The sequence below is a fragment of the Sinohyriopsis cumingii genome, chromosome 9 (genome assembly GCF_028554795.1).
Source record: "Sinohyriopsis cumingii isolate HCF-2022 chromosome 9, ASM2855479v2, whole genome shotgun sequence".
NCBI lineage: Eukaryota > Metazoa > Mollusca > Bivalvia > Unionida > Unionidae > Sinohyriopsis > Sinohyriopsis cumingii.
In genome coordinates this window covers 68054538-68126626 of record NC_142969.1, presented here as the reverse complement: position 1 = coordinate 68126626, position 72089 = coordinate 68054538, and the positions used below count along the sequence as shown (strand labels likewise).

Genomic DNA, 72089 nt, shown 5'->3' with positions numbered 1-72089 from the left:
ACGTCTGTTCTGACTCTACCAATGTGAGTGTGAGTGTTTATGTTAAAAAGTTTAAGTGAGATATAAAAAAATGGTCAGCTTGAAAACGCGAACCAATACTGTGACGCTCAGTATTTTGATGTGGTAAGAAGAAATGGTACAACACACACAAAGAGGGCTTGTAAGTTCACATTTCAGTCTGTCTGTACTGTAATGGTAACAATGCAAGAACATAGGGATTATTATGCCACACAGTCCTAGAACAAAACAATGCATCACCGGTTGTAAGCCATTTCATTGGCTATACTTATTTTCTTACCGCGTTCACTTCGAATTGACTTGAGTAGCTATACAGACAGTGACGAGAATGGCTATGCTTTACTGAGTCTATCCTATAGACGATCTATATAAAAAAAATATTTTAAAAAATTAAACTAATGCACGAACAATCGTACCATGGGCGATCCCATGGAAATTGTGTCCGTCTTATTGCAAAATACATCAAATTTAATTTAGCCGTGCAGATCGCTAGAACAAACCTCTGATAATATACATTTTGAAAAGTGTTGTATGACACGGATCGCCATTGTCGCTTGGTGTCTACTTTCTTCTTCGAAAAGAGATCGTTTCGTCTTGACTATAAAAATTTAATTTGACTAAGATTTATGCACTACTTGAACCCATAAATTTACGTTGTAGGTGTAAGCCGTCGTTCTCAGTTTTCTTGAAGTTCGTTTTTACGTTTCTCAGATGTGATACTATTTTTTATGGACGAACGAAATTTCTTTTGGCGTGAATCAGGACTCGTGGTTTTGTGGCATGATTGGAGAGCATTGATTGAACCTCAGTTATGTCGTCTTCGAAATCGCTGACACGGATTTGAACTAACACTTCAGGTTTTGTGTGAGGCGATAGGGTACATCATTGCCTTTTACTTTCTCAATGAAATCGTTTCATCTTATTGCAAAACTACATTTGACTAGGTTTCATACGCAGCAGGTCCCTGTAGATAGGGAGAGTGTCTTAGCGTCAGAGTATTCATTCCACTCTCAAACGATCAAGAAGATGGAAGAGTCAGCACAGATCGACCTGCTGGTCAAATATTTGCTAAAAGTCATACGAAAGCATAATTCACAGGCGAAAGTGGCAACAAAACTTACTCTTTTGGTCGTTGATTTGATGAGAGTCATACGAAAGTGTGTAAGTGCTAATGAAGTTTGCTATATCTGCAAAGGTAAATGGGTATTTGTCTCTAGAATACCTGCTTCGCCTAAGAAAGAGAGACAAAAGTCAAGATACCTAATATCGTTGTCGGGAGAAAGGACATCGGGATTCAGAGTGCCCTACGAGAAAAGAGAAGAAACAGAAACAAAATGAAACAGAGAAGAGGGATTCAGAAGAAGAAGCAATTGAAGATGATGAAGAACTTGTGCCAGTAAAGACATGGAAATGGAAAAATTGACAATGTGAGCCGATGCGTTGGCCCTGATGTGAAATTTCATACTACCTTCTAAAAGATAATAGACCAGAAAGAAAACGTAAGTGTCTCTTAGTCTTGACATTCTATAATAAGGATGACGTGATTTGTTTTTTACTCACACTTCATGAAATTGTGCTCTTTCACCGATCTCTATCCCTCTGGAACATGTTTTAGTTAGAATTGAAATGAAAGGATGTTTTCCTTCACGCACGCTCTTTAAGCATGCAAGTCGGTAAACAATAGTCAGTCTATTCATCCATCATTTTGTTTCTTGATGTTTCCTAAATCACACATTGATGCCATAAAATAACGGGTTAAATGGGTTTTGTAGCGTTGGGGGTGGGGTGGGGTGTAGGTGCTTGGCAGAGTTGGTCATTGCAGGTGAGGGCTTAGGTGCTTTCAAAAAACTTTTTCTTCTTCACTGTGTTGATGGAATAAAATGGGTTATTTTCTTCATTCTATGTTGATAGTATATATAAAGGGTTATTTCTTCACTCCGTGTGAATAGTGTATAATGGTTTTCTTCTTCCCTCTGTGTGGTTAGTATATTATGGCTTTATCCTCTTCCCTCTTTGAGGATAGTGTATATTGGGTTATTTATTTCTTCCCTCTGCGTAGATTGTTGATATCGGGTTTATTTTATTTACATCTCACCTCCGTGTGGATAGTAGGTATGGGATTTGTATTCTTCCTCTTCCATGTGTAGATAGTATATTTGGGGTTTGTATTATCTCCCTTCTGTGTGGATAGTATATTTGGGGTTTGGTTTTTCCACTTCCCTGTGTGTGTGTGTGTGTGTGAGTGTGTGTGTGTGTGTGTGTGTGTGAGTGTGTCTGTGTGTGTTTGTGTGAGTGTGTGTATTCGCGTACGCTGTGTAGATCGTATATTTAGCTGTTTTTTTCTTCTTCCTCCTGAGTGTAGATCGTATATCTGGGGTTTGTCCGCGTTAGCGACGTTGTGTGAATAGTATATTTGGGAATTGTATGCGTTCAGGTACGTTTGTATGGAAAGTATATTTTGGGGTTTGTATGCGTTTGCGTACGTTTGTGTGGATAGTATATTTGGGGTTTGTATGCGTTCGCGTACGTTTGTGTGGATAGTTTATTTGGGGTTTGTATTATCTCCCTTCTGTGTTGATAGTATATTTGGAGTTTTATGCGTTAGCGACGTTGTGTGGATATTATATTTGGGGTTTGTATGCGTTCGCGTACGTTTGTATGGACAGTATGTTTAGTTTTGTTTTTTTCCTCTTTCCTCTGTGTTTGTGTGTATTGGTCTCTGTTTGTCCCTATAAAACTCCCTTTATCCCTATCAAATCCATTCTACCTACCTACCTACAGTAGCGCGTATTCAGGTCAGCCACTTGCAACACTGTTGACATTTATCCCTTAGTGTTCAGTACAGTGACGTCACTGACGCTGGAAATTTTGAGACTATAAATATGGACTTGGGGATTTCCACAGGTTGTAGCTATACATATGTATTAGAGTTCATAAACAGGAACGTCACTCAAGCTGAGGCTATGAAAAGATAGTGGGATTTTCCAAAGGAATAACCCACAAGCTGTAATATAAATAGATAGTGGGATTTCATATGAATTTTAGCTGATTATAGCTATAAATAGATACATGGGTGTTTATCCACGATCGTCACACAAGTTGATATTGCAAGTAGTTACTAATTTTATCCATTTTAGTCTAAACCATTGAAACTTAATTTTCGGGGATATGTTTATTTTCTTTTAAATTCTGGGACAATTTCGTCATTTTAGCGTTACTTTTAGTCACATCCATTTTGTCGTTGAGCGTTTCCTTGATTATAGCTATTTATATCATCATTACAATTATGCAAATTTTTGAACACCCCAGCAAAATTTCAGGTCTTGGTAATGCTTTATATATAAATCTCACGCTTGTACTAGTGTATGTATGTCTCTGTCTCTGTTGTGTTTGACCCTCTACCATCATTGTCCCTAGACAATCCCACCATGTTCAATTCCCCTTGACGCTATACAGAACCACCATGTTCAATTTCCATATGTGAAATTCGTCTTGACGCTAGACAGTCCCACGATTTATTCCCATGTTCAATTTCCCTTGACGCTAGAGTGGCCCATGATTTTTGCCCATGTTAAATTTCCCTTGAAGCTATACAGTCCCACCCTGTTTAAATTCCCTTGACGCTATACAGTCCCATATTCCCATGTTCAATTCCCCTTGACGCTCAACAGTCCCAAAATCTATTTCCCATGTTAATTTCCCTTGACGCTAAACAGTCCCACGATTTTTCTCCATGTTAAATTTCCATTGACGCTAAACAGTCCCAGGGGTGTCTGTAATGCTAATTCCCATTCACGCTGCATCGCCCCCATTCAGTACTTACACTCTTGCATTAGAGTTAACAAGGATGGTGAGGATTTATGCATTTGGAACTACTGTAAAAAACGATTCAAGTTCTTGAAAAAAATACACCCTTTATTTCATCTGTGTTGGTCATGGCAGATGCATATGCGCTGATAGTAGTTGCATCTTGTTTTCCAGTCAGTGGGATTCTCATTTGTATTAGTTTGTAATTCTTGCCCTTTGTGTGGTTATTGTGGGTGCTAGCTACGTGTTATTTGATATCAAATCTAAGACCATATTCTCTTCACTAGTCTTCGATTTGGCCAAGTCTGAAGATTTTATAACAGGCTCCTTCTCTCTGGTCCATTTTCTGATGTGCTGTCCATTAATATGCGTTCGTTCCAGGCAACGATGGTGAATAGCATCACGTGTGTCTTCTTGCTAGATTTTAAAGCGTTAAGACGTGATCCCCGTCAGCCGCGGTATGCTGACCAGGGTTAATGTGAAGCAGACAATGTTTAGGACACCTATTCTAATCCATTCTCCACGCTATGGATGTTAGCAGTTTGATCCTGACAAGAGATACTGAGACACCCAGGGGACTGAAGAGTTCCCCTGATGCATTGGTCTAGTTGAAAGTGACTCCATGACCTGAGCTACCTGTGTGCAATTACGCAGATTCACTCTCACACTGTCCTCCAGGCCTGCCTGAATCCAACGGCACGCCAATGTAGAGACGTCAGGATGAAAGTCATGATGCAGTGTATGGGCATCATTTCCTATTGAATCTGTACTGGTCATTTAGGTTGCCCACACAGTTCTTGATATCTATCATCAAAACCGGCAGATGAGCATATTTGCTCAGCCGCCTCATCCACAAGGAGGAACTTTGCAGAAAGAGTCAACTCTATATCAGCAGTCACGAGAAGCATCATCAATTGTTACTTGCAGTAGCAGGCGATACTTGAGCTAGTTGCGTGCTTTCATTTTCTTCTAGTTGATTGTGATACGAAATTACCATACGCATTTTAATACATGAAGAACATTTTTAAAGTATATACTACCTAATTTCAATAAACTCTCACTCACAAAGTAAAAAAATAAATATTGATGACGAACCCATAACTTTGCTCTGCGTGAGAGGGTGGATGGGCAAAACGATAATTTTTCCAGCATATTTTCATTGCCAACAGCAATAAAAAAAAGAAAGGCAGGGTATTTATATTCGAAATACGTTTCTCAGAGTACAAGTTCATTATATGATTAATTCACTAATTGGCATGCATGCAACACCTGTGGAAGAAGGGAAATAGGTAAACTACATGTATGTAATGAGAAGAGATGGATGAAGGAAATAATGTTGAGAATGGGGAAGTAAACAAATGTAGTTATGGGATAGCGTTAGTGTGTTCATGACGGTAAAGACATGTAGATGTAAAGATACAAAATGTATTCATATATCATGGATTCCTTCCGTTAGTTATATTTGTTCTCCTTTTCTTTTCTTTGCAAATTAGTTTGCTCAGCTCTACAATGTTCTTTTCTAAATAAAGGTGTAACAGGACCAGTCTTGATATTACCTTCTAGTAATGATTGAATAAGATAGTATCTTGCTTTATTATGTAGGGTGTCGTTTTATATTTATAAATCTGCAATAACATGATGCAGAGACATAAGATTACGTTCAAATAAATAATAACTGATCAAACTGCGTTTATGTTTCAGTTTCTCAGTCGGAATAATAGCACGGCAGCGCACCTGTTACCTAATGCGATATTCGTGGGATCAGTAATGTTGCTCCCCGTCCTTTCTTTCTTGAATGTAAGTATAGATGAACAGGTTCCGGTGTATATTTGTGAATGATCGTTTCAAGAGTCGACACGTACTGGTATATTAGTATACATTCTACTACAATACTTAACGATTTTGTAGAAACTTATCATATAATATAACAAAACTATTGAGTTTAATAACAGTTTTGTCGAATAAGACAATTTTTTTGGAGAAGAAGAAAAAAATTTTAATAAATATTGATCCGATGTATAAATTAAATAATCATCTAAAATTTAATAATCATTTAAAATTCAGTTACTCAAATATATTAGACGAGGGTGTAAAATTGCATTGCGTTTATTGCTCTACATTGGTGTGAGGAAATGACTTTTCACTTTTAACCTCAGTTTAGATTTGATCATGACAAGACAAACAAGGCAGTGAGTGCACCAGTTTGGGTGTTGAAATGAAGGTGCAGAATGCGTTTAATTTTTAAACACTAAGATGATATCTTTAAAAGAAACAACTAGATTCGAATTATTCAACTTTTTATTGAAAGTTGTAGAATGTAATTTTGGAAAGGATATTACAAGATAATTGTGGTGATATAGTAAATATGCAACACCGAAAATCTGTTCCGCCATCGCTATCGGTATGTAAGTAGTAAAGGGGGCCACTATAGCCTCAATGGAAATTAGCATTACAGACACCCCCTGGGCCACTATAGCCTCAATGGAAATTTAACATGGAGGAAAATCGTGGGCCACTATAGCCTCAAGGGGAATTTAACATGGGAAATAGTCTTGGGCTACTCTAGCCTCAACGGGAATTGAACATGGAGAAAAAGTCTTGGGCCACTATAGCCTCAAGGGGAATTGAACATGGGGGAATAAAGTGTGGGTCTATCTAGGGACAAGGGGAATTGAACATATGGAAATTGAACATGGTGGGTCTGTATAGCGTCAAGGGGAATTAAACATGGTGGGATTGTCTAGGGACAATGATGGTAGAGGGTCAAACACAACAGAGACAGAGACATACATATACTAGTACAAGCGTGAGATTTATATATAAAGCATTACCAAGACCTGAAATCTTGATGGAGTGTTCAAAAATTTGCATAATTGTAATGATGCTATAAATAGCTATAATCAAGGAAATGCTCAACGACAAAATGGATGTGACTAAAAGTAACGCTAAAATGACGAAATTGTCCCAGAATTTAAAGGAAAATAAACATATCCCCGAAAATTAAGTTACAACGGTTTAGACTAAAATGGATAAAATTAGTAACTACTTACAAAATCAACTTGTGTGACGATCGTGGATAAACACCCATGTATCTATTTATAGCTATAATCAGCTAAAATTCCTATGAAATTCCACTATCTATTTATAGTTCCAACTTGTGGGTTATTCCTTTGGAAAATCCCATTATCTTCTTATAGCCTCAGCTTGAGTGACGTTCATGTTTATGAACTCTAGTACATATGTATAGCTACAACCTGTGGAAATCACCAAGTCCATATTTATAGCCTCGAAATTTCCAGCGTCAGTGACGTCACTGTACTGAACACTAGGGGATAAGTGTCAACAGTGTTGCAAGTGGCTGACCTGAATACGCGCTACTGTAGGTTGGTAGGTAGAATGTATTTGATAGGGATAAAGGGAGTTTTATAGGGACAAACAGAGACCAATAGACACACACACACACAAACACACACACACAACGTACGCGCGCAGACATACTCACACACACACACACACACAAACACACACACACTATCAAATGGAAAAAATTAGTAACTACTTACAAAATCAACTTGTGTGACGATCGTCGATAAACACCCATGTATCTATTTATAGCTATAATCAGCTAAAATTCCTATGAAATTCCACTATCTATTTATAGCTCCAACTTGTGGGTTATTCCTTTGGAAAATCCCATTATCTTTTTATAGCCTCAGCTTGAGTGACGTTCCTGTTTATGAACTCTAGTACATATGTATAGCTACAACGTGTGGAAATCCCCAAGTCCATATTTAGAGTCTCGAAATTTCCAGCGTCAGTGACGTCACTGTACTGAACACTAGGGGATAAGTGTCAACAGTGTTGCAAGTGGCTGACCTGAATACGCGCTACTGTAGGTAGGTAGGTAGAAGGTATTTGATAGGGATAAAGGGAGTTTTATACGGACAGAGACCAATAGACACACACACACACACAACGTACGCGCGCAGACATACGCGCACACACACACACACATACACACATACACACATACACACACAGAGGGAAGAGGAAAAAACAAACCCCAAATATACTATCAACACAGAAGGGAGATAATACAAACCCCAAACAAACTATCCACACAAACGTACGCGAACGCACACAAACCTCAAATATACTATCAACACAGAAGGGAGATGATACAAACCCCAAATAAACTATCCACACAAACGTACGCGAACGCATCCAAACCCCAAATATACTATCAACACAGAGTGAAGAAGAAAAAGTTTTTTGAAAGCACCTAAGCCTTCACCTGCAATGACCAACTCTGCCAAACACCTGCACCCCACCCCCCACTCCCAACACTACAAAACCCATTTAACCCGTTATTTTATGGCATCAGTGTGTGATTTAGGAAACATCAAGACACAAAATGATGGATGAATAGACTGACTATTGTTTACCGACTTGCATGCCTAAAGAGCGTGCGTGAAGGAAAACATCCTTCCATTTCAATTCGAACTAAAACTTGATCCAGAGGGATAGAGAGAGGTGAGAGAGCACAATTTCATAAAGTGTGAGTAAAAACAAAACACGCCATCCTTATTATACAATGTCAAGACCAAGAGACACTTACGTTTTCTTTCTGGTCTATTCCCTTTTAGAAGGTAGTATGAAATTTCACATCAGGGCCAACGCATCGGCTCACATTGTCAATTTTTTCATTACCATGTCTTTACTGGCACAAGTTCTTCATCATCTTCAATTTCTTCTTCTTCTGAATCCCTCTTCTCTGTTTCGTCTTGTTTCTGTTTCTTCTCTTTTCTCGTAGGGCACTCTGAATTCCATTGTCCTTTCTCCTGACAACGATATTAGGTATCTTGACTTTTGTCTCTCTTTCTTAGACGAAGCAGGTATTCTGGAGACAAATACCCATTTACCTTTGCAGATATAGCAAACTTCATTAGCACACACTTTCGTATGACTCTCATCAAATCAACGACCAAAAGAGTAAGTTTTGTTGCCACTTTCGCCTGTGAATTATGCTTTCGTATGACTTTTAGAAAATATTTGACCAGCAGGAGGTTTGTTCTAGCGATCTGCACGGTTAAATTAAATGTTGATGTATTTTGCAATAAGACGGACACAATTTCCATGGGATCGCCCATGGAACCATTGTTCGTGCATTAGTTTAATTTTTTAAAATATATTTTTATATAAATCGCCTATAGGATAGACCCAGTAAAGCATGGCCATTTTCTCGTCACTGTGTGAATAGCTACTCAAGTCAATTCGAAGTGAACGCGGTAAGAAAATACGTATAGCCAATGAAATGGCTTACAACGGGTGATGCATTGTTTTGTTCTAGGACTGTGTGGCATAATAATCCCTATGTTCTTGCGTTGTTACCATTACAGTGCAGACAGACTGAAATGTGAACTTACAAGCCCTCTTTGTGTGTGTTGTACCATTTCTTCTTACCACATCAAAATACTGAGCGTCACAGTATTGGTTCGCGTTTTCAAGCTGACCATTTTTTTATATCTCACTTAAACATTTTGACATAAACACTCACACTCACATGGGTAGAGTCAGAACAGACGTGTTACAGTATTGAGGGGCATGTTATCTTTTTTTTTTTCAAACTAATCAATTTGGGGTTTGTATGAAGTAAAGAACCGAAAGTACAGTGAAACTCAAGGATGATGACCCAATCTGTCGGTCTATTGATGCATGTATTTACTTAAGAAGAAATATGACCTCTAAAACACAAAGAGATACGGCAAGCATGATTAGAATGAACATAACGATGTTTTCCTTCACGCCCGTGTAATTTAGAGTTTCAATCGTCTTTGAAAACAAACTTGGTCTCCTTTTGTAGGGCTTGAAATAATAAAAAACCTGAAAAAAATCTTAAGCACTTTGCTATAGATAATTTCATCAACAGACTAAACAACATAAATCTTCTATCAAAAAGAAATGCATGAAAAAAATTAAAGATTAACGATAACTAACCAATGAAACCGAATTTAACAAAGGCAGTGACATGTGAAGAAATGTCTCTCACTTTGGAAAGGTAGGCGAATGTACTCTGTCATGCACCATCAACTTGAAAAAAAATTATAAACAGAGAGAAACCTGAATTCAAAATTCAGTTGTTTTTTTCTTCAAAATTGTTTCGTTTCTTTTTTTTTTTTTGAACAAATCTAAGCACTAATATAGAGTGGAAAAGGGAAAATGCACATACAAGCTTTGATATTTCTGAAAAAATGAGGGGATTTTCCTAACGTTCATAACCACCTATGGACTTGGACTTGTCTGTGACTTATCCACAAAACAAGATGTACATATTTCTGGTCAAGCTGCAAGTGTGTGCGTGTTTTTGTAAATGGTAAAAATGGGATATACAATTTTCTCGTGATACTTATAAAGTGAAGAGTCTGTGCAAGTGTCAAAAGCCAAAGTCATATAAGTTTTGTATTTTGTACGGCTTGTAAAGATTTCCACTTTAGAAAATGTGAAGTATCACAAGTTATTATCACAAACAGAAGTGGAACATAGGGGCTTGCAAGAAAGAAAATAACCCAGACAGTTGGTGGCATCAAGAGTGCTAGAGACGGTACCCGAACCTGCTTGCTTGCTTACTTGAATTAAAGTGATTTTCGCTCTAATGGAGCATATATCACTGGTCTAATAACGCACCGTGTGATTTTTAATTACTCCTAGGGAAGGAAAGAGAGCCTCATCTCCCAGGCTTTTATGTACTCACAGACTACTTTTAAATTTAGCCACTCAGGTGTAGGACTAACTAGTCCTTAACAACCTGACTGAAAGGCTTTAAACATGAGTGGGAATAGTCTCACCACACACTCATTTTTCTGTCCGAGCGTGGTAAAGGAGGGAAAAGGTGCTCATCAAGACAGCCATGGGTGTTAAGTACTCAACAAAACGCTAGCCCGTACTTATTTCAAATCAAGTCGTGTCACCAAAAAAGACGACGTGTACGACATCAAAGGCATTGTCAAACGCAGAAACCGTAAAGTGGGCAAACGACGTGTCAAAGAAGTCAAAGTACGTTGGAAAGGATATCCACCCAGTTTTCATTCTTGCATCGACGCTTCGCACTATAAAAAGAAGTGACCATCATGCCCTTTCACACAGATTCAGCTACTGCGATCACTCCTTCACCCGATTTTTCTCTGCAAGATTTACAAACACAACCCTTCTGGGTATGGTATGGAAAACGTGTGCCTAAAACGCAAATCGTCTTTTTCTGCCAAACCTTCGTGGTGTATTGTGTCATCGGTGCAGCCATTGCCAATTTGAGTTTGCAACAAGGAGACAAACACTTGTGGGCCATTGTATTGAGCAGTCACATCGGTTACCTGCTTCCTAATCACTCCCTGAAATTCTCCTCGAACGGGAACAATGGGAACCTTGTGTCCAGTGTCAGTGCCAGTCACCACTCCAACAACAACCCCATTTTGGGCGGAGACACTCCTCTAACTTCCAGTATCGCCTCGGAGAGCCACAAAACTCTGGAATTATGAGCAATAACAACCAATTTTACTTAACCTTACCCAGTGACAGTTCCATGGAGGTGTAACCCAAGAACATATTATGCTGTTACACGGTCAAATTACCTCAGAGCATCCAGTTAGATCACGAAGCCCATTGGGAAGTGGCTTTAGTGGAAATCATTCACCCAACACAAATCAAAAACATCACCGAAAAGCAAAACACTTTCGAGGTGGAAATCCTGAATGTCCAATTGGAGGAAGAAATCAACAAAATAGGGTTTTTAGGGGGCACAAGACCAGCCAGCAATCCAGCCTTCATTATCTACACCTTGAAAATTCCTTCAGGTTATTATTTTAGTGGTGAACATTTGGTGGACACTATTGCGGACAGGTTCAACTTAGCCTTTGGCAAAGCACTGAACAGAGCCAAAAAAAGTGTGAAGATTGAGTACAATAAAGTGGCTCATCGTCTCGTGATCAAATTTCAAGATACGGACACATTGTCCCTCAGGTTCAATGGTAGTTTGTTTGAAATTTTGGGTGGACATGCAGAAATGGTCGCAAACAATATGAGCCCCAAGATCAAAAGTAATATGGATTTTTACAGAGCTTTTGGAAACCCGGTAGAACTGAACCAAGGACTTAATTTGATCTTTGTGTATTCCGATGTGGTGGAGTACAACGTGGTGGGACACACCTCTGTTCCGTTACTGCGTGTCATTCCTTTCAAAGTGGATAGTACCACAAACAATGACCAGGAAGGTGCAAACACCTATCACGTACACCGTGAATTTGTACAACCTCAATATTTGCCCGTCAGTAAGTCGTATTTAGACACTGTCAACATTGCTATAAAAGGAGATCTGGGACAAAATATTCCATTCTCCAAAGGGAAAGTTACAGTGAAACTCCATTTTCGAAAACGGTTCTCTAACGAATTGTAAGTCAAGACAGCGAGGAGGGACATTTTCACCCTATAAAATCCGGCCAGATGCGTGTGGAATTTCAGTTTGCAGAAAATCTACGCGCAGATAATACGGTGAACGTCATCCTGTATGCTGAATTGGACAATACGATATAAACCAACAGTTTGAGAGAAGTCATTCTAGACTATTAGAAGTCATGGAAAATTTTTATCAATGTTTGTATAGTAGGGATTCTTTGGACATGGAATGTGAAGATCCCTGAGGAAGGAGAATCCCAAGACAAAGACGAAGAAGTCATTATGATGAAGTCTAGATGGCCAGAACAAGAATCACATTTAGTTTCCTGTTATGCTATAGTCTTCACAGAAAAAATTAAGGAATTGATCAAGAAAGATTGCTATGGATGTCATAACGATCATCCCAGTCAAATTCAACACGATAAATGCCTGATGCTGAGTCAAGAAGAAAAATTGGACGAATATCTGGACCAAGCTTGGAGTCTCATCTCAGAAGAAGACGTGTTACAACAGTGGTATAAAGGCTTGCTTGAACATTATTGTCCTCCATTAACAACTCAAGAGATCCATCGCATCGAAGCTCTGTTGGATCAGAGTTGGGAGACAAGGCGAAGAAACGGTTACTTGTCAGACATTTTCAAGCAAAAAGTAGGATCGAATATACCACTTATCATTACCTGTGAAGAAGAAGAAAAAAATAAAAAATGGATACCTGAGAACATTATTACCTTTTGAACCACAGTTTGTACACTGCTTCTTGGAATCCTGTCGTCTGTGCTAAAGATGAACTCCCTCATTGCACACCTCAAAACCATCAAGCTTATGTGATCAACACGGACGACAGTCATCTCCCAGGAACCCACTGGGTAGCCGTCTCCTTTCCTCAAGAAGGATGTGTGGAAAATTTTGATTCCTATGGACTGCCCCCTTTGGAAGACGATATCATTGACTTTATGAGAAGAAATGCTCAGACCACACGATTCAATAATGTGAAATAACAAGGCACATATTCCTTGGTGTGTGGACAGTACTGTGTGTATTTTCTGCATCATTGCAGCCTGGGCTATTCTTTAGAACATTTAGTGACTCATTTTGATGCTCGTCATTCTTCTAGAAACGATGTGAAAGTAGATCGATGGTTTTGTGACCAGTATGCTTATCTGTTGTCTCTAACTAGGAAACGTAGTGTCCATCAATGGCCTAATGACTTCCGACAGTGGAAATCACAATTTCATTCAGAACGTTGTCAGCCCTGTTTAAAGTAGAGTGTGAATTGAAAAAAATGTTTGGTATTTGAAAAAAATGTTTGATGTTATAGTGTTGGATTATTGTTAAAAAAAATGTTAGAGTTGTTTGTTAGTATGAATAAAAAATGTTGTGTTTTGAAGAAAAAAATGCCTTTGTGGTTTATTTGGCTATAGGAATCTTGATTCCTGCTCTTTGACTTGTCTCTATCCCTCCCATAACACTATTTGAACGTTCCGGCTAGAAAACCGTGTAGTAATGTTTTCCTTCACGTCCGCGCTTTGACTTTAAGAACCGGGGAAGTTTCCAGTCTGCCCATCCATTGTTAACTCATCCTCCTACGAAGATGTGCTCCAAACCAGCTAAGCTAAACGAAGTCTACGTGAATTTGCATAGGGTCAGACACAGTCTGATACCGAAGCCAGAAGAGATAGAAAATGTGAGAATGCTAAAAGTCACTGAAGACCTGAAAGAAGAGCTCTTCAAGGAGGAATTCAAGAAGGAGAAAGAAGAATGGATGGAGAAGTACAGACTTCATAAACAGCAGAGAGAGCAGCAACAGCAGCAGCATGAACCTGACAGAGGCTTTGTCAACAGTTGTATCGACACCAAAAAGTTCTTCTTCTCTTTTCCGAAGAAGCAGACCTTATCCTGTGAGAAAGCCTGTCGTCAGAGGAGGCCGCCATCTTATAACCTAAGCGATCGCCATAGCTTCAAGTTCCAAAAAAAAAAATTTCAGGGCTACCCCATACTCTCGAAAAGAAGTAATATTCCATTGCCTATGATATGTTAGTCAGTTAGAAGAAAAAATACAGAAGTGAGTCTATCAGCACATGATTTCTTTATCTTGGTTAGAAAGTGCGACTCTAAGTCCTTCGTTTCCGTCGCTTATCAAAATTTAAAAAATAGTAATGTTCTGTAAAAAAGTGAGTGAGTGTTTCTTTCAGGTTTGTGCGTTTTTTTTGTGTTTTTTTTTGTTGGTGATAATATGGATAATGTAAGTTCGGGTACAACGAATTAAAAGAATTAGGCCCAGAACTCGGTGTGGAGGGAAGAAATATACGCAACAGTAGCGGGAGCAAGAAATGCAGACCTAGCCAGTTAGCACTCCACCCACCTCGAGAACACAAATAACATCTAGTCAACAGCCCCTATACCTAACAAACAACCTGCCCCGGAAAGAGTGGTGGCAAAACAAAGGGCCAATTATGTTAGACAAACGGTATGGCAAACTCAAATGTAATTATCGGAGGCACTACGTTCTTTTCTGGGGCCCCGAGTGGCCGAGTGGTCTAAAGCGCTCTCCGTTACGGATCACTGTCATCTCACCTTTGTCTGCGTGGGTTCGAGTCTCGGATTCGTCTAATGTGGGTATGTGAGAAAGCTTGCCAGTAGCTTCTCGTGGGTCGGTGGTTCTTTTCGGGTTTTTCCCGGGTTCTTCCTCCACCATTAATACTGGCCGCCATGTATAGCCTATCGCGTGCTGAAAAATGGCGTTAAACCCTACAACAACAACAACAACAACAACGTTCTTTTCTCACTCCGATACTACAGGCAATCTCAGCTGAAAGAACAATCACAACAACAATAACAGCGACAGACACCATAGCAGCGGATTTGAAACTATCTACCTCAACTAAAGAATCAGTATCAGAACCAGAAGAGGAAATTGAGGCGGTTGAGGAGGAGGAGGGGGACGCTGACCCTCGTTGAGAAGTACACCGAAATGGGACTAGATCAAGCATTGTATGACGTCAACAAAGCAGGGCGGTTTATTAGAGCTATACAATACGTTGCCTACAAATCTCTAGACACCTTTAAACCAAGACCTTCTCAATGGGGATTAGGGTCAGAGTTCTTCCCCAGTTCTGCAGACAAACCTACACTGGATAAACCCTCAGTCAACTGGTCTAAGCCGCTGCTTACATTACCGCCCATCATGGCTACGCATTTCCTGATATCAAGAATCATGAGACTAGGAGTGCAGGAAAGAACGTGAAAGCAAAAGAGAGACGTGTTACCTTGTAACAGAAAAAACAGACTTTTTTTTAGGGCTCCAAGAGATTGCTTTTAATTAAATAGGGAACCATAATTGGCTTGGTATCCCTACTTGACTAAACTATTCTCGAAACAAACTTGACCCATTGGAACACTGCAACAAACTTAACTTTTTAAACCTAAGAGTAACCAAACTGGTATATGTCGCTTAGACATAATAATTTACATAAGATCACTATGGCTATTTTTATGTACTAATATTAGATAGATATGTTAGGAAGTAGGAAATTTAACAGACTCGTTAGATTTGAACTAATTGCACAAATGGTTAACACATTATTGGTACTTTTTACTGGCCATTAGCAAAAACGGGACTTGATTTGAAATAAGTACGGGCTAGCGTTTTGTTGAGTACTTAACACCCATGGCTGTCTATTTGAGCACCTTTTTCCTCCTTTACCACGCTCGGACAGAAAAATGAGTGTGTGGTGAGACTATTCCCACTCATGTTTAAAGCCTTTCAGTCAGGTTGTTAAGGACTAGTTAGTCCTACACCTGAGTGGCTAAATTTAAAAGTAGTCTGTGAGTACATAAAAGCCTGGGAGATGAGGCTCTCTTTCCTTCCCTAGGAGTAATTAAAAATCACACGGTGCGTTATTAGACCAGTGATATATGCTCCATTAGAGCGAAAATCACTTTAATTCAAGTAAGCAAGCAAGCAGGTTCGGGTACCGTCTCTAGCACTCTTGATGCCACCAACTGTCTGGGTTATTTTCTTTCTTGCAAGCCCCTATGTTCCACTTCTGTTTGTGATAATAACTTGTGATACTTCACATTTTCTAAAGTGGAAATCTTTACAAGCCGTACAAAATACAAAACTTATATGACTTTGGCTTTTGACACTTGCACAGACTCTTCACTTTATAAGTATCACGAGAAAATTGTATATCCCATTTTTACCATTTTCAAAAACACGCACACACTTGCAGCTTGACCAGAAATATGTACATCTTGTTCTGTGGATAAGTCACAGACAAGTCCAAGTCCATAGGTGGTTATGAACGTTAGGAATATCCCCTCATTTTTCAGAAATATCAAAGCTTGTATGTGCATTTTCCCTTTTCCACTCTATATTAGTGCTTAGATTTGTTCCAAAAATAAAAAAGAAACGAAACAATTTTGAAGAAAAAAACAACTGAATTTTGAATTCAGGTTTCTCTCTGTTTATAATTTTTTTTCAAGTTGATGGTGCATGACAGAGTACATTCGCCTACCTTTCCAAAGTGAGAGACATTTCTTCACATGTCACTGCCTTTGTTAAATTCGGTTTCATTGGTTAGTTATCGTTAATCTTTAATTTTTTTCATGCATTTCTTTTTGATAGAAGATTTAAGGCTTTCTAATGTTGTAACGGCATTTATGTTGTTTAGTCTGTTGATGAAATTATTTATAGCAAAGTGCTTAAGATTTTTTTCAGATTTTTTATTATTTCAAGCTCTACAAAAGGAGACCAAGTTTGTTTTCAAAGAGGATTGAAACTCTAAATTACACGGGCGTGAAGGAAAACATCGTTATGTTCATTCTAATCATGCTTGCCGTATCTCTTTGTGTTTTAGAGGTCATATTTCTTCTTAAGTAAATACGCGCATCAATAGACAGACAGATTGGGTCATCATCCTTGAGTTTCACTGTGCTTTCAGTTCTTTACTTCATACAAACCCCAAATTGATTAGCTTGAAAAAAAAAAAAATAACATGCCCCTCAATACTGTAACACGTCTGTTCTGACTCTACCCATGTGAGTGCGAGTGTTTATGTTAAAATGTTTAAGTGAGATATAAAAAAAATGGTCAGCTTGAAAACGCGAACCAATACTGTGACGCTCAGTATTTTGATGTGGTAAGAAGAAATGGTACAACACACACAAAGAGGGCTTGTAAGTTCACATTTCAGTCTGTCTGCACTGTAATGGTAACAACGCAAGAACATAGGGATTATTATGCCACACAGTCCTAGAACAAAACAATGCATCACCCGTTGTAAGCCATTTCATTGGCTATACGTATTTTCTTACCGCGTTCACTTCGAATTGACTTGAGTAGCTATTCACACAGTGACGAGAAAATGGCCATGCTTTACTGGGTCTATCCTATAGGCGATTTATATAAAAATATATTTTAAAAAATTAAACTAATGCACGAACAATGGTTCCATGGGCGATCCCATGGAAATTGTGTCCGTCTTATTGCAAAATACATCAACATTTAATTTAACCGTGCAGATCGCTAGAACAAACTTCCTGCTGGTCAAATATTTTCTAAAAGTCATACGAAAGCATAATTCACAGGCGAAAGTGGCAACAAAACTTACTCTTTTGGTCGTTGATTTGATGAGAGTCATACGAAAGTGTGTGCTAATGAAGTTTGCTATATCTGCAAAGGTAAATGGGTATTTGTCTCCAGAATACCTGCTTCGTCTAAGAAAGAGAGACAAAAGTCAAGATACCTAATATCGTTGTCAGGAGAAAGGACACTGGAATTCAGAGTGCCCTACGAGAAAAGAGAAGAAACAGAAACAAGACGAGACAGAGAAGAGGGATTCAGAAGAAGAAGAAATTGAAGATGATGAAGAACGTGAGCCAGTAAAGACATGGTAATGGAAAAATTGACAATGTGAGCCGATGCGTTGGCCCTGATGTGAAATTTCATACTACCTTCTAAAAGGGAATAGACCAGAAAGAAAACGTAAGTGTCTCTTGGTCTTGACATTGTATAATCAGGATGGCGTGTTTTGTTTTTACTCACACTTTATGAAATTGTGCTCTTTCACCTCTCTCTATCCCTCTGGATCACGTTTTAGTTCGAATTGAAATGGAAGGATGTTTTCCTTCACGCACGCTCTTTAGGCATGCAAGTCGGTAAACAATAGTCAGTCTATTCATCCATCATTTTGTGTCTTGATGTTTCCTAAATCACACACTGATGCCATAAAATAACGGGTTAAATGGGTTTTGTAGTGTTGGGAGTGGGGGGTGGGGTGCAGGTGTTTGGCAGAGTTGGTCATTGCAGGTGAAGGCTTAGGTGCTTTCAAAAAAATTTTTCTTCTTCACTCTGTGTTGATAGTATATTTGGGGTTTGTATGCGTTCGCGTACGTTTGTGTGGATAGTTTATTGGGGGTTTGTATTATCTCCCTTCTGTGTTGATAGTATATTTGGGGTTTGTTTTTTCCTCTTCCCTCTGTGTGTGTGTGTGTGTGTATGTGTGTGTGTGTGTGTGTGCGTATGTCTGCGCGCGTACGTTGTGTGTATGTGTATGTGTGTGTGTGTGTGTGTGTGTCTATTGGTCTCTGTTTGTCCCTATAAAACTCCCTTTATCCCTATCAAATACATTCTACCTACCTACCTACAGTAGCGCGTATTCAGGTCAGCCAATTGCAACACTGTTGACATTTATCCCCTAGTGTTCAGTGCAGTGACGTCACTGACGCTGGAAATTTCGAGACTCTAAATATGGACTTGGGGATTTCCACAGGTTGTAGCTATACATATGTACTAGAGTTCATAAACAGGAACGTCACTCAAGCTGAGGCTATAAAAAGATAATGGGATTTTCCAAAGGAATAACCCACAAATTGGAGCTATAAATAGATAGTGGAATTTCATAGGAATTTTAGCTGATTATAGCTATAAATAGATACATGGGTGTTTATCGACGATCGTCACACAAGTTGATTTTGTAAGTAGTTACTAATTTTATCCATTTTGTTCTAAACCGTTGTAACTTAATTTTCGGGGATATGTTTATTTTCCTTTAAATTCTGGGACAATTTCGTCATTTTAGCGTTACTTTTAGTCACATCCATTTTGTCGTTGAGCATTTCCTTGATTATAGCTATTTATAGCATCATTACAATTATGCAAATTTTTGAACACCCCATCAAGATTTCAGGTCTTGGTAATGCTTTATATATAAATCTCACGCTTGTACTAGTGTATGTATGTCTCTGTCTCTGTTGTGTTTGACCCTCTACCATCATTGTCCCTAGAAAATTCCACCATGTTCAATTCCCCTTGACGCTATACAGACCCACCATGTCCAATTTCCATATGTTCAATTCCCCTTGTCCCTAGATAGACCCACACTTTATTCCCCCATGTTCAATTCCCCTTGAGGCTAGAGTAGCCCAAGACTCTTTCCCATGTTAAATTCCCCTTGAGGATATAGTGGCCCACGATTTTTCTCCATGTTAAATTTCCATTGAGGCTATAGTGGCCCAGGGGGTGTCTGTAATGCTAATTTCCGTTGAGGCTATAGTGGCCCCCTTTACTACTTATGTATAATGAAGAAATGCGGTGATCAGGTATGACGATATGGGAACCACGTGATGGTGCGCGTGTAAACTGTTTAATAATAGCACATCTCCATAGCCAGATGTATATAGCGCCCAATGATGATGGTGGTGGTTTATAATAATGATTCTCGAAAACATCGGAGGATTTCCCAATCCATCATATCAAACATGCTTCAAATTTAATAATAATAAAAATATATTATATAGGAATGAAAGTGTACGAGTCTGATAGCCACAACCTACAAGTCATCAACGATATAGAATGCCGATAATCTAACTCAGCCAAAGTCCATCAACGTCAAGCCGTTCACTTACACTGGTTGTAAAGCACTCAAAAGAAAAGGCACGTCAGAGTTACCTTAGCGTACGCAGGGTTAACAGCTTTAAGGATAAAGGATATTCAAACTAGTACTAATGTCGCAGAGTAACGTTTTATTTTTATTTTCGAATTTTAATGTAAATTATTAAAAGAAGATAAGTCGATAACGCTTTTCAATTTGTTAATAATGTAAACTTAATTACATTTCCCGGGCTGGTTTTTCAAGCAGTGTTCCAAAAGACATTGCCCATCCAAGGAGATGAATTACATGTAATAGTATATTAACATTCTCGTTGTTTTGCAGGCAACTTTATTATATCAATCTGCTCTCTTTCAGCATTGCCCTAAAATTCCTGCGCTGAAACAAAGGAGTCGCTGTGTGGATATGATACTAGATCCAGTCTTTTATATAAAAGATGAAGCTACAGTTCTGCTGTAGAATGATCACAAATATTAGCAATTCACACTCAGCTGAGTGTTCTTTGATATAAACTACTTACCAATTTGGCGCCATAAATATTGTTATTGCGAGGAATTAAACCAGTGTTAATCTGACAAAATTGGGCTATAACGCTGTTCAACGCAACAAAAGCCTCAACAGTATCTGGCTTAAATTCAAATTAGGTTGAAATGTTGGAAAGGTTTCATTAAAAGTATTATGTGACAATAACAAGCTTGAAATTGACATAACTATGCATGCCGTTAAAACGATGCATTCGCTTTTCGGTACATGACAATATTCGATCTACTTGCACTTTATCTTTAATCCACTGTCATACCTCTATCATCTTTTACACGTTTCGTTTTAGTTTTATTCGATCTCGTAGTGTAATGAGAAACCGCACCCTTTTGAGCGCAAGTCGACCACGCAAAGTACAGAGCCAAACAGTCTGAAAACGCTCTAGTACCTCCAGCAATGATTGGTGATGCCTTGCTGCCTAGTGGTCACCTTTACCGATCACCGACATCTCACCTCTGTCCTCATGTGATTGATTCTCAGCTCGTGTTATGAGGGTATCAAAGAAAGCTTGCTTTTTTCTTTCCGGTGGGGTAGGGTTGCTTTTATTTCATAGTGTTCCTAGGTTCCTTTTCCACCAAATTATATTGGCTGACATGTATTTGTTCATGTGTGAACTTGATAGGGAACTTTAATTTACTGAACTAACTCCATAAAGATATCAGAATGATTTTTGCACGGTTTTTCTTTGCCTAGCATATATAGAGCATTAATTCTTTTTTAATCCATTGAAGTTTAGCCGATGGAATTTTCTGATTGTGAACTACCACAATAAATTATGTGACAGTGTGTCGTCCGGAATGTTATTTTCTCTTTCCTAAGCTAGTCTAAAATCGACTATTAGAAAGAGGCTTGGTGGTGTTCTTACTTATACTTCACAAAGTGGTAAAGTTTAGTAGGACGAATATGTGAGACGAATTTTCATAATAAAATGACAGGTTTTAAAAATAATACTTAATGTCGTGCCTGCTCGTTTAAGTTTATTCTTGTTCCTGAAAGTTTGTAATGACAACAATCAAGAATTCGTTCGGCTATAGAAAACATGAAACTATTGCTTACCTTGTTATTACTGATGATACGACATCTATTCATTGTGACGTCATACATTTATTATAGCTTAATAACAACCAAGTGATAGCGGGATGCTCTAAATGGCCATTATTTGTATTATTGAATTTCCTTAAGAATTCGTTGGGAAAGGCTAAGGATGTTCCGATGCTGATCATCTGTGACGTGCACATGCAATCAATTAACAAACAAGGTGTATGTATTCAAAGTGGTAGCTACGGTACTTTTATTGATGTATTTGTCCAGTCACTGGAGGAAAATTCATCCACACGCTAGGAAGGGTAGGGTAACGGGCATATGCTAAATCTCCAAGTTTCCAACGGGATGTTAACGTGACGTATACCAAGAAACACGATAAAATAAATATCTAATTATAAAGTACCGGAAAATATGTCATTTTCACACCATGATCTTGTTTGTTTCACACAAATGTTTAGATCCTTGTAAAGGAGTTTGCTTTGGATTAAAACTGTGTTTTTTTGAGATGCAAAGATGATGCGTCTCTGAACTGAAAAGATGAAGAGAGCGGAATTGTCGTTTCCTTGAAACTAATAACTGAATTTCCAATATATTTTACGAATGAAATATTCAGACTTTATCTGACCCATCACTTGACATTACAAAATAGTAAAATTCTTCTAAATAGCATTAGAATGTGTATGCAAAGCAGTGTAAAACTACAATTTCATACATTCGTGTATTTTCCAGAACGAACATTTGTCTGTTACGTAAACTTGTAGCCCGACCACTTTTGTATAAAATAGAAAATAAGATATCTTTAAACCAATATGTAACTGTATGTATATTTTGGCTATTCTTCTTACCAACTATAATACAGTTAATACCTTGCTGCTTGCAGATTATTTGCAGGGTCCCATACCTGTCTGGCATCTACCTCTAGCCTACATCCGAAACAATGTATCAACAGGGTTAACGCGTAATGTGGCAAAACAGTTGGTATGTGGCAATCTACGAAACATTTCCTTTAGTTCATTCAGAAATAAATTTAATCAACCAAAACGTAAAGGGCCTAATACGTGAGTGTGTACGATTCATTTATAAATTAGTTCCTAATAAATTATTGGGTAGACTTTTGTCCAATATGAAGTAAACGTGAGTGCAATATCCTAAAATACTGCACGATTCTGACAATATAAAGTTACAATACTGCACGATTCTGCCAGTGAAAAAGTTAACGAAGCAACACATGAGCATATATTAAGTACTTATATGTATTTATGAAGCAGACTAGTATTTTAACGCAAGTTCAATGAATTTCAATATGTGCTTGTATAAGACAGAATAACCACCTTACCCGGGTTGAATTCAAACCCCACGTGCGAATCGTGTCATAATGAGGTTAATCGCAAACATATTGTGTCGAAAATATCACATCACTATTTCTGGAGCGGTCTGGAAACAAATTAGGAATTACGAGCGAATTCGTTGACTGAACTAAGGCTTTGGTACCTCCTAATTCAAAACTGAATATTTAAACGTCGTTTGAACCTACCTCCTTGAGTATTTCAAAGCACATTGTATGTCAGATAGCTTGTTTTTAAATAATGTCCTCTCTTTCAAACTTTAGTTTGATTGGAAGAAAAGTGAAATTGATGATGAAATGCAGCAATAGAGCTTTAAGTACCCGTTATTTCTGCGGTGTAAATGCTCACGTGCTTCACCTACGTTTCATCTGTCCCAATAAGTGGAAATAATGGTTCTTTCTATTTTTCAAATTAAGTTCAAGCGATCCAGCTGGTCACCAATATTCATCAGAGTGTTATATTTATTTTAATGCGTAGATTTTTGTCTCATATCCGCTTAAACACAGCGGGAATGCCTCTCTTTATCAGCTCTCGATTCAAAATGTGCGCCACGTGCTAATGTTGTTGTTATGATGTTAATCAATATTTCTGGAGCAGTCTGGGACAGAGTGAGGAATTACGAACGACTTCGTTGACTGAATTAAGGCTTTTGCACCTCTTAATTCTAAACTGAATATTTAAACGTCGTTTAAACCTACATACTTGAGCATTTCAAAGCACGGTGTACGTCTGATAGATTGTTTATAAATAATTTCCTTTCTTTCAAACTTTAGCTTGATTAGAAGAATGGTGAAATTGATGATAAACGGCAGCATTGGAACTTTAAGTACCCGTTATTTCACCGGTGTAAATGCTCACGTGCTTGAACGAAGTTTCACCTGTCCCAATAAATGGAAATAATGGTTATTCCCATTTTTCAAATTAAGACGTAAGTGCAATGCTACACGGCATTCGTGTATGGAATTGATCATGTATTGTCGTGTACTAGTCATAAAAGAAGATTTACATACAATGGGAAGAAAAGTAACTAAACAGTTTCATTATTAAAAATTTAAATCATTTCCTCGCATGCTATTTCGTGGCCATTTTAACTGCATCAACGTTTGAACAATCGCTGTAAGCAAATAAAACGACCAAGAAGAACATGTTCGGGCAACATTGAAACTGTTGAAACGAACGGTTGTGTAAAACTAAAGCTGTCGCTAATCAAATCGAGTGCGATACTACAATGCTTGGCAACTATCTTTCGATCAAGAGACGTGCTTTTTTAGAACATCTTTTCACTGGGTATAAACTACACAAAGGCAATAACTCGAGTAAATACAGGTGCGTGCAAGAGTATTAGTAACACACAGCACTACTGGAATGCATGAAAGAATGAGTAATCGCCGTTCTTATTTGAGTATAATAGCATTATTTTATAGATTTACATCATGTCCTTGACGTTCACTTTTTACGACTCTGTTGACCTTGAATGCGGAGTGCATTATGCAAGAAGAATTTACTGAAATGTTACAGTCGCATGTGTGCATTATTTATTCACTTATATAAAACCACCAATAATCAACTTGGAAGGTGGTCAGATCTTACATTGTTTAATGCTAAGAGAAGGAAAATAAGCACAAGGTTTAAAATGTTGAATCGATTTCTTACATCGGACAAACAACCTACTCCTGCAATATTAGTTCTCAAATGGCATTGAGACGATCGCTTGACTCTGTGTCTTAATATGCATTCATCCTAAGCAAAGAAACGTAACTCTATGTTCGAATTTAAATTACCCAAGACGATTCTTTATTTTATATACGTACACGTAAATTGCAATATCTCATTAAAAGTTCAGAATGTTTGCAATATTAACCGTGCCACAATATAGTTTACAAAGTTAGCCAGGTTCTGATCTCTCAAAGGACTTTTTGTAGTTCGCTATTATGTAATTCTACCAAACATTCGTCCAGAAATAAACAAATATGGTAATAGAACAACACGATATCCAAGCGTAGCTTTAGGACCGTTTGAAAACTTAGGAAAATGTATTTCAAACACTACTTTCATTATCAAATTGATGGAAGTCAGCGGGTCGATAATTCCAAGAACTGAACGATAAAGGCCCGGGTAAACTAACCCAACTAAAAAACATCATTGTTAACATTACCTACCGATTGCCTTCTACGGTCAACGAAAGTCGTTGGAGTGACGATATTTTCCCTCATTCCAAACAGGAGCAACAAACAAGAAAGAAAGTTCTTTTGAAATAGGATGGAAAGGTAAGTGTCATTTCTGATGATTTATTTTTAATGCTCGTATCTCTTCTTATTTGCTCTTAAGCTATATTTCTTTTTTATCCGCGTCTCGTATAATTTGTTAATAGGAAAACAATTTATGTTAGTCCAAGCAAGATTTTGTTTCTAAAAAGACAGCACGTCATAATCAGGTACACAAAGTTCTAGATTCTTCCTCCTATATGATATTAATATAATTCCATGCATTGATTAGAGAGTTTGTACAAATATGACCCATCTGACGTAGCCATAGTCGAAAAGCATGCAGTGACGTCAGGAACTGAGTAACATTTTTTACTTGATTATTTATTTATTCATGTATTTCATTGTTTCTTTCTTTCTTTATTATTATTTGCCAGTGACTCATGATAAATGTATTGCCTACCTAAATTTTTTCTTGACTAAAGTTTGTGCGTATCTTACGTCTGTCATTTTTTAGAAAGCTGTTTATAGCAATTCAAATTACTAATTGAAATTGCAAAATGACCATTGATCTTTTGGGTTAATAATTTGGGAATATTGTGAACTCAACCAAAGACATTCTTGAATTTATCTGTATGAGTCTTCAATACTATTATTAAGACTATTGGTACATCAGCACATTCAAGATTATTGATTTACAATTATAATTTCACATTTCTCACCGAATTACCTACATATGAATGAGAAAAACGTGTTTATGACACCGTTTACAAGCACGGTAATCACTTAATAAAACACAATACAGTAATAAAATGCGAGATAAAAGTGAAGTAATCTTAATCGTTTTATCACAAGCAAAAGCCTTCTTAATCATCTATCACGTGTTTTACCGTAAATGATGTTAAACGACAGCGTTTATCTCAATGATGAACGGTTACGAACAATGTATTCCAATTTTGCACGATACGGCCAGTGTATTCTTGTATATCCTGCTAATTGGATTCACACACTAATATAACATAAACGATATATGTTCAAAAATACAAATGCAAGAGGAAAGAAGGTTATACCGGACTCAAATCCTTAAATTTACATAATAGAATGACCGAACGTGGCTAGATGCGATGAAATTTCATAGTATGAATACTTGTAACTTAAGATATCAATGATAAAGCGTTTACCAATTTGAATTTAGCCTGTTTGCTTTGTGTACTACTGCATCAAAGAGTGCATTTCGTGACCTTTGAAAGATCACAGGCTGTTTTAGTTACTGACTCTTCACCAAAATGTGTACAGTCTTTTATTTTCGATTTGCAATCTACATTCAATCATCAGCAGTATAACTTATCGATTATATTAGCGTAATGCAAGTTAATATCGCTAATTAAAGAACGGTCCATGCTATATTTAATCCAGAGTTTTGCAATGCACAGGTTTGCAGTTTGTTGAAGAGTGTAATAATTATCGATATGGGTACCACTTTATACCGAATGGATAAAGAAACGTTAAGTTCAGTCGATGAAAATTTGTGTGATTCATACATAAACTTATCTGAACGAAGCTGTTTCTTAAAATCTGCTTCTTCAGTTAGTTTTTTCTTGGGGGTGGGGGATTTTGTATTAGGCATTTATGAGTCTTGTTGTTGTTGTTGTTGTAGGGTTTAACGCCATTTTTCAGCACGCAATAGGCTATACATGGCGGCCAGTATTAATGGTGGAGGAAGAAACCGGGAAATCCCCGGAAAGAACCACCGACCCTCGAGAAGCTACTGGCAAGCTTTCTCACATATCCACATTGGCCGAATCCGAGACTCGAACCCACGCAGACAGAGGTGAGATGGCAGTGATCCGTAACGGTGAGCGCTTTAGACCACTCGGCCACTCGGGGCCCCCATATTTATGAGTCACTTGCTGATTACTTACATAAATGTTAAGATTTTAGGTCTGTTTATTCTAATATAGAGATATAAAAAGAGAGGAAGAGAGAGTGAAAAATATATCAACTAGAGCTAAATATAGAAACATAGCATACAAAAGGACAGATATAATTTCCTAATGTGGAAAGAAAGCAGTCCTAATTATGACCACATTAGCGGGATTCCTTTAATCGCTACACTTTGTCTATATTACCTTACCTTTCAACGTTAATTTATATTGTATCATTATAAATTATATGCCAAATGGATTGTATATTTCGTTTAAAAATATATATTTTATAGGGGCCCAAGATAGTTTTAAAAGGAACAGAAAGGTTGACTACATCTCGATATTCAAAACGCGTTTATCATTTTATAGAATTCATGAATAAATAGATATACACAACTCTCACAATGTGTAGAAAAATTCATGCGTTGTCATGATCGTTGGTGGCATGGACAATATATATAGAGTTCTGTCTTGAAAACACTCGAAATAACCTTGATCCATCTGTTTTGTTTATTTTTAGTAACCAGTTTTATGTAAATCTCTGACTGCGCATCTTTTCTTGTATATTTTTGTTTGGTCATGTCTGTAAGGTTTGAATGCTTTTTAACGTCTCTTTCTGTCTTATCCATGTTGTGTCGTATATGGAGGAATACAGAAGTATGAAGGCAACGTATCGAGTGTGTCGGCAACCAAAGGGTTCCTTTCCTGTCTAAATCAACATATGGGATTTTAAGGGTTAAGGACTATTTTCCTTCTCAAACAAAGTATTGGCGCTAGGTTCAAGTGCTTTTATCAAAGGAATGATTAGTCACAATACAAGATAGTAAGTGGTTTGATTGATATCGCTCAGTGTAAATAAATTTAGCGATCTGCAACTGTTTTGAACAAATCAAACAGTAGAATAGTTTATTCTGTATTGTTATTGTCATAGTTATACTACTGTCATTGTTGTTGTTGCCGACTATTATGAGCATAAATGTGACACATGCAGACACGAAAACACGCATGATAACACACACATACAGACACGAACACACGCATGATAACACACACATACAGACACGAACACACGCATGATAACACACACATACACAAGCAAACTGTTGTTTCTTTGAGCAACATTTACTAAGTGAATTCAATTACAGTGTGATTCAAGACACGATAGCAGTTGACAAGACATGGCATAATTTCATGGTAATTTCGTGTGGTCATATCAGGTAGGTGTGTAATAGGCACGAGATTAGTAACTACATTTGACAAAACTGTCAGATTGTATATTGCTGAATGACGTAAGTTTTGATGTGATGGTTTATTATTGCAAAGTAAAATGGTTCTGCATTTAACCAAGAAAATGTACACGTATGCATATATATTGCATTACGCTTGGTAAGTCAGCAAGTTTACTGACAGAAAGTTTGAAAATTAACTGGACTATCTACCAAACCTAACCTTTCTTAATAAATCTATGATATAAATGCAATACCCCAACATAATGTTTTGAAGGCAACATAGAACAATTAAAGTCGTATTTGATACGGGGTCATATTACTTTCAGCATATAAAGCTCAAAGCCACGAAGCACCCTAGCATCTTACAGATTCTGAACGTTTATATTTCAGTTTCGACCCTAAATACCTCACTAATGAGAATGAATGCTCATATTTAATATCATCTCGCTTACATATATATATATATATATATATATATATATATATATATATATATATATATATATATATATATATATAGTTAGTCAGTTTGTTGATTTATTTGTTTGTTATTATTAATGTGTTTTCCAATCTATGTAATCAGATCAATTATCATTTTCGGTCGAGTTATGGGTTGTATCTAATAAAGTATTGGCCCTCTGGGCGTGACTCTACCTCGCTCACCTAGTTCGAGGTAAAATAAACTTAGGTCTGGGTCCGGCAGAAAGATCTCTAAGTGGGGAAAAAAATGTACTGACCTTTATTTGTTTTTAGCTCAGTGTTGTCTTTCTAGATGGGGTTGTGTACTTTTTATGTAAATACGATTATTTGTAGATGAGTAACGGAGAATAGTGTGTACAAAAGTTCTTATTGTGGGTTCATGTTATTTTGTTCTCAAAATGTACTTTTGTTACGTGAGGGCCCTATACCATGAACTTAGGAGATACTAAAGCAAATTTCATGGATTTAACGAAATCTACATTTGAATGGAGATTCCATGTCAGACTAACCTACGATGTTCTGACTTTTTTCATAAACACGGTAAGCATTGAAAACGTGCTGCTTCCATTAGAACTACTACGACGTGTGACCGTCAGATTTGTTTCGATCAGAAATGGCTAAAAAATAAAACTCAAGGTTATAACAGAGTAAAATCAAGGGAAGTAGCATGAGGCAGGGCTTTCGACTCTTTGTCTACTCGTCCTCTCCTCTCTCTGACATGAAAAGATAATCCTCAGGTGATCGTCGTATGTTGATCAGTTTCAGTTTTTTATGTATGGGCGTAAGCAAAACACACACACACACACATATACACAACTGTTGTGATGTGAGTGAACTAATTATCATGGCAGAAATTTCTAAGGATTTAAGTGCCCAAAAAGAGCAAATCTCTTAATTTTGTACTAATCCACTTATCTGCTATGATTCTAAAAACGAAATAACGCAAGGGATGTTAGTAGTAAATGGGGGCACCCTAGCGTCAAGGGGAATTAGCATTACAAGACCCCTTGGGCAACTCTAGCGTCAAGGGAAAACATGGAGAAAAATCGTGGGTCAGATTAGCGTCAAGGGAAATTAACATGGAGAAAAATCGTGGGTCACTCTAGCGACAAGGGGAATTTAACATGGAACTATAGTGTGGGTCTGTCTAGCGACAAGGGGAAATTAACATGGGAATATAGTTTGGGTCTGTCTAGGGACAAGGGGAATTGAACATATGGAAATTGAACATGGTGGGTCTGTATAGCGTCAAGGGGAATTGAACATCGTGGGATTGTCTAGGGACAATGATGGTAGAGGGTCAAACACAACAGAGACAGAAACATACATACACTAGTACAAGCGTGAGATTTATATATAAAGCATTACCAAGACCTGAAATCTTGCTGGGGTGTTCAAAAATTTGCATAATTGTAATGATGCTATAAATAGCTATAATCAAGGAAATGCTCAACGACAAAATGGATGTGACTAAAAGTAACGCTAAAATGACGAAATTGTCCCAGAATTTAAAGGAAAATAAACATATCCCCGAAAATTAAGTTACAATGGTTTAGACTAAAATGGATAAAATTAGTAACTACTTACAATATCAACTTCTGTGACGATCGTGAATAAATACCTATGTATCTATAATCAGCTGAAATTCCTATGAAATCCCACTATCTATTTATAGCTCCAACTTGTGGGTTTTTCCTTTGGAAAATCCCACTATCTTTTTATAGCCTCAGCTTGAGTGACGGTCCTGTTTATGAATTCTAGTATATATGTATAGCTACAAAATGTGGAAATCCCCAAGTCGATATTTATAGTCTCAAAATTTCCAGCGTCAGTGACGTCACTGTACTGAACACTAGGGGATAAATGTCAACAGTGTTGCAAGTGGCTGACCTGAATACACGCTACTGCAGGTAGGTAGGTAGAGTGTATCTGATAGGGATAAAGTGAGTTTTTATAGGGACAAACAGAGACCAATACACACACACACACACACACAACGTACGCGCGCAGACATACACACACACACACACACACAGGGAAGAGGAAAAAACAAACCCCAAATATACTATCATACAGAAGGGAGATAACACAAACCCCAAATAAACTATCAACACAAACGTACGCGAACGCATACTAACCCCAAATATACTATTCACACAACGTCGCTAACGCATACAACCCCCAAATATGCTATCCACACTCGGGAGGAAGAAGAAAAAACAACCAAATATACGATCTACACAACGTACGCGAACACACACACACACACACACACACACTCACTCACACACAGAGGGAAGAGTCAAAAACAAACCCCAAATATACTATCACCACAGAAGGGAGATAATACAAACCCCAAATAAACTATCAACACAAACGTACGCGAACGCATACAAACCCCAAATATACTATTCACACAACGTCGCTAACGCATACAAACCCCAAATATGCTGTCCACACTCGGGAGGAAAAAGAAAAAATAACCAAATATACGATCTACACAACGTACGCGAACGCACACACACACACACACACACACACACTCACACACAGAGGGAAGAGGAAAAAACAAACCCCAAATATACTATCAACACAGAAGGGAGATAATACAAACCCCAAATAAACTATCCACACAAACGTACGCGAACGCATACAAACCCCAAATATGCTATCCACACTCGGGAGGAAGAAGAAAAAAAACAACCAAATATACGATCTACACAACGTACGCGAACAAACACACACACACACATACACACACACAGAGGGAAGAGGCAAAAACAAACCCCAAATATACTATCAACACAGAAGGGAGATAATACAAACCCCAAATAAACTATCCACACAAATGTACGCGAACGCATACAAACCCCAAATATACTATCAACAAAGAGTGAAGAAGAAAAAGTTTTTTGAAAACACCTAAGCCCTCACCTGCAATGACCAACTCTGCCAAACACCTACACCCCACCCCCACTCCCAACACTACAAAACCCATTTAACCCGTTATTTTATGGCATCAGTGTGTGATTTAGGAAACATCAAGACACAAAATGATGGATGAATAGACTGACTATTGTTTACCGACTTGCATGCCTAAAGAGCGTGCGTGAAGGAAAACATCCTTCCATTTCAATTCTAACTAAAACATGATCCAGAGGGATAGAGAGAGGTGAAAGAGCACAATTTCATAAAGTGTGAGTAAAAACAAAACACGCCATCCTTATTATACAATGTCAAGACCAAGAGACACTTAATTTTTCTTTCTGGTCTATTCTCTTTTAGAAGGTAGTATGAAATTTCACATCAGGGCCAACGCATCGGCTCACATTGTAAATTTTTCCATTTCCATGTCTTTACTGGCACAAGTTCTTCATCATCTTCAATTTCTTCTTCTTCTGAATCCCTCTTCTCTGTTTCGTCTTGTTTTTGTTTCTTCTCTTTTCTCGTAGGGCACTCTGAATTCCTGTGTCCTTTCTCCTGACAACGATATTAGGTATCTTGACTTTTGTCTCTCTTTCTTAGACGAAGCAGGTATTCTGGAGAAAAATGCCCATTTACCTTTGCAGATATAGCCAACTTCATTAGCACTTACACACTTTCGTATGACTCTCATCAAATCAACGATCAAAAGAGTAAGTTTTGTTGCCACTTTCGCATGTGAATTATGCTTTCGTATGACTTTTAGCAAATATTTGACCAGCAGGTCGATCTATGCTGACTCTTCCATCTTCTTGATCGTTTGAGAGCGGAATGAATACTCTGACGCTAAGACACTCTCCTTATATAGAGGGACCTACTGCGTATGAAACCTAGTCAAATGTAATTTTGCAATAAGATGAAACGATTTCATTGAGGAAGTAAAAAGCAATGATGTACCGTATCGCCTCACACAAAACCTGAAGTGTTAGTTCAAATCCGTGTCAGCGATTTCGTAGACGACATAACTGAGCTTTAATCAATGCTCTCCAATCATGCCACAAAACCACGAGTCCTGATTCACGCCAAAAGAAATTTCGTTCGGTCCATAAAAAATAGTATCATATCTGAGAAACGCAAAAAGGAACTTCCAGAAAACTGAGAACGACGGCTTACACCTACAACGTAAATGTATGAGTTCAAGTAGTGCGTAAAACTTAGTCAAATTAAATTTTTATAGTCAAGACGAAACGATCTCTTTTCGAACAAGAAAGCAGACACCAAGCGACAATGGCGATCCGTGTCACACAACACTTTTCAAAATGTATATTATCAGAGGTTTGTTCTAGCGATCTGCACGGTTAAATTAAATGTTGATGTATTTTGCAATAAGACGGACACAATTTCCATGGGATCGCCCATGGTACGAATGTTCGTGCATTAGTTTAATTTTTAAAAATATTTTTTTTATATAAATCGCCTATAGGATAGACCCAGTAAAGCATGGCCATTCTCGTCACTGTCTGAATAGCTACTCAAGTCAATTCGAAGTGAACGCGGTAAGAAAATAAATATAGCCAATGAAATGGCTTACAACGGGTGATGCATCGTTTTGTTCTAGGACTGTGTGGCATAATAATCCCTATGTTCTTGCGTTGTTACCATTACAGTGCAGACAGACTGAAATGTGAACTTACAAGCCCTCTTTGTGTGTGTTGTACCATTTCCTCTTACCACATCAAAATACTGAGCGTCACAGTATTGGCTAACGTTTTCAAACTGACCATTTTTTTATATCTCACTTAAACATTTCGACATAAACACTCACACTCACATCGGTAGAGTCAGAACAGACGTGTTACAGTATTGAGGGGCATGTTATCTTTTCGTTTTCAAACTAATACATTTGGGGCTTGTATGAAGTAAAGAACCGAAAGTACAGTGAAACTCAAGGGTGATGACCCAATCTGTCTGTCTATTGATGCGTGTATTTACTTAAGAAGAAATATGACCTCTAAAACACAAAGAGATACGGCAAGCATGATTAGATCAAACACAACGATGTTTTCCTTCACGCCCGTGTAATTTAGAGTTTCAATCGTCTTTGAAGACAAACTTGGTCTCCTTTTGTAGGGCTTGAAATAATAAAAGAAACTGAAAAATCTTAAGCACTTTGCTATAGATAATTTCATCAACAGACTAAACAACATAAATACCGTTACAACAATAGAAAGCCTTAAATCTTCTATCAAAAAGAAATGCATGAAAAAAATTAAAGATTAACGATAACTAACCAATGAAACCGAACTTAACAAAGGCAATGACATGTGAAGAAATGCCTCTCACTTTGGAAAGGTAGGCGAATGTACTCTGTCATGCACCATCAACTTGAAAAAAATTATAAACAGAGAGAAACCTGAATTCAAAATTCAGTTGTTTCTTTTTCTTCAAAATTGTTTCGTTTCTTTTTTCTTTTATTTTGGAACAAATCTAAGCACTAATATAGAGTGGAAAAGGGAAAATGCACATACAAGCTTTGATATTTCTAAAAACATGAGGGGATATTCCTAACGTTCATAACCACCTATATATGCTTGGACATGTCTGTGACTTATCCACAAAACAAGATGTACATATTTCTGGTCAAGCTGCAAGTGTGTGCGTGTTTTTGAAAATGGTAAAAATTGGATATACAATTTTCTCGTGACACTTATAAAGTGAAGAGTCTGTGCAAGTGTCAAAAGCCAAAGTCATATAAGTTTTGTATTTTGCACGGCTTGTAAAGATTTCCACTTTAGAAAATGTGATGTATCACAAGTTATTATCACAAACAGAAGGGGAACATAGGGGCTTGCAAGAAAGAAAATAACCCAGACAGTTGGTGTCATCAAGAGTGCTAGAGACGGTACCCGAACTTGCTTGCTTGCTTACTTGAATTAAAGTGATTTTCGCTCTAATGGAGCATGTATCACTGGTTTAATAACGCACCCCGTGATTTTTAATTACTCCTGGGGAAGGAAAGAGAGCCTCATCCCCCCAGGCTTTTATGTGCTCACAGACTACTTTTAAATTTAGCCAATCAGGTGTAGGACTAACTAGTCCTTAACAACCTGACTGAAAGGCTTTAAACATGAGTGGGAATTGTCTCACCAAACACTCATTTTTCTGTCCGAGCGTGGTAAAGGAGGAAAAAGGTGCTCAGCAAGACAGCCATGGATGTTAAGTACTCACCAAAACGCATTAAAAATCAATAGAAAGCCTTAAATCTTCTATCAAAAAGAAATGCATGAAAAAAATTAAAGATTAACGATAACTAACCAATGAAACCGAATTTAACAATTCCACTTCTGTTTGTGATAATAACTTGTGATACTTCACATTTTCTAAAGTGGAAATCTTTACAAGCCGTACAAAATACAAAACTTATATGACTTTGGCTTTTGACACTTGCACAGACTCTTCACTTTATAAGTGTCACGAGAAAATTGTATATCCCATTTTTACCATTTTCAAAAACACGCACATTCTTGCAACTTGACCAGAAATATGTACATCTTGTTTTGTGGATAAGTCACAGACAAGTCCAAGCATATATAGGTGGTTATGAACGTTAGGAATATCCCCTCATTTTTTCAGAAAAATCAAAGCTTGTATGTGCATTTTCCCTTTTCCACTCTATATTAGTGCTTAGATTTGTTCCAAAAAAAAAGAAAAAAGAAACGAAACAATTTTGAAGAAAAAGAAACAACTGAATTTTGAATTCAGGTTTCTCTCTGTTTATAATTTTTTTCAAGTTGATGGTGCATGACAGAGTACATTCGCCTACCTTTCCAAAGTGAGAGGCATTTCTTCACATGTCATTGCCTTTGTTAAGTTCGGTTTCATTGGTTAGTTATCGTTAATCTTTAATTTTTTTCATGCATTTCTTTTTGATAGAAGATTTAAGGCTTTCTATTGTTGTAACGGTATTTATGTTGTTTAGTCTGTTGATGAAATTATCTATAGCAAAGTGCTTAAGATTTTTTTCAGGTTTTTTATTATTTCAAGCCCTACAAAAGGAGACCAAGTTTGTCTTCAAAGACGATTGAAACTCTAAATTACACGGGCGTGAAGGAAAACATCGTTGTGTTTGATCTAATCATGCTTGCCGTATCTCTTTGTGTTTTAGAGGTCATATTTCTTCTTAAGTAAATACACGCATCAATAGACAGACAGATTGGGTCATCACCCTTGAGTTTCACTGTACTTTCGGTTCTTTACTTCATACAAGCCCCAAATGTATTAGTTTGAAAACGAAAAGATAACATGCCCCTCAATACTGTAACACGTCTGTTCTGACTCTACCGATGTGAGTGTGAGTGTTTATGTCGAAATGTTTAAGTGAGATATAAAAAAAATGGTCAGTTTGAAAACGCGAACCAATACTGTGACGCTCAGTATTTTGATGTGGCAAGAGGAAATGGTACAACACACACAAAGAGGGCTTGTAAGTTCACATTTCAGTCTGTCTGCACTGTAATGGTAACAACGCAAGAACATAGGGATTATTATGCCACACAGTCCTAGAACAAAACGATGCATCACCGGTTGTAAGCCATTTCATTGGCTATACGTATTTTCTTACCGCGTTCACTTCGAATTGACTTGAGTAGCTATTCACACAGTGACGAGAATGGCCATGCTTTACTGGGTCTATCCTATAGGCGATTTATATAAAAAAATAGTTTTAAAAATTAAACTAATGCACGAACATTCGTACCATGGGCGATCCCATGGAAATTGTGTCCGTCTTATTGCAAAATACATCAACATTTAATTTAACCGTGCAGATCGCTAGAACAAACCTCTGATAATATACATTTTGAAAAGTGTTGTGTGACACGGATCGCCATTGTCGCTTGGTGTCTGCTTTCTTGTTCGAAAAGAGATCGTTTCGTCTTGACTATAAAAATTTAATTTGACTAAGTTTTACGCACTACTTGAACTCATACATTTACTTTGTAGGTGTAAGCCGTCTTTCTCAGTTTTCTGGAAGTTCTTTTTTGCGTTTCTCAGATATGATACTATTTTTTATGGACCGAACGAAATTTCTTTTGGCGTGAATCAGGACTCGTGGTTTTGTGGCATAATTGGAGAGCATTGATTAAAGCTCAGTTATGTCGTCTTCGAAATCGCTGACATGGATTTGAACTAACACTTCAGGTTTTGTGTGAGGCGATACGGTACATCATTGCTTTTTACTTCCTCAATGAAATCGTTTCATCTTATTGCAAAATTACATTTGACTAGGTTTCATACGCAGCAGGTCCCTGTATATAAGGAGAGTGTCTTAGCGTCAGAGTATTCATTCCGCTCTCAAACGATCAAGAAGATGGAAGAGACAGCACAGATCGACCTGCTGGTCATATATTTGCTAAAAGTCATACGAAAGCATAATTCACATGCGAAAGTGGCAACAAAATTTACTCTTTTGATCGTTGATTTGATGAGAGTCATACGAAAGTGTGTAAGTGCTAAGTTTGCTATATCTGCAAAGGTAAATGGGTATTTGTCTCCAGAATACCTGCTTCGTCTAAGAAAGAGAGACAAAAGTCAAGATACCTAATATCGTTGTCAGGAGAAAGGACACTGGAATTCAGAGTGCCCTACGAGAAAAGAGAAGAAACAAAAACAAGACGAAACAGAGAAGAGGGATTCAGAAGAAGAAGAAATTGAAGATGATGAAGAACTTGTGCCAGTAAAGACATGGAAATGGAAAAATTGACAATGTGAGCCGATGCGTTGGCCCTGATGTGAAATTTCATACTACCTTCTAAAAGAGAATAGATCCGAAAGAAAACGTAAGTGTCTCTTGGTCTTGACATTGTATAATAAGGATGGCGTGTTTTGTTTTTACTCACACTTTATGAAATTGTGCTCTTTCACCTCTCTCTATCCCTCTGGATCATGTTTTAGTTAGAATTGAAATGGAAGGATGTTTTCCTTCACGCACGCTCTTTAGGCATGCAAGTCGGTAAACAATAGTCAGTCTATTCATCCATCATTTTGTGTCTTGATGTTTCCTAAATCACACACTGATGCCATAAAATAACGGGTTAAATGGGTTTTGTAGTGTTGGGAGTGGGGGTGGGGTGTAGGTGTTTGGCAGAGTTGGTCATTGCAGGTGAGGGCTTAGGTGTTTTCCAAAAACTTTTTCTTCTTCACTCTGTGTTGATAGTATATTTGGGGTTTGTATGCGTTCGCGTACATTTGTGTGGATAGTTTATTTGGGGTTTGTATTATCTCCCTTCTGTGTTGATAGTATATTTGGGGTTTGTTTTTGCCTCTTCCCTCTGTGTGTGTGTATGTGTGTGTGTGTGTTTGTTCGCGTACGTTGTGTAGATCGTATATTTGGTTGTTTTTTTTCTTCTTCCTCCCGAGTGTGGATAGCATATTTGGGGTTTGTATGCGTTCGCGTACGTTTGTGTGGATAGTTTATTTGGGGTTTGTATTATCTCCCTTCTGTGTTGATAGTATATTTGGGGTTTGTATGCGTTCGCGTACGTTTGTGTGGATAGTTTATTTGGGGTTTGTATTATCTCCCTTCTGTGTTGATAGTATATTTGGGGTTTGTTTTTTCCTCTTCCCTCTGTGTGTGAGTGAGTGTGTGTGTGTGTGTGTGTGTGTGTTCGCGTACGTTGTGTAGATCGTATATTTGGTTGTTTTTTCTTCTTCCTCCCGAGTGTGGATAGCATATTTGGGGTTTGTATGCGTTAGCGACGTTGTGTGAATAGTATATTTGGGGTTTGTATGCGTTCGCGTACGTTTGTGTTGATAGTTTATTTGGGGTTTGTGTTATCTCCCTTCTGTATTGATAGTATATTTGGGGTTTGTTTTTTCCTCTTCCCTCTGTGTGTGTGTGTGTGTGTGTGTGTGTGCGTATGTCTGCGCGCGTACGTTGTGTGTGTGTATGTGTGTGTGTGTATTGGTCTCTGTTTGTCCCTATAAAAACTCACTTTATCCCTATCAGATACACTCTACCTACCTACCTGCAGTAGCGTGTATTCAGGTCAGCCACTTGCAACACTGTTGACATTTATCCCCTAGTGTTCAGTACAGTGACGTCACTGACGCTGGAAATTTTTAGACTATAAATATCGACTTGGGGATTTCCACATTTTGTAGCTATACATATATACTAGAATTCATAAACAGGAACGTCACTCAAGCTGAGGCTATAAAAAGATAGTGGGATTTTCCAAAGGAAAAACCCACAAGTTGGAGCTATAAATAGATAGTGGGATTTCATAGGAATTTCAGCTGATTATAGATACATAGGTATTTATTCACGATCGTCACAGAAGTTGATATTGTAAGTAGTTACTAATTTTATCCATTTTAGTCTAAACCATTGTAACTTAATTTTCGGGGATGTGTTTATTTTCCTTTAAATTCTGGGACAATTTCGTCATTTTAGCGTTACTTTTAGTCACATCCATTTTGTCGTTGAGCATTTCCTTGATTATAGCTATTTATAGCATCATTACAATTATGCAAATTTTTGAACACCCCAGCAAGATTTCAGGTCTTGGTAATGCTTTATATATAAATCCCACGCTTGTACTAGTGTATGTATGTTTCTGTCTCTGTTGTGTTTGACCCTCTACCATCATTGTCCCTAGACAATCCCACCATGTTCAATTCCCCTTGACGCTATACAGACCCACCATGTTCAATTTCCATATGTTCAATTCCCCTTGTCCCTAGACAGACCCAAACTCTATTCCCATGTTAATTTCCCCTTGTCGCTAGACAGACCCACACTATAGTTCCATGTTAAATTCCCCTTGTCGCTAGAGTGACCCACGATTTTTCTCCATGTTAATTTCCCTTGACGCTAGAGTTGCCCAAGGTGTCTTGTAATGCTAATTCCCTTGACGCTAGGGTGCTCCCATTTACTACTGATGTTATTCAATCAAGCATATGGCAGGGGTATATACAAACATCGTGAGCTAATGTGATTTCAATAGATAACCAGTTTTCTGCGTGAGTATTATTTGTTTATTTATGTCTGTGAATCTGCGTTGTTTCTTAATTGTGCTCGTAACTGTGTGATTTTCCATTTCTGCCAACACAATCTCAAAATCAGCAGTACTGGTTTATTTATCTTCGCAATATATATGCAATTTCCTGGTCGAGCTGCAACTGTTTTTTGTAGCCGAAAGCAATTCGTAATAAGTGAGTATTCGTGAATTCAGTAGAATTGCAATTAATTTGCTATCATCACCAGAAATACCAGTTACTATCGATATTGCACCGTTAATAATACCGATTGTTGCACCTACGATGGTTGATGTAATCATGATTCCCGTCATGCCAAGGTCAACAGTTGATGCCGCAGCCAATGGCAAGACACACTCATATGTTTTCAAGACTAGAGTGATTTACTTGGCAAATTTCGTTTCTCAGATGTCTTTCCCGCTTTGTTTTATTGATGGTAAGACTGAGGGTATGTCATAATTGTTATAATAATAATACAATCGAATATTGTAATTGCATGACAGGCAGACCATGTATGTTCTCATCATCGCGTCGGTGCAATAACGTACACAACCTTCTAACAAACTACCCTTTTTCATTGGTACACTGTAATATTATTATAGAAAAGCATATGAAATATTTACATTTCCTGCCATAATGCGATCTACATGTTTAGCACCCTTTTTACGTCCACTCACGCCGATTAATCAAGCACCTTCTACATCTACCGTTATTTTTCCCAAATAACTGTTACCCAAACAAGTGAATCTCAGTCGACCAGATTTGATTTTTAACGCTAGCAAAGCCCGCGTTAGCTTAACATAATTTACATGTAATGTAACTGGGGTGGATACATCGAAAATTGCCACCTCATCCTTGCAGAAAAAATCCCGCAGACCATTTGCATCTGCCGTTCATACTGCTTCTGAGTTTTCAAGCGCACATGCGAAGGTTCCAAGCTGCCCTCCAGTTGGTGGTGGTACTTATTGTCTGGTATCGCCATTTTGACGCAAATATTCATCTACAACTGGAATGAAATTGTTATTTATCTTGACATTAGCAAATAGATGTTCCAACACTCCTTCGGTAGGTTCTGCATCCTGATCACGACTCTGTTACCTACATAATAATGGTAATATCGCATGTAAAGAATACAAACCAATCATGGTTAAAGAATTCTTTGGATAAACGTATAATCCATCAAAATGAATTTAATCTGTGGCAAATAATGATGCTGAAAATGCAACGGTGAAAAGATTTGTAGACTTACTGTCCGGATTGGAATCAATATATAATATTCCATTTGTAAAATAAAGACCAACATGCTTCCTATCATTGGTCAACATTTCTGTTTTATTTGTATTTCCAATTATGATAAGCAAATGTCATCCAGACTCGTACACACTTAAGATGTGATGTTTAGTATATCAAAACAACTTTCAAGAATAGAATGAAACATACTACGTTACTGCTCTTGGTGGTGAGGGCACATGTATGATTTCGTTTTGCTTATAGTGTCGTACCAACACAGTTTTTGATAAATGCAACTGACATGCCACTGTCTCTGATTTCACCATTTTAGTGACTTCAGCTAGGTTTCTACAACAGCACCTTTCAACGTGTCAGTAATATCTTTAATGCCTACGTTTAACGTTTTCAGATTACCCGTGTGATCTTCAAAAATCACAACCTCAACTTGATTGACACCAAAACACGACTAGAAAACTCAAGGTCCACTTTGGTGGCACATTGGCTCAAATTTACATCGACATTGTGACCTCGAGCTGATTGACATCTATAAATGTTAATCGACGTGTTGTATAATATTAAATATACCATAATGTTGAATCAATAAGTGCTTGTGAACGCTCGAGTGTACGCAGCACTTCAATGAAGAGATGACCGAATTTGGGACTACCCAAATGAGTTTTTAACTGGTAAATCTGAATAAAATGGTTTTCTTCCACGTCCACCCTGTAGGGTACTAATGCTCCCGGATGAATAATTAGCATCAATTAGTGATGCAAGTCTATACTACTCCAAATACAAACTATGTTGAAGTATTACTATTTATACGACTCAGCGAGTGTCAGGGTCTGTTCATGAATCCAGGCTGCCGATCACTCTTTCACGTGTGGGTAGCATTTTCGATGCATATTCATTTCGCATAAAAACACCACGAAAATGTTTATTACTTTTGCTATTGCCAGTCAATGGACGGGTAAAAGGCGTGATCTTCCGCGACCGGGTAATCGAAAAACTCTGCCAAGGGGAATTCCACGACTGACTGATAATCAAATGCCTCTATTTTTTATACGGATCTAAACACATTTTTTAAAGTCATTCCTGAAGCAATTCCGACATCTCTTAACGCTGTAGCTTCTTCAACTACTGTAGCTGCTGTTGCGAACAATGCTGGAATCGCTGCAAGGAATGGAAATATTCCGAAGCTGTCTTCCATTTGTGTCACCTCGGACACGTGGAGAAATTGTTAGTGTGACCCACAAATATTTGTTAGCGCATTTTGACTTTTCGCAAGTTCATTGTGTGTAAGGCCGATAGTCACTTCGTGATCGAACATTATTATTCAAAACATGTAGGTATAATTATAAATCTGAGACACTTCTACGAATTTTCCACAGGTGAATCAATCACACTCATTCGACCACCAGCTCCCTCTAACAACAGTGTCTTGCCAAAGCATATCATATCATACGGATTGCCTGAACAACACTAAGTGTCCCAATAAAGAGCAATACATCGGGTACAGTGTCTTGTTGGGAAATCTGCATACCCGTGTCAATGTTTTGATATCGGTACATAATCGGCCCAAGATTGTGATATCCACGTGAAATATGAGGGATAGCTTCTGCAATATCTAAGTTAAATTTCTTCAACGTGTTCTTAATGGCCTTTCAACCGCAAAGAGACTTGAGTCATGTTTAAGTTGTTCAATATCATTTTACTCTGTCTCTGGATCTTGTCTAGCGCTGTAAATTGACATCAAAACACGTTTTGATGCAATAACGCCATATACATATTTACCAAGTAAAATGTCCTGCGAGAAACAACAACGTTGACGACTGCGTAAACGACAACAAACGGGATTATGTACTTAGTGAATCGGATAACTAAGCAGGCATCCACAATGTTAACATTTTAATACAACTTTCTCAGCGCAGCATCTGCATCACGCCAAAAGGAATCGCTGGAATTTGTTGTTTTCCAACACAAAGTAACTCTATGTTCAGCTCCAAAAAATCATGCGAACATCTCTTCTAAACCCAAATCTATCACTGAGGGGAATAGACCACAAAAATCTCAGTGAAGTACCAATAAGTTGTTATCGACGCTGTGCAAATCCAAAATGAAAATCAGGATTAGGAATTTTTTCTACAGTTGGTACAGCATCCTAGCAACATTTCCAGGTTATCTAATTATATGCTACATGATCCATTGTATCCTTGACAAACACCATTGTTGGTCCAGCTGTTGTCGTGTTCTTGTCAGTGTGTCTGGCGAGTCCGCGTATACTAGTGGATACATGCACATTGTCTAGGATGGGTTCAATTTCCTTTCCATCGATAAAATAACGTGCACTGTTAAACAACGGCATGATACCGTTGCTAACAAATCCCTCTGTTGTAATATGCACCGCAAGTGGCATGGTGCTCCCGTATCATTTCCGCTTAACTGCCAAGAAAATCTAACATTGAAGGAAACACAGAGTGGTATCTTGTACATTGAAATTTTATTTTTGATTGATTCAGAATCTTGCTGGATATAAGTAATACTCGATATCTATTTTGCTTCGATCAGCTAACAGAGACGCTCTCGTGTCCAATGCAACATCAAATACATCTTTCAAAAACTTCTAGTTTCCGCTGATGCATTATTGTTTTTTCTTTAATACCAGTGCGTGACGGATTTACCACTCACGTCTAAATTCATCCCCATTGCCAGATTTCCAATCAATGAATATGACAGTTGCTCTTGATCCGCTTTGTTGATTATTTTACTAACTGCAACATCATTGATTATGCCGATGGTACCATAACTGGAACTTTTGACGATACCTCGTGTTACTAATCTCTGTATTCAGGTTCGAAGCGAGCCCATTTGTTTTGATCCAACCACGACGGCACTGTTGATACTATCTACTTGCTTAGCGATGGTTGCAGCGCGTGATGATAATGTTGTGAGTGCTTTTGGTGTGCTTGTAGATAATCCACGAACAACAACACTGAGCCGAAGTCCATAATATGTTATTTACACAGGTTTTTCTTGATACATTACGCCCATGGATTTCACATGTCCACTCACGACTGTCATTGGTATTATTATTAAATATTAGACTGATTTCTAATGTACAGTTGTAGAGTTAATGATTAACTGCGCTGGTCAACGTTGTGCCCGTCTTGATTCACTCATGAAAAACGAATGTTTGTCAGCCGAACCTTAAGGCATCGAAGATAAACAGGTGATGCGGCATAATCGCAAGTCACCTGGTTCCTCAGTTGGTGAAAATCCAAATAGGATGTAGCCCTGTACCCAGCCCTCATAACTGCCACTGATGGCGTCACAAGTGAAATGAACCGAAGGCTATGAGTTAATTGTTACCACTTCGGGCGTGATATGACAATCCACACGTAAATAATCTGAAATGTAGTCAGGCCAACCTAAAGTTGATTGTATTGATGACCGTGCGTTGTCAACCGGATACTTTTGAGATCATGTGGCATTGACAGAACTGAGTATGTGCTTATAAGCACGTATATAACGCTTTGACTCTTTGCCAGGCAACACCGAAATTCATCCTTAATTTTTTTCTATGATCGATTCTATGATAACACATCCTAAGGAAGTTCAATAGTATGCAACTTCGTGCCGAGTCTGCTGAAAACAAATAATTTTTTCGTCGGCAGACCAGGAAACGGATGAAATAGAACATGAGGCCAAATGTGATACACTCTCAGTAATGATATAGAGATCTCAATAGCGCGTGGTTCCCCAATAGTCACAGCAGTAGCAAACAGTCGCATTCAAGTTGGGGGGGGGATGATATCGTAATCATCGAGGTTTCGCTCTGGTCTTCCCAACCAAATGTAGCTTTGATGCATGTTTCACGCAAACCATGCTCCGTCATAATTCTGGTGTTGTATATATCATGAATTTCTTCATTAAGGTCATGCATCAGCGACCGATACGACATTTATCAAGTGGTAGTTTGTTGCCAAACATATATTCAGTTAGTTCCCTTGCATATGGTATGAAAGAGGCAAATCTTAAAGGATCGTAACTGAAAGGATCGTAAGATATGTATAGGCCGTGCTGGTTCCTTAAACCTTTTATATTTTGGTTCTTTTAATATTGATTTATATTTGGGTGGGTTTTTTGTTTTTGTTTTTTATTGAATATTCATAAGCGCCAATGCAATGTTTTCTTTGCCTTCAGCCATTTTCACGATAGTCTCTGCAATTGATTTTCGTTGCTGTTTTAATATCTTTGATGCATTTGGCTATTTTACCGACTGGTCCTAGTTCTTCTTCTGCAGCTTTTGCGGCATTAATTACATGATAGGTTAGTTTCTTTAGTGAGCTAAATCAGTGGCGCCATTGTTTCTTCAGACTCGGCTGTGAAATATTTTCGTGAAGCTTTTCGCAATTGCAACATATCTTGGACTATTTTTGCTGCCTTCAGTCACATTTTAAAGCAGATCTAGTTTTCACTGAACTGTCTAACAGACTAGCTTTTCACAGTCATCTGTGGTACCACTACCAGACAATTTTTGCATTATTGTTGTTTTTATTGCTAAATTGACGTATCTATAATAACCGCGCCGGTGGCCTAGTGGTTAAAGTGTCCGCCTCGGATGCGGGAGGTCGTGGGTTCGATCCCGGCCGAGTCATACCAAAGAAGTACAAAATTGGTACTAATAGCTACCTCGCTTGGCGCTCAGCATTAAGAGGTTAGTGTTAGGACTGGTCGGCCTGGTGTCATGATAATGTGACTGGGTGGGACATCATGCTATATGTCTGCGGCATGATGCCCCAGTGCTAGACATCACTATAAAACTGCCACACTACAGACATCGTAGCGATATGACTGACTCACACACACACACACGCGCGTATCTATATGAGACAAGTCCTTGTCTAAAATACAGTTTCCAATAAAGCCAATGGTGAGATAACTATATGGGTCTTTTGTGATTCGCGCAAATGTCACGAAACTATCCCACGTGTGGTCCACGGCACACCAAATCCAATGAATAATTACATTACCATGCACGTCAATACCAAGAAATATCATCTACGGTTACAATTGTCACGAATTAGTTTTGACATGGAAGTATTGTTGAGTCGGATAAATCACGTTCGTATTTTTGTGTCAGCGTCATGAAAATATTTATGCGGTATTAACTTGACTTTCAAACTTCACATCATCGTACACCACAAAATTGTTTTAAGTAGCATCCATATTGTTAAGGGTATTGGCTTAGTCACCGTTGTAAAGGAAATCATTGAAAGAGTTGTTACCTATTCTCAGCAATCTTTAATTACTCAGCGGTTTTTGAACATCTTTTAAAACATGATAACACGGTTGATCATCAACCGATGGTGCAATCACTTACAACCGATGCCAATTTAATCATCGTACAACCATATTCAGCAACATTTCTGTTTTTCAACTTCAGCAGGGTAGATGCTCAGCACAGGAACTGCGCTGTTTGAAACCACGGTTCCAATACGATGTTTGGATGATTTAGGTGCTGCTTGTCCGGAAAAATCATTGACAGAAATTATGTTTTTTCAAGATCATCTTGGAAGTTTCTTTTTTGTTGCGCCATTGAATAATACAGTATTTATTTTATATGATGTTGTGTGCTATGTCGAGCATAAAAACGTATCATAGGTCCAACTCGAGTTCACACACGTAATGGACGAGCAGCAATTACTGGAACTTGAGTTCCATGGGGAGCAAAAACGTTTCAAGTCTCAAAGGTATAGAATGGTCTTCGGCGGTGATATCGAGGCTGCATTAACAAACCCACTGAGGACCATGGAGTAAATATCCGTGCGAGGAGCACATTTCTGGCTACAATTGATGTACACCTGATACACCGCAAGATCTGTGACTCGTTTCTAATAATCAGTCAAGGTCTTGTTATGTACATATCAATCACGTTGATACTGAGTTTTAATGAAACTACCTTGCTTATAAAACAACCAATGATATCTTATGATGTCAACGAGACGATGTGGATCTTATCCATGACTTAAATGCAATTAATAAAACACTGGGAGAACGAATCGTACGATGGGTCGACAAAGGAAGTTTGCAAACCAAAATTGCACTTTGAGGCAAAGCAACTCATTAAAAGTAAAAATGATACCGATATAATCAAAGAAACCAGCAATGGACACAAATACTAAACCATCACGTAAAGCGGCGTACATGTCTCTCTGAGGCTCGCTATTCTCCTAGCAGTTCAATTTGAGGCCGATGAAGAAATAAAACGGCGACTATGGGTCGCCTGAGATATAGCAGTGTTTTGCCAGTTAGATAGAAGGCTCGCATGTTTAGGATTCTTCATGCTGGGACACAAGAAATGCACAGCCCTCTGCCTTAGAATATGCGAATTCTGTGGTACAATATACCATTATGGGCACAAGACATACATAGGTATTACGTGATGGTTTAGTTGCACGACTGTGTCACGTGAGCATAGTATCCGAATAATCCAGATGTGTAAGAAAAATCGACATCCTTATGGTAGTAGACAAATATGAACAAAACCGTCATCGTTGTCGCTATAGCTACTGCATATGCTGCATAATTTCGTGCCAACACAGAACAATCACTGGAATCATAATTCTAACTTCAAAAACGAAGTGACGAATCAGAAAATCATTTGGCCATGTTTCTGCCCACATACACACAAGGCAAAGACACTATACACATATTGATATATATGAGTCCTGAAATCGTAGAAGTGTTTATAAACTCTCGTTAAAGCAGACATTGTTCTTCATGCGCGTTTGGTTATGTCACTTAGTAGTATCAAGAAAGGATTTAATTCTACGACACCGTATATTCACAGTGTTTTCAGCGTAATCCTCAACCGAAAAGATAGATAGCAGCGCAATCAGTGATGAAATTGCACGAGGTATTGAAAATATTCCTGAAATGTTCGTCAATTACACCAATGCACGAACTGGATGGACACTCGAAAAATCTACTAAAGTCGATTTCCATCTTATGCCGTACCCCCTGCTTTGTGAATCCAGTTACATAGCAACACCGAACAGGGTACAGGTATGCGTACAACTTCTTCTGGGGTTTTTTGATAAACCAATAAAAAAAACACATTCAAACGTTACAGTGATCTCAGTTAATCCGATAGATTGTTTTCCAGGTTTATACTAACGTGCGTTTTGCAGTACTCAAACTGTCATGTTCTGCCACGAGTTTATGATTTGCATTTGTTGCGTCCCATTGCCATATTGTTTCCAAAGCAAACGTGAGTGCATACCCAAGTGGCGGAAACACTGTTACATTTCAGGTGACCCCTCAGTGCTATTTTATTTGTCCTCTGCATTAGGTGGTACAGGGATTTTGAGGCTATGCGGACAGCGAACCTTAGAGCGTCTATTAATCGACTTTATGGTAACTCCAAATTTCAGATCGGGCTATCTCAAGTAAAATAGCTCGTTATTATCATTGGCATCATCAAATTCATTTGCAAACGAAAATACGTTAAATTCCAGGCCCCAATCGGCCCAAATGAGCTCAAATGACCCATCGCATTCCTCAAAATGCTCGTCAGTGAGTACAAAGCTAACTCGAATACGAACAGACTTTGAATCCAATGACATCAAATTTCCTAGACCACAGGAAGATTTCCGATATAACCTTTGCTTGGTTGCTTTTGGGAATAGCTTCCAAGAATTATTGTCGATGCTTGCGTCTTTCCTCTCCTGCATTCTCATAATACCTAAGTTTTTTTATATCCGCTGACGAGTAGTGAGTTCGGATGTCACTATTATGATTGGCTCTTGAATATCCTCGTCAATGATCTCATCAAAAATGTCACTCGCTTCAGTCTTAGTGACCGAGTTATGTTTCCCTCTAGGGTGTATTCTTTCATAAACAATAATAAGCAGATTATCTTTAGTTTTGTGTAGTCAAAAAGTCTTCCCAAGTTTGTTTCGCTCTGTTAATAAGGTCTCTCCAAGATTCACCAACTTTTATATGAGTACTCCTTTTCTTTCCGATAATGCGTATAACAACTTTTGTTCTGCTTTAATGAACCTGTTCGACGCATTCAAACGATTTAGCGATCTTAGTTTATATGTCTCATTTTTTACATTTGAGTCACTTGGCTGGTTTATGCCATAGTACAGAATTCAAAAAATTCCTTCAGTATACTTTGGGAGTCAAGGGCCTGGTTACTACTCCACATCTGTAAATAAACCGCTGCTACCATTTTTTTACAGAGAAATTCACAATTCAAGTAATGTATTTATATCTCTCCCTGCCCCACACTCTCTCTCTCTCTCTCTCTCTCTCTCTCTCTCAATCACCCTTTGTTAGTACATTCATAACGATAGAGGAAAATTAATACAGGGATTTATGTGGCTCTAGTGATGCAAGCCTGTATTTATGCATTCAATTCTTACAGTGTGTGTCTTGATTGCTATGATAGGCTTGTCTGAAATGATTTTATTCTGCAGGATTTTGTTTGCCAAAATGGCAAAAGTCTAACTTTCATACCACGGGGGGGGGGGATTGTATTATATGAGTATGATCTAGTTCTGATAATCGCACGAGGACATTCACTATTATCATAAAGTGCCATGTATAAAAAGCGAATTATTTAATAGTTTTCACTGGTTTGGTGGGTCTACTGACTCAATTTTTAACCACTGCGACATCACGTTGTAAACTATATCAACTTAAATTGAACATGACTGACATGGACTAGCTTTTTACTTTTGTAAAGCTATTAGAGTTCTACTTTTCAAGACTTGTCCACACATAACTTGTGTCCAAGAATGTTAGAGAAAAGATTGTTCAAGACCTGAAGTCCATAAAAATAATAATAATAATAATAATAATAATAATCATAATAATAATAAGTAGTAGTAGTAGTAGTAATAGTAGTAGTAGCAGCAGTATTAGAAGTAGTAGTAGTTATATGAATGGTGAAAATCATGCGTCCGATCTTTTGTAATTAAGTTTCTCTTTTGTAGCTTAAAAGGTTAAAATGAGAGAATTTCTGCTTTTGCAGAGAGATGTCAGCCACGTGTATGGATAAGGCTGGCGAAGACGTGGTGCTGAGCAAGGATGCTTTTGAATTCATAAAAATACTGGCTGGACAAACACAGATGAAGATGAAGATAGAGGATATACGGAATGCATACCTACAATTCAAAGAGAACATAGAACGTCTTTCCGTTTACCCCTCATTCCATAGAGGACTAAAACTAAATGACTATGCAACAGTTTTACATAAAGTAGTTTCACTGTTTTCATTCAGCAACGGCATGATAGGGGAACTCCAGAAGGAGATCTTCCAGTACCTTTTACAAAAATATCCCAAACTAATAACTGGCAATAGAGCTGCATCCGTGAATTTCTCGGGACAGACTCCACTGCACATGGCCATATGCAAGAAATCCCCCGACGTTGTCCGCAGTCTCATTCAAGCAAAAAAGAGATCTAAGGGTGGTCTTGGGAAACTTTATTCGATGAAAGCTACCGGAAGGGAATTCCGCAACACCGTCATGATGGGAGAATTGCCTCTGTCAATAGCAGCCTTATCGGGCGACACGAAAATCATGACAATCCTGCTTGAAGATAATATTAACATCTGTGAGGAAAACAGCCAACATGATAACCTATGCCACTCACTCTTAAAATATGCACACATTTACCCAGAAAAGGAAGATGATGCATTGGCCATGATTACGTTCGTCAGTGAGAAAGCCAAACTGTTCATGGATGAAAAGGGCAAAAAAAGTATCATGAAGCTCTTCTCAATGATGAACATAAACCAGGAAACTCCCCTTGCCCTCTCAGCCAAGTTTGGTCTGGTCGAGATATTCAAGTATATTATGGAACAGGTAGATGTTATACTTGTTATTCGGTCAATATGTTTGCAGAACGAATAATTACTTCGCTCACAGAGTCTGCTGCTGGTTTAATAATATACAGGCTTGAGTCATACTGTACATTTACACCATATATCAAAAGCGTGCCTTATGGTTGAAAATACAGTTACAAAATACATGTAGGACATGCCAAACTATTCATAAAGACAATTTAGATATATTGATGGAAAAAACATATAGAATATTTTAAAACAATAACAAGTAAACATATACTTATATTATGCACAACATACATACATACATACATACCCACCCAGCAGATTTCATTCTGAAGAAAATTAAATTGTGTGTGTGTGAACAGACTGATTAAGATAGATATTCACGTCACAACATATTCTTTGTAATTTCGTTGATTTATTTTCTCAATCATTAAACCAACAACAAGAATTTAAACTCACAGCTTAACATTATAGTTGTCTATTTCACAGGCATACTGTAAACTTGACAATGAGAAATCTGAGGGTCTGTTTGATGTGCAGCTGTATGATATGACGGAGATAGACGATCAATTGAAGATACTGACAAGACAAAAAGAGGAGACAAAGAAAGATACGGAAGCCAATGATAAAAATGTTCGCTCATCAAATGTGAGATCTGAACCGTCAATATTTGACTTTTTATTTGACCTGCCTTACACGTCTGCCTTGAAGTTTATGGAAATCCGACCGATAAAGTGGATGATTGCCAGAAAATGGAGGTATTATCGTTGGTATCTGTATGTCTGGTGGTTCATTCACACCGTTATTATGACGATCCTCACAGCGTCTGCCGTAGCGAGAGTGACCAGTGCAGAGGAAGCTGTTACCATTAACAAAGGCCTTGGTGGACCATTCCCGGCTATATCTTCCGCCATATTTTTGAGTGTCGCACTTTTCTATGTATGGATGGGTGGGTTTTTTACAGTTATCATTCAGGTTTGCAGAGGAAACTTTCGTCAAAGTTACAAGCCATTCTTAAATCCATATGCTAATGCAAGTTTTAAAGTTCTATTTTCGTTGTTTGCATTGTGCCTTATACTTGATTTTCTATTAACGTGGGTTGAAGCTTATGAGCATTACCTGCTTTTAGCTGCGATTGTCATCGGCTGGTACATTTCGCTCTTCTTTATGAGGGCACATAGATTCTTTTGTTTCTTCACCTCTTTGATTCAACGCACCTTAGTTCACGATCTTGTTCAGTTTGCACCTATTATATTTATCCAACTTTTAGCCTATTCGACTGCAATGTTCATGCTCCTTCAAGGAGCAAATAACGATGGGCAGGAAGATTATAGCAGCTGGTGGAAAATGTTGCTTGTTACCTTCCAGAGTTTCCTTGGCCTAGCAGAAATACCCTTACTTACAGCTAAGCAAACAGTACTGATATCTATTGTATATGTTATCTTTATAACGATGACTGCCATCCTTATGCTCAATGCGCTGATTGCAATTTTGTCCTCGACGTGCAATGATCTGATAACACACTTTACAAAAGAAATGCATCTGAATCTTCAACGTCTCTCAATTATCATTTTCTTTGAAGAGTTACTGCCCAGCTGCATTACTTGCGAGATTGCTGCAAAGGTCACAAAACAAATAAATGTCCTCGGATATGATAGAAAACTGGATAAATGTTTTCCGATGGATAGATATATGATTAGAATTGATACACTTAATGATGAGAATGATAACGAAAAAGTACCAACCGTTAGAAAGCTGCTGGAGAACATTATGCACGCTAGGTCGGTAGCTGATAATAGTAACCGAAACTGGACCACAGAATCTAAATATATTATTGATGACAATTTATCATCAACGAAAAGTACATCCGTTGATGGTACAATTAAAACTACAAATTCAGCACCTTCTAGATCAGTCCTTGAAATTTACAACTATAATTTGCCACAGGATTAGTTCATTGCATGCACATATTTCGCAGAAACGTAAAGTTAATTTAGAGAACACTGACCGTTAAAGTGCTTTAAATTATCTGGAAGTCATAGTCAGGTTGGTAAATAATGTTAGGTGAAGGGTTCTGTTATTAAAGTTTCTGCTCTACACAGTATGATGAACAAGATAATGAAAAGACACCAACAATTTTTAAGCTGCATAAAAGCATAGTCAATGTCAAACCTGCTGACAATTGCGGGCGAAAGGTCACTTCAAGTGTTATGGCTCAAGTGGGATTTCTTGATATTTTCTATTGTAATGGCATTGCTAATGTTCCCTTAAATTGTCCACCGAAGACTGTTAGGTAACAAGAACGTTTTGTTAAATCAACTACAATAAGTTAAATATACATTGCATTAACTTTTCTGACTCTAACATTACACGTGTTAACTTAATCTGTCAAAACCTACTAACTTGATTAGCATATGTGTTTAATAGATTTAGTATTGTATGTGTACTTTTCTTGTAATAGTATGTATGTTGTCCACTTGATTATGTGACGGTGACTTCCTCTCTAACTCACACACATTTTTTAAAAATAAACTATCATGCTCATTATCAGTATGTTTGTTTGTTTTGTTTTTTTTCTGTTTTGTTGCTTTGTTTAAATTTCCCTTGTTTTCTTGTCTTGTTTGTATTTTTTTCTTTTTATATATTATGGGTCGTTTATATCGTTTATATTTTTATATCATCTTATATTGCCTTAACTTTATCCGTCTAAAATGTTCCAGGATTTCAACCATTAGCTTGTGGAAGCAAACATTATTTAAATTGTATTCGGTATTAATGAACCACTGGGAAAGATTCCAGTATTAGCTAGAATTTGTCCCAAGTCAATGAGACCCGAGATGTCGTCCAACAGTTCTAATATATGCAAGTGGATTTACGAACGTTTATGAATGTTGCCAAATGAATGCATGTATGCTTTCACTACAGCTAAAACAAATTAAACAACCGGTGTACTCCTGGAAGATTTGTTTTGATTGGAGCATTTCACAAGAGCTTTATAGTTATCATACGAGACGCTTTTAGTTTGCTGTAACACGTAAAGACATGACTTATGGATTTATGACTTGTCAGCTAAAATGAATGATATATATATATATATATATATATATATATATATATATATATATATATATATATATATATATATATATATATATAATTGTGCTGTAGTAAGTAGTAAACTATACAGATAATAAAACAACAAAATATATACAGACATTTAAGTAAATGTGTCAATGCTTTGTGCAAAGCCACTGTGTCAGTGTGTTGGTCATGAAAACAAGCAATATCCAAGGAAATTAAAACAGAAGTACTTATTGTTTCTGACAACACTGATTGTTGAATCAAGCATTAAGCAGAACCAATACGTGGCTTTACATTTGCTCAAAGATATCCAGAAGAAAGTTGTTATCAGCTGCGTCAAACCGAGATTTTTCTAATAGACTGTGGCTCAGCTGTTTGGCTTTATGGATGCAAAAACATGTTCCAGAACCTTTGTATAATCATTTTCGGCCCTCTAAATTGGCTCAGATCTATTTAATGGGACAAAAATAACTTTTACACTCTGTAGAAGAATAAATATGTGAAAGGTACTTCTACCAGTTTTCATATGCATACAGCATTTTCAATTAGCATTAAACTTGCTGTGAGAGGCCTATGACTAGATGAGTTGAAATTTGCATATACAGTCTCACCATTAGGTTATGCCATTCATCTGGAAAGTTTTGTCTCCTCTCATGAATGAAAATGTGACGGAAAATACAGAGAACCAAAAGTGAGACTGTGGAGGTCCAAAAAATCTTGAAATCTATTAGGATTGTTTTGACACAGATTCTGAAGGGACTTATGAATGATATTTTCTTCAATGATGATCAGTGAGAAGGTTATATTATATCATCAGGGTTAAACTAACATAAGTCAGACATTGAGAATATAAAACTGTCATGGTATGTGTATGTGTGAGGCTTTACTTTTTTCAAAGACAGGATAATTTGTCTGGAAGAGTTGGCTAACTGCAGCTACTTGCGCAATAATGCAGAGTATTCAATGCAGAGTATTCAATGCAGTGTTTTACAAAACCTAACCAGCGTGACGTCAACCAGGCATGTCTCAGCTTCTCTACGTTCATTTGCGTGCTTTCAAATTTCGATGGGACGTGGTTGAACTGTCAATTCGTGGCTACTCATTTCATTCATTAGGACGTAGAAGTAAAAGGCTAATTTAGCGCTACATCACTCAACACCAACCACAGCAGCCCCGAATTTCAGTACCCCAGGGGCAACCGTTGTGAAAGTTTTAATTATTGACAGGAAACGATATTCGAGCACTATTGTCATTTTTAGATATTCAGGTATACGGATATAAGATCATATGTTCTGGACGGAGAATATTAAGGTATGTTTGAAGCAATAATCGAAGAGAGTGAAAGACTTAATAAAGGCTCACAGCCGCAGAGGTTACTTGAGTGGCCTGCATAATGAGATGGCTGATACATAGCAAACCGATAACATTTTCCAAGCAAAGACGTGATCTGGGATTCTTGCATTAATCGTTGTACGTAAATTTGACCCGGTTGCGTTGGTTCCGGCCTCAATAGTACACTTAATTTTGACACAATCTCGGTTCGTAATCGGTATTACGTGAGCTCCAACTGTTCTACAAGTTGTCGGTCTTAGCTTGAAGTAGCGCGTACTTGATGAACACTTAAAGAAATATGTTGTTCCTTGATGAAGCATCGTCCCACATATTTACGTCGAGACTAAGCAATATTTGTAGGATCTCTCTCTCTCTCTCTCTCTCTCTCTCTTATGATAGTTTAAAATGAATGTCGGTTGAGATTTACCTTGCCAGCATTCCAGATAGACCATATAATTATAAATGTCCCTGGTGGGTTTTAAAAATAAGTACGTTCAAAAAGTCAATTCAGGTGTCCATGTCAGGAAAAACCATGGACTACCATGACGCATCCCTGTCAGTCAGCGCTATTTCCATTAAAAGATTAAATTAGGTTATGTTCGTGCCATTTTGGGGGATTTTCTCAATAAGAATATTCATCGAAGCACGTACGGACACAGCCTCAAATCCAATAGTGTTCAATTGTCAGGGTTACATCACTGGGTGTATCCGATTTAGATCGCTGGCAATCGACACAAGACTGTCAGACTTTGATGTATTTGTTTCAAAAAGCGTCAAAGGTGCTATCACTGTTCCTGGCGACAATTGTTACTTTATTAGCCTCCATGATAGTCGCAGACAAAGAATATGTCCTTGCTTGATTCCTTGTTAAAGGGATCCTAATGGGTATATTGGAGGCATTGCCGACCCAGCGCATAGCTTACAGAAAAGCTTTACAACAACCTGTTTGCCTGTGATTATGGCTGTCTATACCATAATTTGCGAGCCACAACCCCAACAACAACCAACTGAAGTTTCAGTCACTATGACAATATTTTACATTTTGCTCCTAAGTAACCTTACAAAGCTATGCCAAGACCGGTGATTGAATAACTAATCATTCGCAAAACTCTTCGTATCGTCTAATATTGATAAGAAATACAAAAGCAAAAGCATACAGCAGCAGGGGGGGCGAATCGGACATTTTGTCCAATCGTTATTTTGCTTTATTAATACTTCTGCACTCAGCGGATCCGGTGTAGTCAACGCCCGGTAAAAAAAAAAACGACGTCGTCGTCGGGGGGTCGTCCAATCGTTTGCGAGCCGATCCCAGTTTTGTCAGCGTCCGGTAAACACAGCGACGACCGCGTCGATGTCATTTCCCCCCCCCCCCCCCCCGCTGCTAAGAAGTTATTTACAATGAAAATTATTTACAACTAACCGAATATTTGGTCAAGTCCGATACGATATCGTGTCCGAGGATCATGTAAATTTATCGTTACAAATCCATGTGGGGTCGACTGAGCATGACTAAAAAAGTTTCGAAAACCATTAAAGTCCATGTCACCGCCGCACCATGTCTGCCAAATATTTCGTAGCGTGTGTGTATCAACGCCGTTGAATACAGCAAGAATATTACAGTTGTCTCTGATTACTTTTGGAATCTGAGTGTATCGTTGAGTGACATATATCACGTCGGTGTTTTTATGCCTGCCTCTGGAAAATATCCTAGCTGGGTTTTTTTGATTGTCTAACATAACATCATCGTACACGACTAGATTGTTAACGTCGCCATCAATATCATCAATACCTGGTGCATCATTGATATCCGTAATAAACTCAAAAACATTTTTTTCAGCGATCGCTGATGCATTCTCGTTGAAATCTTTCAACACCTCGTAGCATCGTTGATCATCTACGCTAGGGGCGATTAAATACAACTTATCCCACTTCATCCATCTCATTATTAAATTGAGTAACAATTGCGTCTTGCCGGATCCAGATGGTCCGATGATAATCATCCAGATCGAGTTTGGTAACGCTGCAACATGCTTAACTGGTTCTCTTGTTTTAGTCGCCGAAAAATCAATTATATTCATATCTCTATACATAAATTATGGATCTATATTGTGTGAAGTGTAGAGTGCGTACTGGCACAAATGATATGACAACCGTTACAACGAGAAATAACAGATCGGCGCTTACTGGTAAGTGTGTACAATGCGGTACAAAGAAATTTAGATTTATTTCTGCTAGACCCAGGGATGCTTTAAAAAAAAGCGAGGAGGTGATATTGCAGCCAAGTTATCAAAACTCCCCGGAACACCGTGGGCAAAGTATCCAGGAGAAAAGCACCTCCCAGGATATAGCTACTGTGGCCCCGGAACACGATTAGATATCAGACTCGATGATCAAAATCATCCGCGACCCGGTGAGTATCCAATAAACGCTATCGACGAAGCATGTCGGATACATGATATAGCTTATCGTAGCGGTGATCTGCAACAGCGTCATATCGCGGATGTAAAATTAATTCACGCGTTAAATGCTATTCCTGATAAATCATTCAAAGAAAAGTTGGCTTCATGGTTGGTAAAATCGGCTATGAAAGGTAAATTAATGATTGGAAGCGGAGCTTCTCGCGCTGGTAATTGAAAACGCTAGCGTTTATAATAACAACATGGAATCCATCTATTATTCTCCGAGAGGATACTGGAAAGGAAAGGCCGCAATTGGTAAACTCGCAAGCGCTGCAAAGGTAACAAAGGCCACTGCGGCTAATTGGTTATCCAAACAGGCTATATGGCAAATTTATCTACCACCGCCTAAACAAATCAACTTTTCGCGCTTTGATGTCAGCGTACCCAATGAAGTTCATCAGGCTGATATACTATTTCTGCCGCATGACAACGGTTACAAATACGCGCTAATCCTAGTTGATGTTGCGAGTCGATACAAACAAGCGGAGCCGTTAAAAACAAAGTCAGCAACTGAAGTAGCCGATGCGTTTGAGCGGATTTACCGAAGGGGTCCTCTGCGCTGGCCAAATCTATTACAAGTTGATCCTGGCAATGAATTTCGCGGCGCTGTTTTATCAACGCTGAAACATCATAGCGTCGCGATACGACGAGGTCATACTGCGCTACATCGTGATCAGGCAATTGTTGAACGATTCAATCGGACTCTTGCTGAACGGTTATTTGGATATCAATACGCGAAGGAATTCATCCAGGACAAACGATCTCGTGAATGGGTCAAAAGGTTGCCAGGCGTAATTGCAGCGTTAAATAACGAGATTACCCGAGCAATCAAAATGAAGCCCAGCGACGCGATTAAAAAAAAGTATATACCCGGAAGATCAAAAATAGATAGCGTTTCCAAGCCGATTCTCGGCGATGTCACTGTTAGATATCTGTATGAACCAGGAGAGCTTGAAGGCGGTAAAAAAAAGAGCTACTGATCCTATTTGGAGTGTTACCACACATAACATATCAACGATAACACGATCAACTGGTAGACCACCGATCTATAGACTGGATTCAACTGCTCCTCAGCGCGGATTTACTCGCGAGCAACTACAAGTGATACCTGACGATACTCAATTGCCCCCACGTGGCCTTAACTAGCGCCGTTGCGTCTATTGCACTCAAGACAAGTTAACCTCACATTATTTTTGACATGACCGAGACTGTTATCGATCCTGTCCACGGTAAATTGGCGAGCGTCTTTATCCGAATAACGCCAGCGCATTACACAATTGCAACTCGCGCAGTGATTATTCTGTTGTTGTCGTAGCGCAATTATTAATTCGGCATCAATATCAAAACGCCGCTGTTTTTTTTTTATCCTGTTGGCGGTAACCCGAGAGTTTTCTATCAATGACGCTTGCATCGATGATGTCATCGTTGTCGCCGGCTTCGTCGGTGGCTTCGTCAATAACAATTCTTCGAAGCTGATTCATTCTCCGTACTCTGGACACTGCAAGATAGACTAGATTTGACCATTCGATGCGATTATCAACTATCCAAACAATTGTATCCGTGATAGTCAATCCTTGCGAGGAATGTATTGTCGTTGCGTATCCTAGCGTCCACGGGGATTTATCAGCACGTAGCGCGTCCTCGACGACGCTGATATCAACGAGCACGATATCATTCAGCACAAGAATTTGTTTTTTTATCCCTGACGCTGTCGGGCCCGGGATTTCAACTTCAATGTTCTGCCGCCGTGTGTCCGCGGGTCTATAACACAACGGCACTGGACGCGTTGGAAACTTTTCCTTATGCAACGCAAACAACTTCCGCTGAAGTGTCTCTCAGACTATCTTTCTACTCGCTACAATCAAATCGTTTGGTCTCCATGTTTCCCAGAATTCATTTAACGGCGTTTCCGGAATCACCTCGCGGATTATTTCACATTGAACTCTATCCGGCAGTAATCTGATTAATTTTTTAACCTCGCGCAGTTGTTCATCAAGTGCTCGGTAATCAGTATCGGTTTCTTCATAATAGTCTACAAAATTCTTTAACCAATCATGTGGACCCTCGCCGACAAATGGTGGTGGTTGGCCATGGTCGCCACACATGATTACCGCTGTATTCGCGCGCAGCAACCACTCAAGAAACATTTGTAAAGTATCTAACGAAACAGTACATATCTCATCCCAGATGATAACCTCAGGAATAAATTTTTCCCCCATTCGATCAGGAGTCCACTCACCGCCGCTGTATCGAAAAAAGCTGTGATAAGTAACGGCGTCAACACTTCGTTGTTTTATCTCTCGCGCTAGTCTATGGGTCGGTGTAAGCACGATTATACTTGCCCGCGTTCGAAATAATTCAATTGCCCGAGTCGTCTTTCCTGACCCGCCACAGCCGCTTAAATAAACTGTTTTGTGTCTACAAATTGGATCAGAACACGGTGGTGCATTAGACCATTCTGATAAATTATCACCGCGTAAGTAATTGTTTTCAACGGTGACATTTGCTGACGGGGAATAATCGCGTCGTATTTCATTTTTAATTCTCCATATACCCCAACTCTCGTCCGGACTAGTAAACTCGGCTATGTTTCCCTTATACTTTACGTCTATGTAAAATGAATCAATCGCAACTCTAACCGCAGTGTCGGGAAATCTATTTATCATCGAGAATAAATTGATAGCGGCGTAACCCAGCATAGACGCCCTCAAATGTGGATACGCGGGGCTGTCTCCATCGGCGTAAGTAACAACTGTACCCAACTTTGTTCCATTGGACAAGAAAGCTGTTTTGCAGTTCACGTATCTATTTTTTGCCACTGCGTCCTTGATTACGAAATCATATTCTGCGTCATCTATAATCAGCCGTGAGCAATATCGTTTGTAGTCGCAGTTTTTTCCACCTTGTGTGAACTTACCGATTATTCTTCTACCAAGATCTTTTGCCTCGCGGTTTCGTTGGTTGAATATCTTTTTGGACCATTCGATGATATATTCCTCGTCGGCATCAATGTGTGCTCTGGACTCGTCAATTATGCTATCTAGACGCTCTGGTTCTGGTAACCAGACTTCAGTCTGCGCCCGGTATGATATAATCGCGTCACTGACAATCAACGAAACTAGCATGCTACAATCAATCATATACCGTAGCAGCGCTATTGGCAGCCACTTCTTTTCAGCCATGTGTCTACCGATCCAAATATAACAACAGCGATGAAGTCCTGCCGCGAATTCAAATGATACTATGCGAGCGAATCCGGTTAAATCAAAATCAGGCAGTGGTCCATTAATAGCAACACGAGTCATTTCATGTCTGGGGTGTCCAAATCGTTTGAAATACTCAGCGGCGGATCCATACCCGAGAAAACTCGCTGGATAACAGGCAACCATATCAACGGAAATCATAGCGTCGCGGTTGTATTCAGTGTTCCATAGTCCACCGTGATAATATTCCAAACAACTGGATTGTACATCCGGTAGAAATTCCTTGCGCGTTGGTCTCCACGCATTTTTCCTTGCTGCAACATGAGCCGCAACCGATGGAATCGTAAAACAATTTGTTAGCAGTTGTTCATCATGCTCTTCAAATTCCATGGCGGTTTGTTTCATCTTGTTGTGAAATGCTTCAGTGCGATATAATTCACCGTTTGGTCTTACAAACTGATCAAAGGTATCCATGTCGTTTTCAGCGCTTCGAAGTAACCACACTGATACAGGGTCGTTTTTACACAAGCAGGCAATAGCATCAAATAGTTTCCTCTCCGCGAGAAAACCATCCTCTCCCAGGAATTCCCCCGGGATATACTTTACTGTTCTATCCCGTGGAAATATTGTGACCGCAGGCGTCCACGCGTGTTCGTTATGATCAATAATTTTGATTGGGGTTCCCTTTGATTTATACTTTGATTCATATAATACTTCACCGGTTATTGTTGTAACGGTTATTGGAAATCTCAACGACGTTTCTAATTTCGCTATGTCGCTGATGGTTGCTCCTCGCTCGCGCACTGTCTCCTCCCATTGGTTTATTTTGCTACGTCGTAAATCGGTCAGTTTATTTCCTCGACACGCATTTGTAAAATGCTCTATTACTCGTTCTGCTACACAATTTATCCCCGTTGACTGTTTCATCGGCGCTAGTTTTCCGATATCAGGTTTCTTATTTAACGGGTATATTCCATAGACAACTGCTGTTTCAGGATACGCTCGTTCATAGTATGGTCTGTCAATTCCGGTTAACAGCCCTGGCTTGGAGTCGCGGCTAACAATGACTGTTTTCTTGTCGCTGAGAACCGGTTCAAATTTATCACGTATGATCCAATTACCTGATTCAACCCGGACAATGAATTTTACTCTGAAGAAATACCTTTTACCGTCAAGTTGTGATATTATCGTTGCTGCGCGGTTGTCGTTCATGGTAGCATCAACAATACCATCAATTCGAAATGTTGACCAACTATGAGATGCACCATCACGCTTGAATTCATTGATACAGTCGCGTATTTTATTCAACAGGGTTCTATCGTTTATTAACGCTTTTGGTGCGTCCTTGAGGACTCTATCGAGATTGAACTTAATATTTTTCCAGGGCTTAATTGCTGCTAATCTCTCGAACTCCTCCATATAATTAAAACAAGTATTTAAATGAAAGAATATAGTATAATGAATCACTGCAAATGGTTGATGATTGGGTCGATAACCCCGTGCAATAAATCATGTAGAGGTGAATTCTGCGGGTATCATTTACAAAGCGTTCGTAATGGTTCTCTTGGCCCCCTACCGTGCTTGGTTTGCCACGTTGGTGTAAGAGGAAAATCGCAATTATGTATCAATTGTGGCGGAAAGCGATACAGAGAGTTAAAACGTTATTATGATAAACGAATAAAAAACGCCGTCATTGACCCCACCGCCGACTTCGTCATCAAAACTCCTCAGGACTACATTGCAAGGTTTATAATTAAACCAAATAATGAATTAGACAAGTAGTATTATTATACAAATGAACCAAGAATTTCAGCCGCATCCTGTGCTCGTTAATTACGAGGCATCTCGCGACGGCGTTGTTAGAAACCGCAAACTGAAGAAGCCGGTTGGTACCGTAAATAATCGCGGGTATTTGATGTTTACTGCGGGAGGAAAAACCTATTATGTTCACAGGATTGTATTTGAAGTATTCAACGGATTAATCGAGAATGGGTTTGTGATTGATCATATTAATAATAATAAGACTGATAATTCTCTTATAAACTTGCAAGCTATCTCGCAAAGTCAGAATACCAAAAAAGGCGGAACCGGTAAATACTCAAAAAAAGCAAAACCCGTAAAGTCATTTGATACAATAACGCACGAAGAAAAAACTTTTCAGTCGATGAATGAAGCCAGTAGATATTTTGATATTTGTGTGCCCGCAGTACAATTTGTTGCAGAAGGAATACAAAATTCAGCGATCTCAAAAAAGACCGGGCGCAGAATTCGATTTTCATATGTAACATCAAAGGGGAATAACTCGTGATGGTATATCACCGAGTGACAAAGTTACCGACAGTGTGAACGCTACAGTCTATTACAATTAATAAATTGTTTCTTCCGGAAGAAAACTGATGGAATAAATTGTCTTTACAAACAACTGTAATATTCTGCTTTATGTTTCATCGAATGTTAACACACCTCGGGATTGATACGCGGGGTTCATTTTGTAAAATAATTTTTTTTTTATTTAAAAATAAAGATATTTATAAGAATATGAATATCGAAGACATCAATAATATATTAACCGAGATTTCAAAATTAAAAAATCAAGGAATTGAATTATCTGATAAGCTTGATAACCAAAAAATATTGTCCGATTATGAAATTATTAACGAGCAATCAAAGAAAGGTCGATATACCCTGCCACGCGAGTATTCTTTAATAAAGCGATTACAATATACGATCAATGAAAACTTGTATGGCAATGACGTAAATGCATTTATTGGACTATTTACTGCCGTTGAGACAGTACGAAAAAAACTCGGAGAGGCTTTTGAACGACGTCGAGAAATCTGTAATAAAATTAAAAACATTAGAAGGATTATAGACGAAAACTCCGTGGAGCCCCTGGGACATATCCCCCCCGCCACACTCGGCGGGAAATTAGAAATTACGGAGCAATTGCAATAATGGTAGGCGAATCACTTACTACTCGGCTAGCCAGAGAGCGGCTAGTAGCGCTTAAAAAGTTCATACCGTTACGAGACAGGGTCCGAAAACAACTTCAAACGCGGCAGCAAATGCAAACTGATTTTGCTGTTGGAAGCGAACAGCTCTTTGCTCCGGTAACTAAAGCGACCAAAGATGTTACGGCGGCAACTGTACCCGTTCTCGATGCGCTTGAAAAGATAGCGGCTCAGACCGAGCAAACAAAAAAGTCTCTGGAAACACTCCCTGCGAAAATAGCATTCGCTACAACACGGAGGCCGCCACCACTCGCTATAACGGACCCACAAGAACCTTATGTTACAATGGCCGACGAGGATGAACTAGGCGCCACCGCAAGAGAACCAGAAGAAGAAATACCGGAAGAAATACCGGAAGAAATACGGAAAGAGGGGAATATACCCCGTAATGTTCTTAAAAAGAGCACAATAGATCAAATCAGAGCCTTCAGCGATGAAGAATTGATTGATTTTACTGCCGTAAATTTTGATAAGAATTCACGAGATGAGCATATCAATAGCGGCTACGAGAAAAATATAAGGTCGTTAAAGGACTGGACAAGAATAGTGTATTTGGCAAATAAACATAAAAATGTATTATTACCGCGTGATAATAATTATATAATATTCCACAATAAAGTAAAAAGTGAAAGACCAAAACACGGAAAAGGATACTCTGTTGGTAAAGACGTTACTTGTCCTGGTAGTGTTCTCAGTGATATATCACGGCTAGAAATACTAATCGGAGGAAAACGAGCCGGAAATAACTCTCCGGAAATAATCAATGAGGCCGCTGATATTTGCAGGCGGTTATTTGCCGGTGGTATCATGGACATTAATGTATATCGAACGCTCATAGACGAACTCGTGGACCACGGTCATTACAGCGATTGACCAATCACTGGTGATCAATCACTGGTGATCAATCACTAATTGGAAAACACTGGTGTTTTTTATAATAAAGATGATTATACACTACAACCATGATAGACCAGTCAGCGTCTACGTGGTAAACTCACGATTGCCTGTATACCGCGCGTGGTACGGAGACGGTCTCGGTAGCACCATTGCGGGGTTATTTACAAGAATGGCTCCAAAAGTGGCGCCGTTAGCTAAACAACTAGGAATGAAGGCCATTGATGTTATTCGTGATAAGGGTATTAGCGCTATTGGAGATGTTGCCGGAAGGGCGTTTTCTGCAGCACGAGATAAACTAATGTCGTTGGTAAAATCCAAGGGATTTTCACGAAAAAGAAAACAGAAACCACCGGTGATGCCATCAACGACAGTGATGCCTGCAAATGTCAGTAAAGTAATAAATAACGCCGTGGAAGAAAAACTAGAGTCGTTGGCGGCTCAGTCATCCACCGATGCAACAACCAACGCGCTCATGAACGCGATAGCGGGAAGTGGCCTACGACGAAAACGACGTTGATGAATTAAACATCAACATGATAAATAATAAAATGTTTGCGCAAACCGCTGATCCCGCGTTTGATATGGACGCCCCAGTGCGCAGGGATGATTCTGTCCGTGATTATCAATATTATTCTTATCATGCAATGCAACCGAATCTACGATCGCGAATTGAACTTCAAGTCCAAGATACCAGTAAATATTTTTTGCCGTGTGAAGCGTTTATCGAAATTGAGGGAGAACTTGTAACAAATGCTGCCGATAATGCACCATACCCAAATGACGGTCGTACTCGAGTTGGCTTCGTCAACAACGGTATCATGGCGTTATTTGAGAGCGCCAGATATCTTATTGACGGACGAGAAATTGAATCAATAGAAAACGATGTTGATGTTGCAACAACGATAATCGGGCTAGCAAGATATTCTGATGATTATACAAGATCGGCGGGCCCATCTATGATGTTCGCAAAGGATACCACTAATAACGCTGATCATATTCAGTACATTAATGTGCTGGCGGAAAGAGATACCGCAGCTGACCCACAGGCTGAAGCAGCCAACCCAGACCGCAGGGCAAGACCAGACGCTAATTTCACTGTTATAAAAAGTACTAACGATAATTTTAATCTAGGGTTTGCAACACGATTACGGATGTTGCAAGGACAACGCCGACAGTTTTCATGCGCGATTCCACTCCATCACATATTCGGATTTTGCAGAAATGTTAGAAAAGTTATATATGGGGCTAAGCACACAATCGCTCTAACGCGAAGGGGTGATGATAACAGTGCAATATGGCATGCTGCTGGTGTCGCTGCCGGTAAAGTCGTTTTAACTAAAATAGCATTGTGGATGCCGGTGTTAACTCCATCAGTTACCACGGAAGCACGATTGTTATCATTTATGGAACAGGGGGGAAAATCGTTGTTGAGTTGGCTAGCGGTAACAACTGATGCTAAAGAGGATAATGTCGCTGATACATTTACATGGCACCTGGCATCAAAACAGGGTGTTTCAGCCCCGCGTCATATATTTGTTGCGTTACAGAATAGGGAATGATTAGGTTCCCAAGAACACAGCCATATGATATTTGATCGATTAGGAGTCAGGGAGGTTTCGCTGAGAATAAACGGACAACAGGAACCATCCGAGGATATACAGCTTAATTACGACAACAACCATATTGCTCGCGTGTATCATCGGATGCTGTCATATATGGGTCGTGATCAAAACGTCGACACCGGTTTGCAAATATCACAACTTGATTTTAAAAACCTGTATCCGATTTATTACTTTTCGCTGGAACATCTTGATTTAACGAGACAGTCCGTCGTTGATATACACTTCCGAGCTCGTATAGCCCCGGGTGGTGTTAATTATAGAGCGGTTGCTGTCATTCTCAGCGATAAATCAATGCTGTTGGAAGATGTTGGTGGACGAATGAGAATCGTTGATGCACCAGTGGAAAACATGTAATTGAAAACATAAACGCGTTTACAATAAAAATGTCGTATAGTGTTGTCGGTGTAGAGTTGACCGATGGTCAAGTCAAGAAATTACGATCAAAGTCGGCTAAACAATGTGGAACCACAATAACGTTAAAGCCGTCACAGATGGCAGGTGGTAATCATAAGATATCGTTGACGGCGCGTCAAATAAAACATTTCAATGATGCGATGAAGAATAAAAAGGGTGTTCAAATAGATTTTTCGGCCGCAGCGATTAAAAACATGGAAAAGACCGGTGGGATATTTCCGCTGTTAGCTGCGATTTCAGCGTTGATTGCCGCGGCGGCCCCAGCAGTGGCGAAGGCGGCGGCGTTAGGAGCCGTTGGTACCGCGGCGGGAATGGCATTGAAGAAGGCAACCGGGAAAGGCTATAAAAAAAACGACCCGTAGCCGGAAAGGGTCTAAGACTACCGGGAACCCCGTATTCATGGTACTCGGGGAAGGGTCTAAGACTACCGGGAACCGTTTAATGACTCCTATGTCTAATTTTGATTTAATAGATGCCGCAAACGCGTTAGCGATAAAAAACTTCAGAGGTGTTTTTATGAGGGATCAATTACCGACAAAACCAAGGAATATTGAAACCGGTATAATTAACCTCGATAAATCCTCCGGAGCGGGGACTCATTGGGTTGCATACGCAATTGATCCGCTTGCGATCGTCTATTTTGATTCATACGGGTTAGCCCCGCCAAACGAGTTCATGCGGTATATCCGGGCGTGTTCAGCCCCGGTTTTTTATTCCACGCTGCCAACACAACAATTAAGTGACCCACCGATATGCGGCCGTGAGGTATTGAACGTACTCTAGGCGATTTCATCATCGCGGAAACCACCTCATGTGGTTGTAAACGAATACACTAGTGGGGTCGTAGAGTCTCAACGGATTTTAGAGGATAACATTTACAATAACAATGATTGATATCTGGGGACGATTTATTTCAGCGCTGAAAAAACCCACCACGGAAACATCTGCGGATTCCATCAAGGATGTAAAAAAACTAATTGAGGATGAAATCGCTGAGACGCTAAACTTAACGGAGGTCGACCCGGACGAAATAGTTGTATTTCAAGATCGCCAGGGTAAATTGAAAAGCAGTAACGTGTCACTCAGTGACGTTTTAACACGAAATAATGATGCCGCTGAAAACGCCATAGCGTTGTATTCCAGCGACGGACGACTTAAGCCAGGAGAACAATACAAGACGGTCATGGGAAAAATAGATATATTGGATAACAATCTTATATCCATGTCGAGCTCATTAAATAACTTCTATAATAAATTTAACACACAAGCAAGTCAGCTCGAGGTGGTACAAAAATCTGTCGATGAGTTTGCGACGTTTAGAAAAAATATCATTGACAAATTTCTTGTATCCATACCTCCCAGTATAAAACTCCCCGAGATTAAAAAATCCCTTGACGATCAAAAACCCACTAACGACGCCGCGGATAAGTTTTTTGGAAAACCACCCAAGGTTGTCACGACCCTCGATGAGATTAAAGCGTTCATTGACGAGCAAAAATCCCCCAATAGCCCTCTTCAAACATACTTTAGTACGCTCGTTAGCGTCCAAGCGTTTGTCAACGAATATAAACCCACCAGCAATATCGCGAAAAAGTTTTTTGGAAGCCCGCCTGCGGCCAACAAGACTCTCGCTGAAATTAAAACATTCATTGACGAACAAAAATCCGCCCGCGGCGTCGCTGATAAGTTTTTTGAAGAAATCAAAACGAAATTAATCGACATTAACGTGGATAACGCGTCCGTGAATGAAAAACTCGACAAAATAAAAAAATGATTTAGGTGACATTATTAATAAGAATAGAGACAATGTCGCGAAACTTACCGAGGATTCACTCGCACTCGCTAGGATGTTTACGGACCTTAGCACGTCCATCAACAAAATAAAAATTCCACACACACACCCCCGCACATGTTAATAACATCGTGTACACGATAGCTAGTGGGATCCTCGATTGGGTCAAGGGTGGTGACCGCAATATGGTGACGTTTGACAATAAAGGTGTACAGGGTTGTTATCGATTTACAACATTACATCGTATTCCATTTAAGTTGCTTGTCACGATACCCGACCGAACTGGTATTAACACAATAACATATATAAACGATGCCAGAAAATATTCTGCGGTTCACATATCTACATCCGACGATAAAATAGTTAGAACAAAAGTACCTTGGATACTAGAATATGTATCTGCTATTCCACTAAATTTTGACGGTTTCTCCGTCGATTATTAATTTCACGGCGGTGGTATACGGCTACGATACAGCGACACCACGAACGCGAAAATCACAATTTGCAACCGGTGTTATACCTAACGTCGATTAATTTAACAGTGATGTATTTAATAAATGGATTCGCCTTCACGTTACAGATACGACACTGTGCGAGAATACGCCGCCGATTTAAAGGCGCGCTCGGAACAATATCATGTAAAAATAAAAAAATACCATCGAAAAATAACCGCGATTGACGTCGCTGTGTACTCGATATCCGGGATCATGGCCGGCGCGGGTGTTATTTTATCCACGGTGACCATGATGGCCCCGATCGCTGTTCCAATCGCTATCTCCGCGGTGACAACAATTGCTGGAGTCGCCAACGCAATCACTAGAAAGATATCATCGTGTGCTCAGAAAAAACTCAGCGAGTATACAGTTCGCCACCAAATAGTATCCGACGCGTACTCGAAATTATCCGGGTTGATCTCGTTGGCGATAGATAATTCGTTTATATCCGATGTTGAATTCTCCACGATGGTCCAGTTGTATAACTCCGCGATGTTGAAATTAGAAATTGAAAATAACTTTAGTAATAACAATAATGTCACTCGAACTGCTTCAACGGATCGCGGAGAACACAACTCCGATACAAACAAGCATGATATCGATAACGTCAACAAACCCTGAATTCAGTGTAAACTTTCCTTCGCCGATTCCTGTAAAGGAAATAGCGCTAGTGAAATTACGGGTGTATCATAGCTGGCCTAATATCAGATCAGTAGCGTTTAATGATCAGAAAAACCAAATAACTCGCTGATGTTCGCAAACAGTAATAAACCCGATGGAACACCAGACTGGAAAGAGGTTTCGATACCAACTGGGTCCTACCAAATTGAACAAATTGATGCTGAAATCCAGCGTAGAATAAAATCAATCACCGGTAAGGAATCAAAAATAGCTATAAAAGTTCATGAGCCGACGTTGTCATCGTCCATTGAGATATCCACGGAGGGGTACGTCGTAGACATTTATAACAGTTCAATAAGAACCGTACTAGGATGGCCTGAAAAAAAACCTCAACGACGCGTTGAACCTGACACAAGTGTGCCATCATACAATGAAATTTATCTATCATACCGAAATGATTTATCTGAAATAAGAAAAGAAAGATTGGCCGAAAGATTTATATTCACAGATAAAAAAAAACATACAATGGGATTTTATCGTTAAGAAAACAGATGAATCAACTGTTACCATAGCGTTCACGTTATCTGACATCATTGGTTACTTCGCTGAGATCAATCGTAATTTTCGGATACAGCTGGAACAACTACGGCGGACAAACTCACAAAAGCACGTTGAAGTGTTAAATCAACTTGTATCGGACATGGAATATATCCACGAACGAATCATTCAGACGATAATTAATAACAACGATGATAACAAACAAAAGTTTCTAACCGGTTACAATATCACAGAAGCCGATTTACCGAATTTTAAGTTTTCCGAATACAACGCGCGCGAACTAGAAAAGTCTATCGGTGATTTTCTCGCCGGGCCTAAACAGGATTTAACGCTCCTTAAATACAACAATGACCCAGATGGAGGCGGCAGACATATTGCTCCGCATAACGTAAATATCACGTCTGTGATAGCGCTCAATTTAGTATGTGATGCAATTGAAGGAAGTTATCAAATAGATACCAAACAATCAAATCAAGCTCAACAGGGATACATCCTTTATTCATTTGCACCAACGGCCCCTCCAGGGTTTTTAATAGTTGAAAGTCCAATTAATCCAGTCTATATGAGATGCCATAATAAATTGTTAACAAGAATTAATTTCAGACTTACTGATCAGTCAAATAATCTAATTGATTTACAAGATGAAGAGTTAGTGGTTACTCTATTTGTGAGATCATTGTAAATAACTTCTTAGCAGCAGGGGGGGAAATGACATCGACGCGGTCGTCGCTGTGTTTACCGGACGCTGACAAAACTGGGATCGGCTCGCAAACGATTGGACGAACCCGCGACGACGACGTCGTTTTTTTTTTACCGGGCGTTGACTACACCGGATCCGCTGAGTGCAGAAGTATTAATAAAGCAAAATAACGATTGGACAAAATGTCCGATTCGCCCCCCCCCCCTGCTGCTCATACACACCTGTTGAATTTGGGATGGAATTAGGATATCAGGAGATATATATTAAATATTACGGGCACCTAGGGTACCCTTAACTGACCCGCGGTCAGTATTTTCAATGTTATTTCACTGCCTCATAATTGACAGCAACGAAAATACTATGCTCGATTGTTCGTGATATTTACTATTGTAACAGTGATGACGCAGTATTTGGCAAACCGGCGATGGTAATAAGCCTTTAACATTGGTATCCAGTCATACCTAAGACATGGCTCACCATCAGATTATGTAGATTTATACCGGCAATATGTGTATGTATGTATGTATGTATGCATGTACGTATGTATGTATGTATATATGTATATGTATGTATGTATGTATGTATGTATGTATGTATGTATGTATGTATGTATGTATATATGTACGTATGTATGTATATATGTACGTATGTATGTATGTATGTATGTATGTATGTACGTACGTATGTATGTATGTATGTGTCACGGAATGGTGTAAATGTTGTTAATTAAATACATGTACTCGGGTTTCGTTTCTTTTTCTCTGTACAACGATACCCGAGGGTGATTATAATATGGTCTATGTATTTCGAAATCGTGAGTACGATTCGTCCTGTGCCACACGTGCAAGGTGCCTTTGATAAAGAATAACGAAAATTCTAAAGGTATAAATACGTTACTACATGTAAAGGACCTTTACAATA

The 72089-nt window shown here is 38.7% G+C and overlaps 1 protein-coding gene across 1 annotated transcript; it reads left to right on the top strand.

Moving 5' to 3' along the window:
• The first annotated feature begins 25226 nt into the window (after nucleotides 1-25226).
• LOC149791963 (transient receptor potential cation channel subfamily V member 3-like) lies at nucleotides 25227-53534 on the top strand. Its single transcript, XM_089969301.1, has 3 exons — nucleotides 25227-25359; nucleotides 50163-50997; nucleotides 51474-53534. The coding sequence occupies exons 1-3, from the start codon at nucleotides 25352-25354 to the stop codon at nucleotides 52935-52937; spliced, it is 2307 nt and encodes a 768-aa protein (XP_089825427.1). The 5' UTR covers nucleotides 25227-25351; the 3' UTR covers nucleotides 52938-53534.
• Nucleotides 53535-72089: the final 18555 nt, after the last annotated feature.

Excerpts from the sequence above, each read along its gene's own strand:
- LOC149791963 (XM_089969301.1), top strand. Across the intron at positions 50,998-51,473 it reads TCAAGTATATTATGGAACAG|GCATACTGTAAACTTGACAA; the intron begins GTAGATGTTATA and ends TCTATTTCACAG.